The sequence below is a fragment of the Pelophylax lessonae genome (assembly GCF_965119305.1).
Source record: "Pelophylax lessonae genome assembly, chromosome: 4".
Taxonomy (NCBI): domain Eukaryota; kingdom Metazoa; phylum Chordata; class Amphibia; order Anura; family Ranidae; genus Pelophylax; species Pelophylax lessonae.
The window spans coordinates 300,761,127-300,833,215 of NC_138771.1; positions in this window are offsets into that span (position 1 = coordinate 300,761,127).

The window sequence follows — 72,089 nt, forward strand, 5'->3', positions numbered from 1 at the left end:
GAAAGGCACGAAAGGACCCCTGAGGAGGCCGAAAATTAGCATGCTTCTTCCCAGAAGCCCCCTTAGCCTTGGGGAAATGGGGCAAGAGAGTGCTCTTACCTCCGGTGATCCCCTTAATCAACACATCCAAGGACTCCCCAAAAAGGCGAGACCCATCATAAGGCAGATTGGCTAGGGTCTTACGTGAAGACTGGTCCACCGACCAACATTTCAACCAAACCAGGCGGCGAGACAACACCGCCACGCTGTGCACACGTGCAGCCAACGGAACTAGGTCCAGGTCCGCATCACACAGATACATGACACCCTGGTGGATTAGATCCACCATATCCAGGGTCGCCGGCGAGGCCGAATCGGCCACTAGGACGCGCCTAAGCATCTGCGTCCAACTTGCGATCGCCTGGGCCGCCATGAGAGAAGCAAACAGAGCCTTAAGCATAGAACCCGTAACAGAATAAGTATGACGGGCAAGAGACTCCAATCTCCTATCCGTGGCATCACGGAACACAGGGGAATCCTCTGCAGGAATCGCAGTGGATTTGTTTAAAACCGCAATAGCGTGATCCACTGGGGGAGGCACACACCACCTTTCATCAGTGGAAGGCGAGAAAGGATAACGCAGCTTGAACCTACTTGGTACAGCAAAAGGTTTGCGCAGATTGCGCCATTGTTCCTTAACAGCGCGCTGAAAATCATCATTGCAGGGAAAAACCTGCGGCGTCCTGCGTTTTCTCTGCGTCCCATAAGCCGCCAAGGCAGCGGGGGGACACACTTCATCCTGCAAACGCAGCGTTTGCTTTATGGAAGCAATCAATTCATCCATGATTGCAAGCTCTTCAGGCGAGCCAGGGGGAGAATTATCAACCCCTTCAACTTCAGCCTCCACCTCGGACCCCACTAGATTCAGGGAGGAGCGGGACCCCGATAAGGAGGCCCCCGCCATAACAGCCCCATCACCTTCACCCTCAGAATCAGAGGAAAGAGCAACTCTGGGTCTTTTAGTAGATTGAGCAGCCACCAGCATCTGCACCTGAGCAGCATGGCCAGCCACAATAGTGGCTAAATCCCCCCCTGGGGGGGAAACAGCGGTCCCCTGGCTTTCCACCAAGGCGGTAGGAAATTTGCCCTCCTGAGAATCCATTGCCCCTATAACAAATGCCGGATAATAAAGGGTTAACTGCCCCTTTAATCAAGCGCGGCGAGCGCAGCCCACCGCACCACACACAAGCACAATGAGACCCCCACAGGGAATAATAAACTTAACACAGGCAATGGATAGCAAGAACAGAAGGATAAAACCTGAGGAGACCCTCGCCGCTGCTGCTGCCTCGATCGGTGTTCCTGGAGAAGAGGAAGTGATGCTGCCAGGGCGCTCTATGAAAGCCTATGGGAGGCTACAAGAAAATGGCCGCCATGCATGTAGAAAATGCGGCCGGAGCGAGTGTAGGCAAAATGGCGCCGTTTGGCGCCGAAACCGCCGCTCCACAGTACAGTAATGCACACATGTCATCCATGTATAAAAAAAAAAAAAACATGTCAGATCGCTGCAGCGATCGCTGTATAATGCCCAAACATGCCACAAAACATGCCCCACAGCACACAGCTTCTCACACTGACAAGGCTGACACACACAGTGTCACACAGCTCCCCCCCCCCTTGCAGCCCACAGCATGCAGCCGAGAGATAGGGAGACAAACAGTGTGAATAGAGGCAGGTTACACAGTCCCAGACTGACCCCCCCCCAGACAGACAGGTCCCCACATAAAAACACTTACCTCACAGTGGCGTGGGGGACCCGCACAGGCGAACAAGCCACTGCACATGAGGCAGGGAGAGTCGCATACAAGACGCACAGAATGGGGGTTAAGAAACCGCACAGCGTCCAGTGAGGTAGCCACCTCACCAATCATCCCTGCACCGAACAGGGATGGGTCGTTCACTGTGCCAGGAGCGTTACCTGGCTGAACGCTTGATGGCAGGCTGGGAAGCCACTGACCCACGACCTGCGACCAGGGGGATCAGCCCGAGACCCAGCCCGCATGATCCTCTTCATCCAAAGAACTAACTAACGCTGACAAAAAGAACAGCTAAGTAAAGGTAGAGAGAAAACTCAAACAAAAAATCAAAAAAGAAGAAAGAGTCTGGGGCAGAAAGCCCCAGCACAGAGAGAGCCAGCCACTCCTGACAAGCTAGACATTGAAACTGAGATATGGTTGCAGGAAGTAGGAGGGTATTGACTGAGGGGACCACCCCTTGAGGGTGGGATATGTTAAAAGCTTTAATGTTAACATATTCTGTTGCCTAGCTACTCCTTCGGAGCAAAGTCTAATACCCCATATGTGACGAATATGAAGAGGCGGCGACTGTCGGAGGACGTAAGAGAAAACGGAATTTTTGTAAAATCTTACCTGTAAAATTCCTTTCTCTGAGTCCTCCGACAGTCGCCGCCTCTTCATATTCGTCACATATGGGGTATCAGACTTTGCTCCGAAGGAGTAGCTAGGCAACAGAATATGTTAACAATAAAGCTTTTAACATATCCCACCCTCAAGGGGTGGTCCCCTCAGTCAATACCCTCCTACTTCCTGCAACCATATCTCAGTTTTAGTGGAATAGCAGTAGAGTATACAACCAAACCCCAAAAGAGGGGCGGGGACTGTCGGAGGACTCAGAGAAAGGAATTTTACAGGTAAGATTTTACAAAAATTCCGTTTTCTCTTACGTCCTCCGACAGTCGCCGCCTCTTCATATTCGTCACATATGGGGACGTCCCAAAGCAGTGCAAACATGAGGGGTGGGAAACGCATCCGCGCCGAAAGGCAACGCAGTCTCCGCATCAAAGAAAGGAACCTTACCAAAGGAAGGAAACCAGCTGGGCAACAGCAAAAAACAAGTGCTCAACAGGAGCAACAACCCAGGAAAAGACAAAAAACCAGGGGATACAAAACTTATCCCAACAGCCAGGAGTCCCCAACAAGGGACCCTAGGGAACAGCCGCACTAAGAACCTTGCGGCCAAAGGAAGCATCCGCCGATGCCTGAACATCTACTTTGTAGAATTTTGTGAAAGTGTGCACGGTCGACCAAGTCGCCGCCTTACACACCTGGGCTACAGAAGCCCCATGACGACAGGCCCAAGACGTACTCAAAGATCTAGTAGAGTGCGCCTTCACAGGAACAGGAGGAACCTTTCCCTGCAAAGCATAGGCCTGTTCAATGGTCTGCCTGATCCATTTGGAGATGGTAGAGGCCGAAGCCGCCATGCCCTTCCGAGGACCCTCTGGAAGAACAAACAAGGAGTCCGTCTTTCGAAAAGACTCAGTCGATTTAAGGTAAACCCTTATCGCCCGAACAACATCCAGAGAATGCAATCTCACCTCCTTTGGATGTTTAGGCTTCGCGCACAGCGAAGGCAAGACAATATCCTCATTAAGATGGAATTCCGAAACTCGTTTCGGAAGAAAAGAAGGATTAGGTCGCAAGACCACCTTATCCAAATGAATAACCAGGTACGGAGACTTGCAGGACAAAGCCGCCAGCTCCGACACTCTGCGAGCCGAAGTGATCGCCACCAAAAAGGCGACCTTTTTGGACAACATAGACAACGAGATCTCCCTGATCTGTTCAAAAGGAGCACGTTGTAACACAGATAGAACGAGATTCAAGTCCCAAGGGGGCAGAGGATCCCTCCTAGGGGGAACCAGATGCCGCACTCCCTGAACAAACGTGCCAACCAAGGAGTTGGAAGCCACGGGACGTTGAAACAGAACGGCCAGCGCAGACACCTGACCCTTTATCGTAGCCAGCGCCAAACGCTGATCGACACCCGTTTGAAGGAAGGACAGCACTCGGGAAACCGAGTATGTGCGGGGTGAAAACCCCCTGGACTCACACCAGGCAAAATAGGCCTTCCAAGTACGGTAATAAACCTTCCCCGAGGAAGACTTCCTCGCGTTGATCAAGGTATGAACGACCTCTGGGGAGAGACCCTTCTCCTTCAGGACCTCGGTCTCAACAGCCAGGCCGTCAAAGCCAGCGACTGTAAAGCAGGATGGAATATCGGTCCTTGAGACAGGAGATCGTCTCGAAGAGGCAGACGCCACGGGGCGTCGACCGCCAGATTCACGAGGTCTGCGTACCAGGACCGGCGAGGCCAGTCCGGTGCCACAAGAATCACCGTGCTGCGTTCCGAGTGTAACCTGCGAAGGAACCTGGACAGCAACTGAATCGGTGGAAACGCGTACATCAGCCCGTACTGATGCCACGGGGCCACTAACGCGTCCGATGCGTCTGCCCGAGGGTCGCGCGTCCTTGCCACGAACCTTCTCACCTTGTTGTTGAGACGAGACGCGAACAGGTCCACATCTGGAAGACCCCACTTCGCGCACAACACCTGGAAGACAGCCGGGTGGAGAGACCATTCCCCCTGATCCAGGGTCTGGCGACTCAGATAGTCCGCCTGCCAGTTCTCCACCCCCGGAATGTGAACCGCCGTTATCGCCGGGACATGAGTCTCGGCCCAAGACAGAATGTCGGCCACTTCTCGAGCCGCTCGGGCACTCCTGGTGCCCCCTTGGTGGTTGGTGTAGGCCACCGCCGTGGCATTGTCCGTCTGCACCCGAACCGGGCAGCCCTGCAGCCGGTCCGTCCAGTGATGAAGACAGAGACTTATCGCATGCAATTCCAGAATGTTGATCGGAAGGGAAGACTCCCCCTCCGACCAAGTCCCCTGGGAGGACAGAACGCCCAGAACTCCACCCCAGCCCGACAGGCTGGCGTCCGTGGTGATCACCGTCCACGAGACAGGACGAAACGACTTGCCCCCGGACACCATCGGGGACTGGAGCCACCACAGAAGGTTTCCTCTGGTGCGATGACTCAACGAGATTTGAAGATCCAGAGATTGAGGTCGCCCGTCCCACCTGGACAGGATCTCCGCCTGGAGACCCCGCGTGTGAAACTGGGCGAAGGGAATCGCCTCGAAGGCCGAGACCATCAATCCCAGACATCTCATACACGTCCGCAGAGACGAGTGCGGAACGTCCCTGAGGGACCTGACTTCCTCCTGGAGAGTCCTGAGTTTGTCTTCCGGCAGGAAGACCTTCGCCTGCACCGAGTCCAGAATCATTCCCAGGTAGGGAAGACGAACCGACGGACTCAGTGTCGACTTTGGAAAATTTATCGTCCAACCAAACTCCTGCAGAGTTTGCATCGTGACAGACATGTCCTTCTCCAGACCCTGGCTGGTCGCAGACCGAACCAGAATGTCGTCCAGATACCCCAGGACAGAAACGCCCTGGGCCCTCAATAATGCCAGAACCGGTGCAAGCACCTTGGTGAAGACCCGCGGAGCCGAGGCGAGACCAAAAGGCAACGCCACAAACTGGTAGTGATCCTCCGCAATGGCAAATCGAAGGTACCTCTGGTGACCCTCGAAAATGGGGATGTGAAGATACGCATCTGAGCGGTTCAGAGCCTTCAAGTCCAGAATTGGACGAACCTTGCCCTCCTTCCTGGGCACGGTGAACAGATTGGAATAAAACCCCCGAAATCTGTCCCCATGAGGCACCGGAACCACCACTCCCTGAGCCCTCAGGTCCCGCACCGCCAGGTGCAGGTCCCGCAAACGCTCTGGAGACAGTTGAAGATTTGAGGGAAAAAATCTGCTCTCCGGCCGAGAGAGAAACTCGATCTTGTAACCAGATCGAACGATTTCCTGAACCCATCTGTCCCGCACACGGGCCAACCAGGGATGAAGAAAACCGAGCAAGCGTCCCCCCACCCCAAAACTGGGTGAGGGCGCCCCTTCAGGCCGAACTGTTATGGGCTGCAGATCCGGATTGGCCGGACTTCTGTTTACCAGACCAGGGCTTCTTCTGAGAGCCTTGACCTTTGAACGGCTTGCCCTTGTAGTGCGGCCGAAAGGCACGAAAGGACCCCTGAGGGGGCCGAAAATTAGCATGCTTCTTCCCAGAAGCTCCCTTAGCCTTGGGGAAATGGGGCAAGAGAGTGCTCTTACCCCCGGTGATCCCCTTAATCAACACATCCAGGGACTCCCCAAAAAGGCGAGACCCATCATAAGGTAGATTGGCTAAGGTCGTACGTGAAGACTGGTCCACCGACCAACATTTTAACCAAACCAGGCGGCGAGACAACACCGCCACGCTGTGCACACGTGCAGCCAACGGAACCAGGTCCAGGTCCGCATCACACAGATACATGACACCCTGGTGGATTTGATCCACCATATCCAGGGTCGCCGGCGAGGCCGAGTCGGCCACTAGGACGCGCCTAAGCATCTGCGTCCAACTTGCGATCGCCTGGGCCGCCATGAGAGAAGCAAACAGAGCCTTAAGCATAGAACCCGTAACAGAATAAGTATGACGGGCAAGAGACTCCAGTCTCCTATCCGTGGCATCACGGAACACAGGGGAATCCTCTGCAGGAATCGCAGTGGCTTTGTTCAAAACCGCAATTGCGTGATCCACTGGGGGAGGCACACACCACCTTTCATCAGTGGAAGGCGAAAAAGGATAACGCAGCTTGAATCTACTTGGTACCGCAAAAGGTTTGCGCAGATTGCGCCATTGTTCCTTAACAGCGCGCTGAAAATCATCATTGCAGGGAAAAACCTGCGGCGTCCTGCGTTTTTTCTGCGTCCCATAAGCCGCCAAGGCGGCGGGGGGACACACTTCATCCTGCAAACGCAGCGTTTGCTTTATGGAAGCAATCAACTCATCCATGATTGCAAGCTCTTCAGGCGAGCCAGGGGGAGAATTATCAACCCCCTCAACTTCAGCCTCCACCTCGGACCCCACTAGATCAAGAGAGGAGCGGGACCCCGATAAGGAGGCCCCCGCCATAACAGCCCCATCACCTTCACCCTCAGAATCAGAGGAAAGAGCAACTCTGGGCCTTTTAGTAGATTGAGCAGCCACCAGCATCTGCACCTGAGCAGCAAGGCCAGCCACAATAGTGGCTAAATCCCCCCCTGGGGGGGAAACAGCGGTCCCCTGGCTTTCCACCAAGGCTGTAGGAAATTTGCCCTCCTGAGAATCCATTGCCCCTGTAATGCCAGACAACAAAGGGTTAACTGCCCCTTTTAAGCAAGCGCGGCAAGCGCAGCCCACCGCACCACACTTAAGCACAATAAGACCCCCACAGGGAATATGCAAACTGAACACAGGCAATGGATAGCAAGAACAGAAGGATAAAACCTGAGGAGACCCTCGCCGCTGCTGCTGCCTCGATCGGTGTTCCTGGAAAGAGGAAGTGATGCTGCCAGGGCGCTCTATGTAAGCCTATGGAGGCTACAAGAAAATGGCCGCCATGCATGTAAAACATGCGGCCGGAGCGAGTGTAGGCAAAATGGCGTCGTTTGGCGCCGAAACCGCCGCTCCACAGTGCATTAAAACACACATTACATTCCAGTATCAGAATACATGTCAGATCGCCGCAGCGATCGCTGTATATGCCCAAACATGCCAAAAAAACATGCCCCACAGCACACAGCTTCACACACTGACCAGTCTGACACACACAGTGCCACACAGCTCCCCCGCTCCCCCCCCCCTTGCAGCCCACAGCATGCAGCCGAGAGATAGGGAGACAAGCAGTGTGAATAGAGGCAGGTTACACAGTCCCAGACTGACACCCCCGAAGACAGACAGGTCCCCACATAAATACACTTACCTCACATGGCGTGGGGGACCCGCACAGGCGAACAAGCCGCTGCACATGAGGCAGGGAGAGTCGCATTCAAGACGCACAAAATGGGGGTTAAGAAACCGCACAGCGTCCAGTGAGGTAGCCACCTCACCAATCATCCCTGCACCGAACAGGGATGGGTCGTTCACTGTGCCAGGAGCGTTACCTGGCTGAACGCTCGATGGCAGACTGGGAAGCCACTGACCCACGACCTGCGACCAGGGGGATCAGCCCGAGACCCAGTCCGCATGATCCTCTTCATCAGAAGAACTAACTAACGCTGACAAAAATAACAGCTAAGTAAAGGTAGAGAGAAAACTCAAACAAAATTTCAAAAAGAAGAAAGAGTCTGGGGCACAAAGCCCCAGCACAGAGAGAGCCAGCCACTCCTGACAAGCTAGACATTAAAACTGAGATATGGTTGCAGGAAGTAGGAGAGTATTGACTGAGGGGACCACCCCTTGAGGGTGGGATATGTTAAAAGCTTTATTGTTAACATATTCTGTTGCCTAGCTACTCCTTCGGAGCAAAGTCTAATACCCATATGTGACGAATATGAAGAGGCGGCGACTGTCGGAGGACGTAAGAGAAATAGAATTTTCATGAATTAACCAGTTGCTGACCAGCTCCTGTATATTTACTGCGGCAGGCTGGCTCATACAGGCAAAACAGCGTACATCTACGTCACTCGCCTGGGAGGAGCTAGGGGACGCGCTCCCACCCCCGATCGTCAGTGGGTGAGCCGACACATGTGTCAGGCAGCTCTGATTGCCGTCTGACCCCCGCGATCGCTCCCCGCAGAGAGAGAAGGACGGTCGGCTGTTGTAAACACAGCTGACCGTCCTCCCTGAAATGATCACAGAGCCCATGTGATCCTTCTATATAGGAACATGTCTATATGGTCATCTCAGAAGCCACGCCCCCTCCCCCCCACACAGTTAGGGTCACATTTAACCCCTTGATTACCATACTGTTAACCCCTCCCCCCCACACTTAGAATCACTCCCCTAGGGTCACATTTAACCCCTTGATTAGCTATACTGTTAACCCCTTCCCTGCCAGTGTCATTATTACAGTAACAGTGCATATTTTTAGCACTGATTACTGTAGTAATTTCACTGGTCCCCCCAAAAGTATCAAAATGTCAGTTAGGGGTCCGATCTGTCAGCCGCAATATTGCAGTCCTGCAAAAAAAAGAAAAAAAAACGCAGATCGCCGCCATTACTAGTTAAAAAAAAAAAAAAAAAAAACACATTAAAAATGATATAAATCTTTCCAATAATAAGTAGACGCGATAACTTTTGCGCAAAACAATCAAAGAACGCTTATTGTGATTTTTTTTACAAAAAATATGTAGCAGAAAACAAATTGGCCTAAAATGTTAAAAAAAAAATCTTTATTTGATAATGTCATATAGCAGAATGTGAAAAATATTGTTTTTTTTTTTTTCAAAATTCTCGCTCCTTTTTGTTTATAGCGCAAAAAAAAAAAAAAAAAAAAAAAAAATCGCACAGGTGATCAAATACCAGGACCGCGCAATTGTCCATTAAAGTAACGCAGTGCCGAATCGCAAAATAGGGCCTGGTCATTAAGGGGGCAAATCCTTCCGGTCTTTAAGTGGTTAAAAAAAAAACCCACTAAAGTTATCCCAATATTTTGTATGATGGGAAAGATGAAGTCACACTGAGTAAATAGATACCTAACATGTCACACTTTACAATTCTGTCTGCCTGTGGAATGGCGGAAAACTACGGTGCTTAAAATTCTCCATAGGCGACACTTAAATGCCCTGACAGGTTACCAGTGTGGAGTTACACAGGAGGTACTGGGAAATGGGGGCACATGGGGAGGGGGGGGAGGGGATCAGAAGCAGGCAGAACAGGGAGGGGGATCAGTGCTGGAGAAGTAATTACCGGAACGATGCCCTATGTCTGTCTCTCTTTTCCCACAGCAGCTGAAAGTTGGCAGGAGGGGGAGAAACTGGCTTTCAGCTGCTGCAGAGAGCTGCACAGGGTTTCCTTCTGTCATTTCCCCGGCCCGACCGCACAGATTCCCCGTGCTATTGGGGTCACCCCGGTCAGATTATTTTCTGCCATCTGTGTCCCAGATTTTCCTTCACTTCCTGTCCCCATAGCCAAAACAGGAAGAGGAAATCCCTGCAAATAAGGGGATTCCTTAGGGACCCCCCAAGTGACCAGAACTAGTGTCCCCATTGGACGATTTCTCCTCTATGACTTTTCTGGGGACACTTTGGATGATAATGGTAAACAGGATAAATAGAGAGGATGAATCCCCCTCACGGGGACACAGACAGCCATAAAAACCTGACAGGGGCTCCAATCCCTCTCTACTCCGTCCAAAGATAAAAAAGCCAGTTCACACAACATGCGGTCCAGTGCGCTTCTTTTTCTGCATCAAAAACGCATGTAAAGTAGATTCTATGGTTTTCAATGGCATGGATCTCACCAGCGCATTCCAGTTCCAGAAAATAAAGTAGAACATGCGGCATTTTGTCTGCACTAAACTGGAAAGCAGTAAAACGCATCAAAAAACGCACCGGAATACACAATGTCCTTATTTAAGGTGAAGGAAAAAATTGCACCAAAATGCATCAAAAACGCGCATGCAAAAAAGCATCCGGAACGCATCCAGACTGCATTTCTATGGTGAGAACCGGCCCTGAGTTATCATTTTATTCTTCAGGCCCCGGTCACACCCGGCTGTCTGCGATCCGGGGAAGAATCACCGCAATTCTGCCGCCATTCCAAACACGCTCTGCAAAGCTGACAATCCTTTGTCAAACATGGGAGCGGTTCTGCCGCCATTGTTGTGTGATAAATCGTGCGAAGCGCGTTACTGAGAAAGGGGCGGGGCTTCTTCTGGGTGTCAAACCTTGCATGATGCGGTTTTGCAGAATGTTTTGGGATGGCGGGAAGAACTGCGGTGATTCTGCCTGCGATTGCAAACGCCCGGATGTGACCTCACTGATTGTATGACACGGATCACAATCTGAGCAATCGGGGGATGGGGGGGTGGGGTCATTATTGTATATACAGGAGGGGGGGTTGGCAGATGAGAGAACACTGGGGGGGGTAATAGGGGGTCCAGATACGTCTGTAGCCCCCCACTTTCTCCAGACATCACCTCTCTATCTATCAGGCCTTTCTATACCCCCCCCCCCCCCCGTCTCTCCATAAAGCCCCCGACCTCCATCACCCTTCTCCTTCCCTCTCCTCCTCACCTGCTCAGCTCTGCTCCCCCCGGCCGCCATTTTCTCCCCCCTCACAATCTTTCATCCGACCTCCTCACATCCACATGTCTGATAGAAATAACACATCGTTCTCTATTCTCTCTGATTTCTATTCAGGTAATCAGGAAGGGTGACCTCTATGGCGAGGATCGGTATTACATTGTAGAATGACATCGCCATCTTCTGGCCGATTTGAAAAATAACCATTCAAATAACCCATTACTGTATAATTCAATGTAAAATCTATAAAATGATATAAAATTTATATGGTTACTGTGTTGTATGACCGACATATCGCCAATCAAAATATAGGCCTGAAATGTAGGCCTGAAAAGTGACAGTTGGTGTGAGGCTCTGTTGTTTACCTGCAGCCTGAGGTGGCTCAGGTCACTTCTCCATAGCGAGTTGCCGAGGTGACATCGTCAGGGCCTAGCTCCAGCGATTCACTGCTATTCACTGCTATTTACTGCTATTTACTGCTACTTACTGCGAATATTATAACTTTTATTTATATTTACAGCTCTTACCATCGTATTATTATAGTTTGTATTGTATATTAGTATTAATATTCAGTTTTTTTAGCCGTTTTCAGGTACACAGGCATCCAATACCACCAGGATGCCTCGTCCTTCACGTCCCCGATTCCGGCAAAGACGCTCCCGTCAGGAAGGCGAAGAGTCACCAATCGCCCACCGGACGAGGTCCAGAGTGCAACATCGGCGGAGACAGGAGGACGAGCCAATCAACAGGAGCCGTTCACCAAGAGACCGCAACAGGGCTGCTGAACACCACCCAGCACCACCACCGCCCATGGAGCCACGCGGCGAGGAGGAGGTAAACTGTCCCATTTGTCTTTCAGGATATGAAGATGGTGAAGACACCAGGATTGTGACCTGCGCTCACCGATTCCACACCGGCTGCATCCAACAATGGCTTCAGCAGAGCGCAACGTGTCCACTGTGCCGGGCTGCTGTTCCCAACTCACAACCGCAGATCATCAGACGGAGACAAGTCAGGATGGAGGAAATCACCAATCAAGACCTCATCGACAACTTCTATTCCGTATGGGTTGGTGAGAATGGTGTTCGGTATGTGCTATTAACCTCGATACTGTAACATCTTTTTTCTTTTTATACAGGATGTTTATAATTGTGTTTTAATAGCTAATGATTTAAAAAAAATGTATAGTATAACATATTTTTTCTTTTTATACAGGATGTGTATACTAGTTGTAGTTGATGTTTCCCAAAAAACAAAAAAAAACAAAAAACAAAAAAAAAAGCCCCCCCCCCTCATAAAATGTATAACTATATAAGTGTAAATGTATAGTTTAATCAATCTTTTCTTTTTATACAGGATATGTATACTAGTTGTAGTTGATGTTTCCCAAAAAACAAAAAAAAAAGCCCCCCCCTCATAAAATGTATAACTATATAAGTGTAAATGTATAGTTTAATCAATCTTTTCTTTTTATACAGGATAGGTATACTAGTTGTAGATGATGTTTCCCTTAAAAAGAAAGAAAGCCCCCCCCCCCCCTTAAGCACTTACCGACCGCCCTCTGTCATTATACGCCGGTCCTTTAACGCTAAATACCCGGTATTTTTTTTTTAAACGCCGGCTGATCTGCTTTCAGATAACAGTGGTCCCAGCGGGGGATTCTCCGTGGGATCACCCTTACCGTGCGCCCCTCCCCTCCCGCCGCGTCCTGGCCGTTTTCCCAGGTTACCAGATCCGCCGGCAGCGAGGAAAATGATCGTGTCCCCGCTCCTCACAGACAGGAAGTCGAGAGAGGGCAAGATGGCCCCCACTCGACTCTATGGTCTTGGAGGACCGGAGTGACGTCAAACATCGTTGCCTAGCAACCAGATTTTTTTTCAGCAATTTTTTTTAGTCTTTTTGACCCCAGATCTCACAATAAAGAGGTCCTGTCATGCTTATTTCTATTACAAGGGATGTTTACATTGCTTGTAATAGGAATAAAAATGATCAACATTTTTTTTTTTTACAACTGTGTAAAAATAAAAAATAATAAATAAAATAAATAGGAAAAAAAAAAATGTAAGCGCCCTGTCCCCGTTAGCTCGAGCACAGAAACGAACGCATACACAAGTCCCGCCCACATATATAAACGGTGTCCAAACCACACACGTGAGGTATCGCCGTGATCGTTAGAGCGAGAGAAATATTTTGAGCCCTAGACCTCCTCTGTAACTCTAAGCTGGTAACCTGTAGACATTTTTAAAATGTCGCTTACGGGGATTTTTAAGTACCAATGTTTGTCGCCATTCCACAACCCCAGAAGTGGAGGCCCCCCGATGTAGCCGATGTTCACATGCACAGTAGGATACAGGAACATGTTTCCAGGCTTCTTCCTCAGCCTGTCTACATTAAAAAATGATGACTAGCATCAAGTAGGGTAGCTTAGTGTAGTTAGTGTAGGTCCTGCCCTAGAAGAGTCTACCTTGTCGTGGTGGGCAGGCTTGGAATCTCTTGGTCAAAGCGTGCCAGTGAATGGGAGTGATCACTACTCTCTAGAGAGCTTCACTTTTGGCCAATTGATTTCACCAAAGGACTCTTGGTTTAATCAGAGTACATGAAAATAGTTCCCCGGCAGCACCCGCAATGCTGTTCCAGGTTTCCCAATGGGTGCAGGGCTTGGAAATCAGGTGGAAGATGACACAAGCCTACCAGCGGGGGACACAAGAAGAGGAGGTTCAGGGGCACTCTGTAAATCGTTGTTTCTTCTTTTCTCTTTTTTTTTTCTCATTTCTCCTTCCCTTTTGTCCCATTTCGGTCTCTGCATCTTTTTTTTTTTTTGGAATGCATGTGTTCTTCGATATATATGCATGTTGTTCCATTCGGCTTGCCTCCATGGCTGATTCCTTTATGGATATTGATTGTGCTATATGCACGGTGGTTCACACATGTGCATACTATACTCTGTGTTCAGTATGATCTAAGTCGACATGTACACGTAAGCATATATATATATATATATATATTTTTTTTTTTTTTTGTTAGATCGATGTGGGATATGCCTGAGACGTTACCAATGTCTTGGGTATATATCCATTTAAATGTCCCTATTTTTATATCTTTATAGGGGATAATAATACCATTATGCTGATAAAGACACACAGGACTTCTATGTTTATGCATTTATGTATTTATTATTATTTTGATGGTAATGTTTAGTGTTCTTTCATATCTCATTGGTTATTTTTATATTCTTTCGATTGGGTGGATTGCCCTATGTATGTGAACACAGTTGCAGATATACCACTCAATGGATGGGGTTATACGTTTTTGGGGGTTATGCTCATACCTATTACATATGTATACAATTCCCCCCCCCCCCCATTTATCTATTTGTTTCATATTCTATATGGAAGTGATGTATGTGTTTGTGGTTACACATTTATTATTTTTATGTGTACCACTTATATATTTACACATATATGCTCTTCATGACTATATTATACACCATTTCTTTTTATACCATAGTTCCATCTGGGTATGAACACATCTATATGCTTCCGTTTTACTGTTTTCTTTTTCTTTGTCTTTCTTTTTTCTTTTTCTTGTTTTTTTTTCTTTTTTCCCCCTTTTTTTTTTCCCTTCGTTTTTTTCCTTTCGTTTTTCTTTTTTCTTTTCTCCCTTTACTTTGTTTTTGTTTGTTTTTTGGCTTCTACCAGCTGTCTTTTTATATTATCACTACTGTTTTTTCCTTATTTTTATTGAAAGCTTTTTCGCATATGCATTTATAGAACTTATTTGCTATGCGTTTTTGGACAAAAGGTGAAGCAAAAACAAACATACAATTCCTGCTGGGCTGTTTGTGTGCCCTTAATTGGGATTTAGTATCTGCAGCTGTGTGGGCTCAATCAAGCACATTCTGGGAGGTACATGTTATTTGAAATGCCTTTTCCTCTATATATAGCAGTGTCTTGTATTGTACAGCATGGTTACGACTAAGCGGGAGACTCCGTGAAACGCGTCAACCGCCGTGCTCCCCTTTTCCCCCCCCCATGTCTCCGACTGTTTTGGTTTCATCTTGGATGATTTTATCTTTTTGCCTGCAAAATAAATTTGGATTTTAACTTTTTGCATCTTCAACCGGTTGTGTGGCTTTTTGTGCTCTTCCATTTGCTGCTATCAGGACTGCGGATCCGTGCCTGCACCTGGGTTGGATGTGTTTGGAACTATCCCCTCACTTGAGCGGTTCTTTTCCCTCTTGACCGTTTGTTGCACTCTGTACAATGCCAATGCAGAGAGAAGGGAAGTATAACGTGTTTGTTATTTTGATTAGAAAAAAAAAAAATTCCAACTGTCAAACAAGAAAAGGAGAGAAGAAATAGACATTTGCTGATCCTCTTCCCCTCCCCCCAGTGGAAACCTTCATGCAGGATCTAGGTTCACCGATGAGAACACGAAGCCCAGAAACCAATTGTGACAGAGCATTTGGAAGGGGGACCGGCATTTTCCAGGGTATGTTGTAGTAATACAGCGGATGAGCTAGGGTGTATACCCACCAGACACTTTATTAGGTACTCCTTGCTTGTACCGGGTTGGACCCCCCTTTTGCCTTCAGAACTGCCCTAATTCTTTGTGGCATAGATACAACAAGGTGTTGGAAACATTCCTCAGAGATTTTGATCCATATTGAAATTATAGCATCATGCAGTTGCTGCAGATTTCTCGGCTGCACATCCATGATGCGAATCTCCCATTCCACCACATCCCAAAGGTGCTCTATTGGATTGAGGTCTGGTGACTGTGGAGGCCATTGGAGTACAGTGACCTCATTGTGATGTTCAAGAAACCAGTGGTGCGATGATTTGAGCGTTGTGACATGGTGCATTATCCTGCTGGAAGGAGCCATCAGAAGATGGGTACACTGTAGTCATAAAGGGATGGACATGGTCAGCAACAATACTCAGGTTGGCCATGATGTTTAAACGATGCTCAATTGGTACTAAGGGGACCAAAGTGTGCCAAGAAAATATCCCCCACACCATTACACCACCAGCCTGAACCGTTGACAAAAGACAGGATGGATCCAGGCTTTCATGTTGTTTACTCCAAATTCTAACCCTATCATCTGAATGTCACAGCTGAAATCGAGACCCATCAGACCAGGCAAAGTTTTTCCAATATTCTATCGTCCAATTCTGGTGAGCCTGTGAAAAGTTTAGCCTCAGTTTCCGGTTCTTAGCTGACAGGAGGGGCACCCAGTATTGTCTTCTGCTGCTGTAGCCCATTTGCTTCAAGGCTCGGTGTGTTGTGCATTCAGAGATGGTATTCTGCATACCTTGGTTGTGACGAGTGGTTATTTGAGTTACTGTTGCCTTTCTTGAATCAGTCTGCCCATTCTCCTCTGACCTCTGACATCAACAAGGCATTTTCATCCACACAACTGCCACTCACTGGATATTTTCTCTTTTTTGGACCATTCTCTGCAAACCCGCGAGATGGGTTTGTGTGAAAATACCAGCAGATCAGCAGTTTTTGAAATACTCAGACCAGCTTGTCTGGCACCAACTACCACGCTACGTTCAGTCACTTAAAACCCCTTTCTTCCCCATTCTGTTGTTCGGTTTGAACTTCAGCAAGCTGTCTTCACCACGTCTAGATGCCTAAATGCATTGAGTTTCTGTCATGTGATTGGCTGATTAGTATTTTTTGTTACCAAGCAATTGAAAAAATGTACCTAATAAAGTGTCCGGTGAGTGTATATACAGCCTATGGGCTCAGAGTCATTCCACAACAAAATAAACACTGGGGTTCATTGCCATGTCCACCAGAGCCTTGGTTTTCCAGAGACTCGCACTCCTGATTGGCTTTTGGCAGCCGCTGGAGCCATCGGCTGTCACTGCTGTCAATCACTGCCAGTGAGCGAGACAGGAGATGGAGGAGGTGGGACCAAGCTATGACTCTGTGTGTGAATGGACACACAGAGCTGCGGTTCGGGAGTGCGCCAGTTTGGGTGCCCCCACAGCACGCTGCTTGCTGTAGGGGCACCCGATAGGAGGGAGGGGCCAGGAGTGCTGGCGTGGGACCTGAGAAAAGGATGATCGGGGCTTCTCTGTGCAAAACCACTGCACAGAGCAGGTAAGTATGACATGTTTGTTATTTAAAAAACAAAACTTTAATATCGCTTTAATATACATTACAATAAAAGGAGCACAATTACTCCCTAACTACAGAGGATCCGGCCTACTACCAAGTCAATTGGATTCAAGCCCAGGTTATCCATCCAAGGAGTCCAGAGGTTTCTTTCCCATTTTATTGGGCCAGCCCCTATGTTTGTAAATGTATTTTTCCATTCTAAGTGTGTTGCCCATGCACAGTAGTGATTTTTCATATGTGTGCGGGGTTCTCTGATCTTCAAGTGCCTCAGAATAACTCTGCATGCCTGAAAAATTGCCCTTGTTATAGCCCCTAATGGTTAGGTTTAGTGTGTGTGTTAGTTCACCTTTACAGATGTAGCACTGCCCCCTAGGGAGCTGCTGAGTGTGGATTCCCCTGGGTTACCCATAGCAACAGTCTGTAGAACCGATCACTTTAAGACTTGGCTCAGACAATGAACAATCCAGGGGATTTGTTTTTTTTTTGTGTTTTATTTTAGAACTTGGATGGGAGAAGGGATGAGTGGGATACTGCAACTAGAAATATGCACAATTTCTGAGGACAACTGACTGTAGTGTGTGTGGCAAGGCCGCTGCTTCACCTTGCCACTGAAGTGAAGTAGAAGATATAGTTACATGGTTTGTGAGGTTGAAAAAAGACATCAGTTCATCCGGTTCAACCTATGATGTGTGTGAGAGTTTGCTGTTAACCGTACATTGTATACCCCTGTATGTTGTGGTCTTTAAGGTGCCCATCTAATAGTTTTTTGAAACTATTGATGCTCCCTGCTGATACCACTGCTTGTGGAAGAGAATTCCACATCCTTACTGCTCTGACAGTGAAGAACCCCCTACGTATTTTAAGGTTAAACCGCCTTTCCTCTAGTTTTAGTGAGTGGCCACGTGTCTTATTGTATTCCCTTTCTCTGAATAGTTTGTTCCTTATGCTAGGGTCACCAGTACAGTATTTGTACATTGATATCATATCCCCCCCAAGCGTCTCTTCTCCAGAGAGAATAAGTTCAGTGCTTGTAGTCTTTCCTCATAGCCGATGTCCTTCCCCTAATTATTTTTGTTGCCCTTCTCTGGACTCTCTCCAGTTCCAGCACATCCTTTCTAAGGACCGGTACCCAGAACTGGACAGCATATTCCAGATGTGGCCGGACCAGAGTCTTGTAGAGTGGGAGAATAATTCCTTTATTTCTGGAGTGAATCCCCTTTTTTATACATGCCAGTATTTTGTTGGCTTTGCTTGCAGCGGCTTGGCATTGCATGCCACTGCCAAGCCTGTTGTCCACTAGGACCCCCAGGTTCTTTTCCATCTTAGATTCACCCAGAGGTTCCCCCCCTAGTGAGAAGCTTTTTCCTGAATGAATTCCTCTTCAGGGTCCTAACCTGGTACCCCCTTTCTCACTTGCTGTGTGTGCTAGCCCTTGTTCACTGACTCTCCACTGGTGTGGTCCCCTTCCTGGTCAGACCCCTGGCAAGCTTCCAGTACTCACGGACACTGTTTTTCCCTGGGTTGCTCTGCCTTCAGCTCCACTCGTCAGTATCCTGGACCTCCTGACTCAGCATCACACACTTTGTCCACTAGACCGACTGCCTGTGACCACCTTCCTTGCTGACAGGAGGAGAGACAGCTGTCACCCTCCTCCTTGGACCTGGCTTCCTGCCCAAAGACGCCCTGTCACATGTGCCCCAGGCTTGTATGACCTATCCCAGAATGCACCACTGTTGTGCCAACCCACTGTGCAGTCGCACATCTCTCCCAGTTAGGAGTAAGTGTCTCCAAGGGTTTGAGAAGTTATGGATTCATCCTTTTTTATATGGATAGTGTAGGACCCACTGATAATGGGGTACTTTGACGTAGTGGTGGGTTTGAGCACGATATGGCCATATGGTGGGACTAAATCCCCATTTTTATTTATTCATTGATTGCCTTTATATTTGATAGTCATTTCTTTTGCATGTGTGCGCTTTTTTGTAAATATGCATGTATCTTGGTCTATAGCTGCACCAGCTTTAGAAATGCATGTTCAGGGTGTGCTCCCCCAACCTCTTTTTTGTTTGTAAGTGCCAACCCACTGGGGCAGCCACAAAAGCCTGTGTGTCACTAGCTGGGTTTCTTCCACTGTCCAACAGACTCTCCCATTGGATAAAGTGGGGACACTCTCTCAGCCCAGATGAATCACACCCTGGACACATGCAACAGGCAGAACTAACAATCAGGTTCCCCTGGAGCTCTTCAAGGTCACGGCCGTTCCAGCCGGCGCTCCCCCCGGATTCAGGTCAAACCCGGTTAACATGAACACAGGAGTTGGTGCCCTATTCACCAGTAAGGGTCCCTCTGACACACAGCAAAACATCACTATACAAGCTACCTAGGTATCCGGGGTGTTTACGCTTTACCATATACTTTGAGAAAATTTGAATTACTTTTTCTGGGACTTGTTTGTGACTGCACCTATGCAAAACAGCATCCAGTTATAGATTTCGTGACCTTATCTACACTGCCTTACTTTATTGGATCAAGGACCGTGTTCCTAAATATCCCCCCACCTCCTTTATACATACCCCTTTCCGTTGTGTCTGGGGTGTGGTCTGAGGCAATTTTCGGACAGCTGCTCCTCTTTGTCTGCTCTGCAGGCACAGGCATTTGAACCTTTTTAATAGAAAACAGTGCCTTTTGTGCACTATGCTACCAAGTTTGTTATATTGAATTGTTCAGCTAATACTTAAACTCCTGAAGAAGCGCTAACTGCGCGAAACATGTAGAGTTTCTTTTCTGACCGAATTCAATACCCAAACACCAAGCCTCTCTACCTCTACCGTCGATGAACTTGCTCACAAGCTTCATACTACTATATCAGAAATAGCCCTAGAGCTCTTCCACAACTTCCAGTTTGTATAGCTCCATCACGGTATATTTGGTCTATGTAGAGGGTTTTAGAGGCTATGGTTATTGAGGTTATATATGCCTTTTAAATGTGTGTTCTCTGAATTGAATGTGTATGTCTTTTTTGATTTATTTTTCATGTCTTGCACCTGTGGTGGTACACATACGTATATATGTCTTTTAATGATTTTTCAATAAAATATTTTTATTTTTACGACGTAATTGTCTGGTTGTCAGTGCCAATAAAGTCCATTGTCCCTACTCCCTCTATAAACATTTGATTAGGACGTGGCACGTATTAATTCAAGTGTCCACAGTGTCATCCTGTGTTGACACCATTTCCCTTTCGATGTCCCCTGATAAGCAGATAGAGCTGCTAAGCTTTTACCAACCTAGCACCTACCTAGGAGGGTGCTACACAGAATAAATGTAAAGGGGAACTAACATTGTACGATCCCTCCCTCATTCCCTGCTGTATACACCCTCTGTCGATTCTGAGCTGTCAGGGCTCCTGTAGCCGATCCAGCGATCTGGGGATTTGAAATTCCAGCTCTTCTCCTCCTTTTCCCTGCAGGAATTCAGGGACAAGAGCAATTATGATTGATCACCGCCATCACAGTGAATTGATCTGGTCTGTCCTGGAAGTGCTATACATAGAAGAGTGAGGATTTCAAATCTCTGGATCACTGGACCTGCTCAGGATTGCCGGAGATAGGCAGAGTAGGGACTGGAGGGTTGGGAAGGGTGTACGGTGTTAGTTCATAGTTACATCATTTTTTGGATGAAAAAAGACAAGTCCATACAGTTCAACCAAGGGACTTTTTTTTCTGTAGAGGTGAATTTACCCTTTAAAAGGAAAAGTATAGCCAAAGCTTGTTTGGTTCTACATCTCCTGTAGATCATTGTAGTGCAGTTCATTCTGCACTCATGTGACCAATTTTCAGCTGAAGCCCGCTGTTTCTTGATGTCACTTAGCCAGCTGGCTCAGCATTTTAGCAGTCTGCCGAGAGCCTGAACCATCCGTTCCTACCCCCTCCACAGCCCGGCGCTCCAGGGAGAACTGGAGGGGCGGAGCAGAGAGCCAGTGACTGACAGCCACCAACTCTCTGTTAACAAAACAGTGAGAACTGAGTGACCAGCGGTGTTTGATCGCTCATTTCTCAGTCTTACAGCCAGGCAGGGGACAGGTGCAGCATACTTCTCTTTTAAATAGAAAAAAACATAATGACTTACCACATGGGGTGACTGCAACCTCATCAGATTTAAGGCACAACCCTCTGTGATCGCAGGTGGAGATAACTTCTGTCTTCACACAGGATGAGCTCCCTCCCAATTCTCTGGGGGTCCCAATCCTGTGTTCTCTGGAGGGCTGTCAATCAGGTGGGGAAAGACAAAAAGCCTGTCAGTATTCTGATCGACAAAGGCCTCTGTTGGAGTGTGTAGTAAAATTTGACATTTGTGTAATGAAAATTTGACATGAGGGCAGAAGCGAGTGCACGGATCTGAATGCAGGCACTGTGCGTTCAGATCTGTGCACCCCAAATGTTGACATGTGAATCTCTCCATGCAGCCGCTGAGTCTGCATCCACTTCTATACAGACTGCCTGCACGCAGCTTCGAGGTGGATGCACACACAGAAAAAAGCAAGTTAGCACAGAGGACAGGTCTCAGCACACCTCTAAGTGAGCCCTTAGCCTTTCTTAAGCATTTATTTGCAAATGTGTGCAAACTAAACTGTTGGACAGGGTAATTGGTTTTTTTGCAGGCTGGCTGGTAAGTGAGGGGGGAATAGGAATTTGTGCTGTCCTTTGGACATAGCTGTAGAGAGAGAGAGTACTCTTTTCCAGTCCCCACAGGAATTGGAAGAGGGGGTATAAATGGGCCTCCTGTAGGGGCCCGGGTCCCATCAATTTAAGAGAGGGGCCCAGAAAGCAGCTTTAACTTTCATGAAGCCTCATGTAAATGCAGCTGCAGGATGGTAGCCACAGATTTCTCTCTGAAGACAAGTGATGGTGTCATCAGAAGGGGCGGGCTGTAAGAGTGTGCATGGGCTTCTAGAAGTAGCCTGTACTTTCTCCTGAAGATCAGGGCCAGGCAGCCTGCTTACTCAGACAGGAAGGTGAGGGGATGACAAGCTCCAGCACTGGCTCTGTTACATGTCATCAGTGTGCTGGCATCCCAACCTGCAAAAACTAATTTCAGGGAGTGGCACTCCGCGTCGCTGGTGGGTACTGCTGGCGGGTAATGCTGGTCATGTGGGTACTGCTGGAGGAAGCAGCGGCTGCAGTGTATTAAACCAAATAATAACTCTGCGCTATGGATATATGTATAACCTCAATCCAATTATACCCTCAATCCAAAAATGCTGCTGTTCAAAGATACTAGTATTCAAAGTGATGTGAAAATATTACACAGCGCAAAAATGGGGTATGCTAAATAAAGTCATAGATGCTTAAATAGATAATTGAAAAAACGTGCAATGTGCAAACCTAATTATTAGCCATCTACACCCGATCATAGATAATTAGGTGAAGTGCTTCAATAGTGCAAATCAGATGAAAATAGTATGAAATGCAAAAAAAAGGTAATTAATTGTGCGTAAATCAATGAATCAGAAAATGTGCACATCTAAATACATTAAATATCATTATTGAATGAATAGATAAATAATTAAAGTCCCAAAATGTTTATATATTTCAGTTCTCCAAGTAGGTATCCAGTGAAAGTGCAGTGTGCTTTAAGTGCTCCTTAAAATATAAATCAGTGACCATCCGTGCCAAAGAATAAGGTGCAATGATGTGAGGGTCCACTCCCTATGGACACTTCCACTTACCAGACTGCCAGGACCCCTTAGCAATACTGCATGTGGGTCAACCTCACTTAGTCTGGAATGGAATGGGATCTTTTGGACTCCAGTAGTCGATCTCTCACCAGTGGGCCAATGGATATAGGACCATAAGGAAGGAAGACTCAAAATAGTGTAATCCCGTTTTAAAAGTTTATTGAATAGAGCATAAAATATAACTCACATTTCGGAGTAATGGGAAAAGCCTTGAAAGTATAAGATCTCCTATACCAGAGGAGACTTCCGGATTTGCGGCGTCTGCACGGGCTGCGCTGGTCCCGGCTTGCGTTCCACCGCGACCGGAAGTGACGTGTACTTCAAGCGTAAACATGAAATTGCGTCAAATTGCGAGGCCATCAGTACAGCCCCATCAGTGGCCACCAGTGCATCATATCAGTGCTGCCTTATTAGTGCAGCTTCTTAGTGCCATCTCATCAGAGGCCGTTAGCGCAGCCTCATAAGTGTGCACATCAGTGAAACAGATCAGTGCCCATCAGGGTAGCATATCAGTGCAGCCCCATCAGTGAAACTTCTCAATGCCGCCTCATGCCCATCAGTGCAGCCTCATCAGTACCCATCAGTACAGCATATCAGTGCTGCCTCATTAGTGCCCACTAGTGCAGTTTATCCCTCAGTACGCACCACTGCTGCCTCACCACTGGCCATCAGAGCAGCATATTAGCGCACATCAGTGCAGCATGTCAGTGCCACCTCATCAGTGGCCATCAGTGCAGCCTTATCAGTGCCCATTAGTACAGCCTCATGTCATGGGATTAGTAGGATTACTCCATTCTTTTAAGAAAATTTGGACTTGTGTTTGCTGCCACTGATTGTAATCATAGGATTATTTCACCTAATTGTATAATGACTAGGAAGTCCACAGTCATTATGTAAATAATTAAAATAATCAGTGGCTGCAACCACAAGTCCAAAATGTCGTCCTAAAAGAAAGGAGTAAACTTACTAATCCAGTGACAAATTGCAATAGCACATATGGAGGTGAGCAGGTCCAAATTATTATTGTCATCATATAAAATTAAAAGTCTTAATTGTATATGATGCAATTCAGTATGCTCGCTCAAGGACAAGGATGTTTAAAGAAATTAAATAATATTATTGAGATAATGCCTGCCTTACCTGGGGGCGGAGGAGGGAAGGTGGAGCATTAGGCTGCAGTGCCACACTTATTAGCATTGGCTGCCGTTGGGCCAGTTGTATTAGGTGTGGTCGGCAGCCTGCGGTCTGTCCGAATGTCCTCACCAGCCGGTATTATCATACTGGCAGGTAGCAGTGTGACCGCTTTATAGGGCTGCCAGACTGACTTGCCTCCTGGACCCTGCCCTTCCGGCCCAATTCGCCCCATAAGACTGGAACTATACTAAAGGTTTAGAGCAAGCCGGCGGGGACCCTTTTTTGTGCGGGGGCCAGGGAGAGGCTGTTTTTATTTTTGTGCGGGTTGCAGCTTTTTTGCTGCCCCCTGCAAAAAAGTTGTAACCCGCATGTTGGCCTAGGCCAAGATACAGCACTGGGTCTAACATTCATTTTATTTTCTAAACGTTTTCTTTTTTCCATCACATGGGTTCAACAGGTCCTCTAATGTGATGCATTTTTGGTGACCGGTTCTCTTTAATGAGACATTAGGGGTCTTTTAGACCCCCTAAAGTCTCACCTGCCCTTCAATGAAACTAAGAGTGTAGATTGAACTCCATTAGACACCAGGACCCAGAAGTCACATTTAAAGAGGTTGTAAACCGATAATTTTTTTTTTCTTTTCTTTACATCCTGAAAGATAAATACATAATGAGCTAGTATGCATCGCATACTAGCTCATTATCAAATACTTACCTTAGAACGAGCCCTCGCCGCGCCGCTCTCTTACCTCTATGACGGGCGATATGTACAGTCGCCCGTCTTCCGGGATCGCGGCATCCGGCCATCTGATTGGCCGGAGCCGCGGTGACGTCACTTTCGCGCACGCGCGCGGGAGCCGACGGTCACGGCACAGGGCTCTGAAGGAACGGCACGATCTGCCGTTCCTTCAGAGCGCATGCGCCAGTGACGTCACTGGCTGCATCAAATGTAAATATCTCCTAAACGGTACATGTTTAGGAGATATTTACAGTACCTATAGGTAAGCCTTAACATAGGCTTACCTATAGGTACAACTTCCTGAGGAGGGTTTACTTCCTCTTTAAATGTCACTTACAGGGAATTAACAGGAAGAGGAGATCAGCAATTGGACTTTCACTGATCTCCCTCCCATCTACCTGGTGACACCCACCATGCTGGTCCCAGGTTTTCCAATGGGCACGGAGCCTGGAAATCTGGTGGAAGAGGAGCCAAGATCGCTGGCAGGGACTCCACTGCACAGAGAGGGTAGTATAACATGTTTATTATTTTTTTTAAATCAGGTAAATGTTTATTAAAATGATCATATAACAAATCACAAAACAGTAGTGTCTCATAAAGCAATTGCATCTATATATGTTACATTGTCTCGCAAGTTCTATGGAATTTTATATTCATACCGGCATATAGTGTTATTAATATTCATGTGCTCTTTTAACTGGCGCCAGCCCAGCAGGTAGTTTCCTATCAATATACCCCCATCACCAGGACATATTCAAAAGCAATGTAAGTCATACTCCTTCCAAGTTAGCATAGAATTATACTCCGATCGGGTCGTCTAAGACTCTCTGGTATACCAATTCCCGAGGGCTAAGGCCAGGGGCGTCTAACCATAGCTTCCATATCTTTTCAAATTTACCGGGGGCTGCCTCGGCGTTTGTAGATGTGGTTTTCCATAAGTAAGGCCTGACCCACCACAGCCATGCAAGACGTATGTGTAGGGGGGGGGGGGGGGGGCGGTGGGCGATTTCCACTGTACTAGCTACAGCCTTCGAGCCTGGAACAAGGCTCTTCCTAACGCTATCCTAGGATGTTCATCTGTGATTATGTCTTCCAGGACATTTAAAAAGGCAGCATTTGGGATCTAAAGGAACTCTAACCCCAAATACCATGTTTAGTGTATCAACTACACTTTTCGAGTAAATGTGCAGTCTGGGACAGCGCCACAGCATATGGATTAACTCGCCGTGGTCCCTTTTACATCTATGGCAGTGTGGTTTCTTGCCATGACCCATCTTGAAGAGCCTCAGGGGAGTGTAGTGTGAACGCTGAAGGATAGATATATAATTGGGACAGTTTTTCTGCTGTGTTTAGGGAGCATGTAACAACTGCCTGGTAAGCCTCCTCCCACTGCTCACCCGTCATTGGGCCCAGGTCCCTCTCCCATAGCGATGGTGCCTTGTTAGGGGTGTTCTTATGGAAGTCTGACAGTAACATGTTGTAACACTGTGAGATAAAGCCTTTGGAGCTGTCCGCTATTTGGATTAGGTTGAAAATAGGCGTGGGTGACAAGTGTCACCCATTTCCAACCCCTTGTGCTTTAACAGCATGTCTTAATTGTAAATAGTAGACGTGCATATATAGCGGTAATGTGTATATGGTATGAAGTGACTCAGATGGCAATAGGGCTCCATCCCTAATAATTTGGGCCATGTTGTTGATTCCATATGTTTTCCAGCGGGCGCCATGTTCTAATTTAGCAAGCTCCGGGTAGTTGTCATTGCACCATATCGGGCTATATTTTGTGTAACCGTTGACCTGTTATAAATATTTGGTTTTGTTCCATATTTTTTGTATAAGATTGTAGGTTGGTAGGAGCCTATTCAATTTGGCAAAGCTCAAGGCTTCGAGACCCTCTGAAAAAGAGTCTCTCTGAATGTGGGCTAGCATAACACGGGTGGCAGCGGGGACAGGTATATCAGCATCCTGCGCCTGTACGGAGCCAGGGCCAAGAAGCTGTTGTAGTTGTGCTGCGATGTAATAGAGCCAGGTATTAGGAAGGGCTAAGCCCCCCGCATCTTTGGGCCTTTGTAATTGTTCCAGCTTAATTCTCGGTGGACGCTGACCCCACAGCAAATTTCTGAAGATGGAGTTTATTATTCTAAATGTTTTTAGTGGAATGACAATAGGTGAATTATGTAGTGGGTAAAGCAGCTGGGGCATTAATATCATTTTTATAAGGTTTGCCTTACCCACAACCGACAGTGGTAGCCTGTTCCAGATTTTTATTTTATCCCTGAATCTATTCAGTAGGGGGGTAATATTCAGCACACTATAATCTAGAGGGGAGGAGCTAATATATATCCCCAGGTATTTGAATTTGTCTGTGATAGGTATGGGGCAGTTGGGAGTAATTGGTAGCTTTGAGTCACCATCCAGTAGAAGCAGTGCTGATTTAGACCAGTTAATAGTTAGTCCAGAATATTTACCAAATTCAAGTATCGTCGACATGACTGTTCGTAGTGATAAGTTTGTGTCGCCAAGCATTAATAGCATGTCGTCCGTGTATAACATGATTTTTTCATGGATTGTGCCATAGCGGAAGCCCATGATCAGGTGGTTGTCTCGTATGAGAGCAGCCAGCGGCTCTATGGCGAGCACAAAGAGCAGTGGGGATAGGGGGCATCCCTGTCTGGTGCCCCTTTCTAATGCAAATGCTGGAGATACCCTATCTAGTACTCTTATGGATGCTACAGGGGCGATATAAGAGCCATACCCAGGATATAAAGCCCATTCCAAAACCAAATTTTGTTAGCACCAGCCATAGATAATCCCACTCAACACTATCAAAGGCCTTGTGGGCATCTAGGGATAGTAAGGCCCTGCCACCCTTGTTATCCGCGGGGGTCTGTACAATAAGAAAAAGTCTACGCAAGTTGACCGAGGTTGACTTTCGGGGCATAAATCCCGCCTGATCCTGATGCACAATTGCCAAGACTTTGGCTAGAAGCTTGACATCGCTCTGGAGTACGGATATTGGTCTGTAGGAGCCGGGGTCAAGGGGGTCCTTGCCAGGCTTCAGCAATAGAATCACCAAGGTTTGTGTCATGGATTCTGGGAGGCTACCCTCCTTTAGTGAGGCATTAAACACTGTTAGTAAATGTGGTAGCATAGTTTCTCCATATCTGACATAAACTTCCATTGGAATACCATCATCTCCTGGGGCTTTACCATTGGGAAAAGAGCTGGCCGCCCTCTGCAGTTCAGGTAGGGTGATGGGGGCATCCAGCCGTTCTCTTTGGGTATCTGTTAGGGAAGGAAGAGGGATCTCCTGAACATATTGTGTAAGGTCCTCTAAGGACCCCGTTCTATGTGTCTGGTAAAGGGCTGTATAATATTCTGTTAGTTCTCTTGCAATTAAGTCAGGCAAAGTAATGATTTTGTCGGAACTATTCCGGAGAGCACTAATATTTGGGGATACCTGCTGAGCCTGAGAGATCTTCTCCCCCTCTTCAAAGAATGCCACCTTATTGAAGAACTGTTTACGTTCTGCCCTGGGGGCCCTCAGCCGGTCCAGAGAGTCCTGTGCCGACACCCAGGCCTCCCAAGCGGAATCAGAGGGTTGTACTATGTATGCCAGTTCAGACCATTTAACTTGTTCCTCCATAATGGAGAAAAGTTCAGAGGATCTATTTTTAACTGTCTAAATTTCTGAGATAACTATCCCCCTTAACACTGTTTTAAATGCCTCCCATTTTCGAAGAGGGTCCACAAAGGATTCATGGTCACAGAAAAATTCAGCAATACGGCGCTCTATACTGTCATGTGTAGTGAACAGTTGACACCAGTATGCATTTAATTTCCAGGGTGATCTAGGATGGATGATTGAGGGGCATGCTGCAAGTTCTACAAATAGCGGGGAGTGGTATGAGACCCCTCTTGTATGGTATGTGATATTCGGGATCCTCCCCAGTATATGCGTGTTGCCCACGCATAGGTATATCCTGGACAATGACCCATGAGTCTTGGAAAAGCAGGAGAATGTCTTAGTAGTTGGGAATTTAACCTCCTGCCATCCGCGCTACAGCCTATATACGGCTGCAGCGCGGACTCGAATTTTCGGGAGGCCGTTTTTAAACGGCCTCCCAATGACACGCCCCCCGCGCGCTTCCGCGAGCGCGCAGCGGGGAGAATCTGTGTCTGCCGTGTCCCTTGGACACGGCCGATCACAGATCGTGGTGAATGGCCAATCACAGCGGCCATTCACCACGTGATCAAGCCGTCCAATAAGAGATGATCTCATATGTAAACATATGAGATCGTCTCTCATTGCCGGCGCTCCTTCCTCACACAGAGCCTGCGTGTAAGGAAGGAGGAAGAGCTGCACAGCGCCGGGGACACAGAAAAAAGTAATCAGGGCACCGATCACCAGTGTCCTGATTACTAGAGGTACACCAAACACACCTTCAATGCCCACAGTGCCCACCATCAGTGCCCCCCATCAGTGCCCACAATCAGTGCCCATAGTGCTGCCAGTCAGTGCCTGCTCATCTAGGCACTGATGAGCACTGACTGGCAGCACTATGGGCACTGAGTGTGGGCACTGATGGTGCTTCCCATCAGTGCTCATCAGTGCCGCCCATCAGTCCTCATCAGTGCCACCTGCCAGTGCCCATCAGTGCCACCCGCCAGTTCCCATCAGTGCCGCCCGCCAGTGCCCATCAGTGCCGCCCGCCAGTGTCCATCAGTGCTGCCCATCAGTGCCACCTCTCAGTGCCCGTCAGTGCCACCTCAGTGCCCAGCAGTGCCACCTCAGTGCCCAGCAGTGCCGCCTATCAGTGCTCATCAGTGCCGCCTATCAGTGCTCATCAGTGCGGCATATTAGTACCTCCTCATCAGTGCCACCTCATCAGTGCCACCGCAGCAGTGCCCATAAGTGCCACCTCATCAGTGCCCATAAGTGCCACCTCATCAGTGCCCATCAGTGCCGCCTCATCAGCACACATCAGTGAAGGAGAAAAATTTATTTATTTTCAAAATTTACTCGCAAAAAATAAGAAAAACTTTTTTTTTTTTCAAAATTTTCTGTCTTTTTTCTTTTTTTTTTGTAAAAAATATAAAACCCAGAGATGATTAAATGCCACCAAAAGAAAGCTCTATTTGTGTGAAAAAAATGATAAAAATTAGGGATGCACCGAATATTCGGCGGCCGAACATTATTCGGCCGAAAATAGAAAGAATAGCACTTTCGGTGTTCGGCCGAATAAGTCAAAAGGCCGAATAATTTTGTGCCGAACAATAGGGCTGAACGATAGTCGATATGATATCGACTATCGCTCTGTGGCCGTAGGCGATATTCATATCGCCGAGGTCACGATATTTACAGGGGGGAAGGGACTCGGAGGAGGACAGGAGGACTCACAGACTTCCGTGGAGCCGGGACACTTCAGCGGTGAGCATACATACATTACTCACTCGTGCACTGCAGCCCGCCCTACACATTCAGTGAGTCTTACTCTCCTCCCTAGTTTTTTCAATGGCACATTCAGGAAGCCAATCACGCCGTGATTAGCTGCACAGCGAACCAATCACGCGTGCCTGCACACCTGATTGGTTCCGCTGTGCCGCTATTAACGGCGTGATTGGCTTCCTGAATGTGCCATTGAAAAAACTAGGGAGGAGAGTAAGACTCACTGAATGTGTGGGGCGGGCTGCAGTGCACGAGTGAGTAATGTATGTATGCGGCTGTGCTCCTTTCCAGGCTCCTACTAGTCCACCTCCAGCCTCCTACCACCACTATGAGAGACTGCCTGTCACTGTATAATCTGATCGAGTCCACACTGACACTGACTGACTGTCACTGAGTAATTGATGTTACCACATTAACCCTGACCTGCCCAGTGCCCTGTATCTGCAATTAAAATTTACAAGGCTGCCTGCATGCTTCCTGATTTCCATTCCCAGCATCCTTCCCAATCCCTACAGTGTCACTAACATTAACCCTATGGTACAAGGCTGCAGTGTGCACTGAATCCCATTCCCTACAGTAACATTTAGGGAGAGAGAGAGACATGAGAGGACAAGAGAGAAAGAGGACAAGAGAGAGAGAGAGAGAGAGGACAAGAGAGAGAGAGAGAGAGAGACATGAGAGGACAAGAGAGAGAGAGTGAGAGGACAAGAGAGAGAGAGAGAGAGAGAGAGAGAGAGAGAGAGAGAGACATGAGAGGACAAGAGAGAGAGAGTGAGAGGACAAGAGAGAGAGAGAGAGAGAGAGAGAGAGACACGAGAGGACAAGAGAGAGGACAAAAATTTGGCAAAATAAATGGAAAAAATGCGAAACACCGCGTTCGGTATTCGGCCTTCGGCCAAATATTTCATTATTATTCGGCTTTGGCTTCGGCCAAGAATTTCATTTCGGTGCATCCCTAATAAAAATTTTATATGGGTACAGTGTAGCATGACCGCGCAATTGTCATTCAAAGTGTGACAGCGCTGAAAGCTGAAAATTGGCCTGGATGGGAAGGGTGTTTAAGTGCACAGAAGGCAAGTAGTTAACACGCCATATGTCCAGTAGACCAACTTCTGGTAGGAATCTGCCCAGAACTGTAGTTCCCGATCCTCCTCTGCCGGTCAATGGGGGATGGCGGTCCAGAGTGAGGTTGAGATAGCAATTGAAGTCTCCCAATATTAGTAGTGGGAGGTCTGGTTTATCAGCTAGGTATGACATGAGGATGTGCAGGACCTCTCTCAAAAATGGGGGCGGAATATATACAAATGCTAAAATTAAAGTTAACTCAAACAGTTTGCAGTGCAAGAATACAAAACGACCCTCCGTATCAACCCGAGAGTCCAATTCCTGGAAAATAAAGGATTTATGTATCATCACACTGACACCCCTAGATTATGAGGTGTGGGTGGAGTGATACACCTTGCACGCCCAGGAATACTGTAGGCATCTAGTTGTTTCATGAGTCAAATGGGTCTCTTGCAGGCCTATTATAGCAGGGTGAAATTTTCTAAGGTAAATGGAGAACATAGTGCGCTTCAGAGGATTGTTCACTCCTCTAACGTTCCATGAAACAATAGGTATAGCCATTGGGTATCAACATGCGGTTAACAAAAGTGAAAAACCGTGTCAAAGTGCTAAGCCTGGCAGCATACCAGGGGTCAGTCCATGCGGTCTGTGGTGCCCGTGTCCCAGGATGTGGGCATCGGTGAAAGTAAAGGATACGGTGTTCACAGGACCATGCAAAGGACCACTGAGACATATGCAGTGTAACTATGTGGTGCAGATGCAGTTTGCAGCTTTACATTTTTACCTTTGAGCGCAACTGCGCTAATGAGGCTGAGCTCCGATCCTGGATAAACACACATGTTCTGTGTAGGTCGTGGGTGTTGCACTAGTCTACTCCTCTCATTTGTCGGTGCTACATATATTGGCTCCCCAACCTAATTGGATAGTGGTGGAAGCAAATGTGTGTGCGCCCACTCACCCGTTGAAGAACAATGGTAATGGGATCTTGAGGTGGTTAATCCCCGTTTTCACGGTCTCTTCACTGGCGTAAGCTGTTCTCATTGTGATCCAGCCAGGCTGTCCCATCCGAGGCTGTGTCGAAGAAATGTGACTGGCCGTCAGCTGTGACCCTAAGTTTTGCTGGGTACATCATGGCATATGTGAGCTGTAAACGGCGGAGGCGTACCTTAACGTCCGTGAATTTAGAGCGTTTGCGCTAGACTTCCGCAGAGAAGTCTGGGTACAGGGATATTTTGGCACCTTTGTCAGCCTTTTCCCTGGCCAGTCTCAGGATTATCTCTCTGTCTTTATAGTTAAGCAGGCGTGCCAGTATGGGTCTCGGAGGGGCACCTTGTGGTAGAGGACGAGGTGGCGTACGGTGGGCTCTTTCCACTGCGAATAGTCGAGTAAACGCCTCTTTCCCAAAGATGTCTAATAGCCAACGTTCCATGAAGTCTGTGGTGTCCCTGCCCTCTGATTTTTCGGGCATATCCACTATTCGCACATTGTTCCGGCGCAGTCTATTCTCTTATGCCTTCTGTCTTATTATGGGATGCAGCCACCTGTTGTGCCGCCATTTTCGTATCCCTGATCAGGGGGGGTAGTTGGTCTTCTATGTCGCTGATGCGGCTTTCTGCTGCGGTGGTGCGTTCTCTGATCTTTTGAAGATCTTGTCTTACCAGTGACACTTCCTCCCTCAAACCCCCAAAGTGCTCTTTAAGATCATCTACAGAGGCAGTGAATATCTTGATCCTTTCACTCCTGCTGCCATCCGTATTCCTACTAACACTCGTTACTGACCTGGGCTTATATACCGACTACACATCTGTTTGATCTTGAACTGAAACCTGGTGGGGCGAACCTGAAGGTCGAAACCTGGCACTAGCATGCAGCAAATCCCATCTCTGCCCACAGTAGCTCTGGTAAGAAATGGTTAGTGCTTAGACCCCGAGCCTTGGGTGAGCCCACGTCATCCACCAGGATGACTTGCTTGTGTACTTATCCTGCTGGTCTATGGGAACCTCTCTACTGCTAAATCTTGTGGTATCTGAGCCTGACACCAGACCGTAAACCATTCGCTGATCTTCTTCCCCTCTACCCGGTGGCATCTATCATGCCGCTCTTGGGTTTGCCAATTGGCTCATATACAATACATATACAATTGGTGTGTGAAACCAAAACATTTTAAAATAGTAACACTCAAATGTTGAAATACCACTCAATGAAAAATGGCAGTGCAAAAATCTTCCATAAATAATACCATAAAAAATATATGACAAGAAAAAGTCCTGTATTGTGAATAAACCAAAGAAAGGGTAAAAAAAAGTGTGCTCAAAATGAAATGAGAAAAATTGCAAAAAAGTCCCAATAGAATCCAATGAAACGATCCTTGTGTATCACCCGTGGATAATTATATAGTGAACTGCTTACCAGACCCTTAAGGTCTTCAGGCATATAAGCAACCACAGACAGGCAGATACCATAGGCAAAAGATTAATCAGGAACACACTTCTCATGTATAGGGCACCAGGCTCCAATGATGGTGAGGTGGGAAGTTCTCATAAGAGTATAGCCCATATATGGGCCAAGGAGAAAAGAAAGGGGCACATAGCGTAATACCGTTTAAAAAGTATGATACTGTTTATTTAAAAGTTGCAGCCACGCCCCTAACATTCGGTCCAAGTCTCCATTGTACCTGCAGGACGCCGCAGCCCTGTCTCTGCCTATGTTGCATCTATGGGAATGTTTGACCATTCTTCCAGAAGGGCATTTGTGAGGTCCGGTACTGATGTTGGACGAGAAGGGTTGGCTCGCAGTTTCTGCTCTAATTCCTCCCAAAGGTGTTCTACAATTGAGGTCAGGTCCCTGTGCAGGCCAGTACAGTTCCTCAACCCCAAATTAGCTCATCCATGTCTTTATGGACCTTGCTTTGTGCATTGGTGAGCAGTCATGTTGGAACAGGAAGGGGCCGTCCCCAAACTGTTCCCACAAAGTTGGGAGCATGAAATTGTCCAAAATGTCTTGGTATGATTGATGACACCTTAAGAGTTCCCTTTACTGGAACTTGGGAGCACAGAAGCATATTTGTGAGGTCAGCAACCAATGTGGAATAGAAGGCCTGGCTCGTAGTCTGCGCTCTAGTTCATCCCGAAGGTGTTCTATTGGGTTGAGGTCAGGACTCTGTGCAGACCAGTCAAGTTCCTCCACCCCAAACTCGCTCATCCAAGTCTTTATGGACCTTGCTTTGTGCACTGGTCCAAATCATTTGGTGTGTGTGTGTGTGTTGGGGGGGGGGGGGGTTGATTTTCAGGGGTTGGCCTTGGCCCCTTAGTTTTAGTGAAGCGGACTCTTAGGGCTTCAGCATACCAAGACATTTTGGACAATTTCATGCTCCCAACTTTGTGGGAACAGTTTGGGGATGGCCCCTTCCTGTTCCAACATGACTGCGCACCAATGCACAAAGCAAGGTCCATAAAGACATGGATTAATGTGTTTGGGTGGAGGAACTTGACTGGCCTGCACAGAGTCCTGACCTCAACCCCATAGGGGGATGAATTGAAGCAGAGACTGCGAGCCAGGCCTTCTCGTCCAACATCAGTGCCTGACCTCACAAAGGCACTTCTGGAAGAATTGTCAAACATTCCCATAGACACACTCCTAAACCTTGTGGACAGCCTTCCCAGAAGAGTTGAAGCTGTTATAGCTGCAAAGGGTGGGGCAACTCAATATTGGATAAAAAGTGTAATGCTGGTGGGATCAGCAGGTGAAAAGAAGAAAAAGGCCGGCACTTCCGCCGAGCAGCACGAGGGTTGTCGGTTCAAATCCCAACCACTGCGCTACCTGCCTGGAGTTTGCATGTTCTCCCTGTGCCTGCATGCGTTTCCTCCGGGTACTCCGGTTTCCTCCCACTCTCCAAAGACTTGCTGCTAGGTTGATTGGTTCATGTCTTAGTTGGCCCTAATATGTGTTTGTATGAATGGGAATTAGATTGTAAGCTCTTTGAGGGCAGGGACTGATGTGAATGTAGAATATTTAAAGCGCTGTGTAAAGTGACGGCGATATATAAGCACCTGCAGTAAATAACCACTTCAGCTCCGGAAGGTTTTACCCCCTTAATGACCAGGCCAGTTTTTGCGATTTGGCACTGTGTTACTTTGAAAATCGTGCGGTCGTGCGACGTTGTACCTAAATACAATTGATGTCCTTTTTTCCCACAAACAGAGCTTTCTTTTGGTGGTATTTGATCACCTCTGCGGTTTTTAGATTTTGCGCTATAAACAAAAAAAGAGCGACAATTTTGGAAAAAAAAAAAGTCCTATTTTTTACTTTCTGCTATAAAACATTTTAAAATTACATTTTTTTATCAGTTTAGGCCAATTTGTATTCTGCTACATATTTTTGGTTTACAAAAAATCCCAAAAAGCGTATTTTAATTGGTTTGCACAAAAGTTATAGCGTTTACAAACTGCGGGATAGATTTTTGGACTTTTTATTTATTTATTTTATTAGTAAAGACAGTGATCAGTGATTTTTATCGGGACTGCGACATCGCAGCGGACAGATCGGACCCCTAACTGACATTTTTGACACTTTTTGGGGACCAGTGACACTAATACAGTGATCAGTGCTAAATATTATGCACTGTTACTGTATAAATGACACTGGCAGGGAAGGGGTTAATACTGGGGGTGATTGAAGGGGTTAAATCTATGCCTAAAGTGCTTGCTCACTGTGGGGGGGGGGGGGGGGGGGAACAGGCACAGATAGATTAGGGTTTCAGCTTAGCTCTCCCTGCCTGTCTGACAGAAGATCCGCCTGCTTTGTTTACATAAGCAGACGGGTCTTCTCTCAGTTTCTCTGACGATCGCAGGAGGGCAGCGGCAATCGCCGCCACTCCTCCCACGGCCCGCCTCCCGCTGTGTCTAAATACAGCAGGAGCGAGGCCCCGGCGGCACGTGCGCGCCACCGAAACCACGTGCACAAAGTCACATAGTACTACGTGACTGAGCGCAGCTGAGCCGCTCTGCCGCAGTAATATTACGGCGGTGGTCAGCAAGTGGTTAAATAAAAAAGCCCAACATGAAATGTAATGCAGCCACCAGATGTAAGGATTGGCGATAATCTAAAGGTTGGGATTGCCATTGACTATTAGGGCCAGATCATCAGACTTATCCAGCAAGTGGCACATGAGAGTCAGGAAAGGAGAGCAATGCATACAATCATTACCCCAGCAGAGCGTTCCTCCGCTCTTCATAAACTCCTCTGTGTAATACATTCAATCACCTTAAAAATATAAAAGAAATCAACAATAATGACCAAACAGTTTCAAAGTTCTGCAGAATAATCCAATTCGCGTCAAAGTGCTCCAACTTGTATCAGCCCCGGTTCACACTGATGAGGTGCAATTTCTATGCGTCTTCATCTGCGATTTCAGGAGCACTCGCCGTGCGATTCTGTAGCAATTCTGACGCAAATTTAAACAGCTGCGATTTCTGTTCTAGCCAATTATGTGACATTACAAATCGGTGCATCTCGCACTGAGACCGCATTGCAACTGAATACCTAAGAATTTTCATTGCTGTTTCCATTCATGTCTATGGGGCTCAAAAATCGCACCGCATCGCACAGCACCCATTTGGAAATCGCATTGCGTTTGGAGTGCATAGCTGTGAACGACCTCCATAGAAAGCCATGTTATCTCCCTTGACAGGCAAATCAGTGCGTTCTGGAACGCATCAGAACCGCATCAGTGTGAAAAAGGGGTTAACGTGCTCCAATATTCAGACTTGTTCCAGAAGAGCTTCAATCCATAAACAAAGTGCTCCACAACACTCTTCCCTTGTCCTGTACCCCCCCTGTGCTCACCAGCCTGGAGCACCGAGTGCCGCTTCCCACCACCCCCGCAGCTCTGCGTTCCTGTGCGGCTCTGTGCCAGCCATTCCAAACCCATTCACTTTGATTGGCTACAACTGCACTGCGCCAAAAGTACTGCATGCACTACATTCTAAAATGCACTGCAACCAAATTGCATGGTACAAAAGTATCATGCGATCTGGTGTGGGCAGGTATGGGAAAACGCACTGCGTTTCTGACCTGTGTTTGGGGTGTCCTTTAATTCTTATGACACTCACTGCAGATCACAAATCTGTGTATTTTGCATGCGGGATGAATCGCAGAGGAACGCATGGCGCATTCCTGTGCGATTCAGATGCAGGCATGGTGTGAGCGGCCCTAAAAGCACCGACTAATGTGCGGGAAATTGCTTTAAGCTCCATAAAAAGGTTTCCCGCTATGACCCCCCTCTGTTTTCTGGGTAGGAGGCGGTTGTTGTAGTGGCGGGGAGGAACGGAGGTCATCACTGCGGGGACATTAGTTAGGGGTGTCACACCCACATGAAATAAAGGCCTTTAATATCTGGGGGGTTCCTCTGCATTGGGGAGAGGTTCCTTCACCAACACGTGTGAGGTACAGGACAAGGGAAGAGTTGTTTATGGATGAAACCCTTCTGGAAGAAGTGTGAATATTGGAGCGCTGCCATACAAGCTGAGACACTTTCACACCAACTGGGAAACTATCCGGACATTTCTGTTATCTTCTTCCTATCCGGGCCGATTCTGACACTTCGCTCCAACATGGAAAAATACACTTCTGCTACAACCCCCAAACATTATATATATATATATTTTTAGCAGAGGCCCTCTAGAATAAAATGGTGGGTGTTGGAATTTTTTATTCTGTCCCAAGGTATTTGCACCGCGGTTTTTCAAACGCAATTTTTTGAGGAAAAATAGAATTTTCATGAATTAACCAGTTGCTGACCAGCTCCTGTATATTTACTGCGGCAGGCTGGCTCATACAGGCAAAACAGCGTACATCTACGTCACTCGCCTGGGAGGAGCTAGGGGACGCGCTCCCACCCCCGATCGTCAGTGGGTGAGCCGACACGTGTGTCAGGCAGCTCTGATTGCCGTCTGACCCCCGCGATCGCTCCCCGCAGAGAGAGAAGGACGGTCGGCTGTTGTAAACACAGCTGACCGTCCTCCCTGAAATGATCACAGAGCCCATGTGATCCTTCTATATAGGAACATGTCTATATGGTCATCTCAGAAGCCACGCCCTCTCCCCCCCCACACAGTTAGGGTCACATTTAACCCCTTGATTACCATACTGTTAACCCCTCCCCCCCACAGTTAGAATCACTCCCCTAGGGTCACATTTAACCCCTTGATTACCTATACTGTTAACCCCTTCCCTGCCAGTGTCATTATTACAGTAACAGTGCATATTTTTAGCACTGATTACTGTAGTAATGTCACTGGTCCCCCCAAAAGTATCAAAATGTCAGTTAGGGGTCCGATCTGTCAGCCGCAATATTGCAGTCCTGCAAAAAAAAGAAAAAAAAACGCAGATCGCCGCCATTACTAGTTAAAAAAAAAAAAAAAAAAACACATTAAAAATGATATAAATCTTTCCAATAATAAGTAGACGCGATAACTTTTGCGCAAAAGATTTAAAGAACGCTTATTGTGATTTTTTTTACAAAAAATATGTAGCAGAAAACAAATTGGCCTAAAATGTTAAAAAAAAATCTTTATTTGATAATGTCATATAGCAGAATGTGAAAAATATTGTTTTTTTTTTTTTTTCAAAATTCTCGCTCCTTTTTTGTTTATAGCGCAAAAAAAAAAAAAAAAAATCGCACAGGTGATCAAATACCAGGACCGCGCAATTGTCCATTAAAGTAACGCAGTGCCGAATTGCAAAATAGGGCCTGGTCATTAAGGGGGCAAATCCTTCCGGTCTTTAAGTGGTTAAAAAAAAAACCCACTAAAGTTATCCCAATATTTTGTATGATGGGAAAGATGAAGTCACACTGAGTAAATAGATACCTAACATGTCACACTTTACAATTCTGTCTGCCTGTGGAATGGCGGAAAACTACGGTGCTTAAAATTCTCCATAGGCGACACTTAAATGCCCTGACAGGTTACCAGTGTGGAGTTACACAGGAGGTACTGGGAAATGGGGGCACATGGGGAGGGGGGGAGGGGATCAGAAGCAGGCAGAACAGGGAGGGGGATCAGTGCTGGAGAAGTAATTACCGGAACGATGCCCTATGTCTGTCTCTCTTTTCCCACAGCAGCTGAAAGTTGGCAGGAGGGGGAGAAACTGGCTTTCAGCTGCTGCAGAGAGCTGCACAGGGTTTCCTTCTGTCATTTCCCCGGCCAGACCGCACCGATTCCCCGTGCTATTGGGGTCACCCCGGTCAGATTATTTTCTGCCATCTGTGTCCCAGATTTCCCTTCACTTCCTGTCCCCATAGCCAAAACAGGAAGAGGAAATCCCTGCAAATAAGGGGATTCCTTAGGGACCCCCCAAGTGACCAGAACTAGTGTCCCCATTGGACGATTTCTCCTCTATGACTTTTCTGGGGACACTTTGGATGATAATGGTAAACAGGATAAATAGAGAGGATGAATCCCCCTCACGGGGACACAGACAGCCATAAAAACCTGACAGGGGCTCCAATCCCTCTCTACTCCGTCCAAAGATAAAAAAGCCAGTTCACACAACATGCGGTCCAGTGCGCTTCTTTTTCTGCATCAAAAACGCATGTAAAGTAGATTCTATGGTTTTCAATGGCATGGATCTCACCAGCGCATTCCAGTTCCAGAAAATAAAGTAGAACATGCGGCATTTTGTCTGCACTAAACTGGAAAGCAGTAAAACGCATCAAAAACGCACCGGAATACACAATGTCCTTATTTAAGGTGAAGAAAAAAAATGCACCAAAATGCATCAAAAACGCGCATGCAAAAAAAGCATCCGGAACGCATCCAGACTGCATTTCTATGGTGTGAACCGGCCCTGAGTTATCATTTTATTCTTCAGGCCCCGGTCACACCCGGCTGTCTGCGATCCGGGGAAGAATCACCGCAATTCTGCCGCCATTCCAAACACGCTCTGCAAAGCTGACAATCCTTTGTCAAACATGGGAGCGGTTCTGCCGCCATTGTTGTGTGATAAATCGTGCGAAGCGCGTTACTGAGAAAGGGGCGGGGCTTCTTCTGGGTGTCAAACCTTGCATGATGCGGTTTTGCAGAATGTTTTGGGATGGCGGGAAGAACTGCGGTGATTCTGCCTGCTATTACAAACGCCCGGATGTGACCTCACTGATTGTATGACACGGATCACAATCTGAGCAATCGGGGGATGGGGGGGTGGGGTCATTATTGTATATACAGGAGGGGGGGTTGGCAGATGAGAGAACACTGGGGGGGGGTAATAGGGGATCCAGATACGTCTGTAGCCCCCCACTTTCTCCAGACATCACCTCTCTATCTATCAGGCCTTTCTATACCCCCCCCCGTCTCTCCATAAAGCCCCCGACCTCCATCACCCTTCTCCTTCCCTCTCCTCCTCACCTGCTCAGCTCTGCTCCCCCCGGCCGCCATTTTCTCCCCCCTCACAATCTTTCATCCGACCTCCTCACATCCACATGTCTGATAGAAATAACACATCGTTTTCTATTCTCTCTGATTTCTATTCAGGCAATCAGGAAGGGTGACCTCTATGGCGAGGATCGGTATTACATTGTAGAATGACATCGCCATCTTCTGGCCGATTTGAAAAATAACCATTCAAATAACCCATTACTGTATAATTCAATGTAAAATCTATAAAATGATATAAAATTTATATGGTTACTGTGTTGTATGACCGACATATCGCCACTCAAAATATAGGCCTGAAAAGTGACAGTTGGTGTGAGGCTCTGTTGTTTACCTGCAGCCTGAGGTGGCTCAGGTCACTTCTCCATAGCGAGTTGCCGAGGTGACATCGTCAGGGCCTAGCTCCAGCGATTCACTGCTATTCACTGCTATTTACTGCTACTTACTGCGAATATTATAACTTTTATTTATATTTACAGCTCTTACCATCGTATTATTATAGTTTGTATTGTATATTAGTATTAATATTCAGTTTTTTTAGCCGTTTTCAGGTACACAGGCATCCAATACCACCAGGATGCCTCGTCCTTCACGTCCCCGATTCCGGCAAAGACGCTCCCGTCAGGAAGGCGAAGAGTCACCAATCGCCCACCGGACGAGGTCCAGAGTGCAACATCGGCGGAGACAGGAGGACGAGCCAATCAACAGGAGCCGTTCACCAAGAGACCGCAACAGGGCTGCTGAACACCACCCAGCACCACCACCGCCCATGGAACCACGCGGCGAGGAGGAGGTAAACTGTCCCATTTGTCTTTCAGGATATGAAGATGGTGAAGACACCAGGATTGTGACCTGCGCTCACCGATTCCACACCGGCTGCATCCAACAATGGCTTCAGCAGAGCGCAACGTGTCCACTGTGCCGGGCTGCTGTTCCCAACTCACAACCGCAGATCATCAGACGGAGACAAGTCAGGATGGAGGAAATCACCAATCAAGACCTCATCGACAACTTCTATTCCGTATGGGTTGGTGAGAATGGTGTTCGGTATGTGCTATTAACCTCGATACTGTAACATCTTTTTTCTTTTTATACAGGATGTTTATAATTGTGTTTTAATAGCTAATGATTTTAAAAAAATGTATAGTATAACATATTTTTTCTTTTTATACAGGATGTTTATACTAGTTGTAGTTGATGTTTCCCAAAAAACAAAAAAAAAAGCCCCCCCCTCATAAAATGTATAATTATATAAGTGTAAATGTATAGTTTAATCAATCTTTTCTTTTTATACAGGATGTGTATACTAGTTGTAGTTGATGTTTCCCAAAAAACAAAAAAAAACAAAAAAAAAAAGCCCCCCCCCCCCTCATAAAATGTATAACTATATAAGTGTAAATGTATAGTTTAATCAATCTTTTCTTTTTATACAGGATATGTATACTAGTTGTAGATGATGTTTCCCTTAAAAAGAAAGAAAGCCCCCCCCCCTTAAGCACTTACCGACCGCCCTCCGTCATTATACGCCGGTCCTTTAACGCTAAATACCCGGTATTTTTTTTTTAAACGCCGGCTGATCTTCTTTCAGATAACAGTGGTCCCAGCGGGGGATTCTCTGTGGGATCACCCTTACCGTGCGCCCCCCCCCCCCTCCCGCCGCGTCCTGGCCGTTTTCCCAGGTTACCAGATCCGCCGGCAGCGAGGAAAATGATCGTGTCCCCGCTCCTCACAGACAGGAAGTCGAGTGAGGGCAAGATGGCCCCCACTCGACTCTATGGTCTTGGAGGACCGGAGTGACGTCAAACATCGTTGCCTAGCAGCCAGATTTTTTTTCAGCAATTTTTTTTAGTCTTTTTGACCCCAGATCTCACAATAAAGAGGTCCTGTCATGCTTATTTCTATTACAAGGGATGTTTACATTGCTTGTAATAGGAATAAAAATGATCAACATTTTTTTTTTTTACAACTGTGTAAAAATAAAAAATAATAAATAAAATAAATAGGAAAAAAAAAATGTAAGCGCCCTGTCCCCGTTAGCTCGAGCACAGAAACGAACGCATACACAAGTCCCGCCCACATATATAAACGGTGTCCAAACCACACATGTGAGGTATCGCCGTGATCGTTAGAGCGAGAGAAATATTTTGAGCCCTAGACCTCCTCTGTAACTCTAAGCTGGTAACCTGTAGACATTTTTAAAATGTCGCTTACTGGGATTTTTAAGTACCAATGTTTGTCGCCATTCCACAACCCCAGAAGTGGAGGCCCCCCGATGTAGCCGATGTTCACATGCACAGTAGGATACAGGAACATGTTTCCAGGCTTCTTCCTCAGCCTGTCTACATTAAAAAATGATGACTAGCATCAAGTAGGGTAGCTTAGTGTAGTTAGTGTAGGTCCTGCCCTAGAAGAGTCTACCTTGTCGTGGTGGGCAGGCTTGGAATCTCTTGGTCAAAGCGTGCCAGTGAATGGGAGTGATCACTACTCTCTAGAGAGCTTCACTTTTGGCCAATTGATTTCACCAAAGGACTCTTGGTTTAATCAGAGTACATGAAAATAGTTCCCCGGCAGCACCCGCAATGCTGTTCCAGGTTTCCCAATGGGTGCAGGGCTTGGAAATCAGGTGGAAGATGACACAAGCCTACCAGCGGGGGACACAAGAAGAGGAGGTTCAGGGGCACTCTGTAAATCGTTGTTTCTTCTTTTCTCTTTTTTTTTTCTCATTTCTCCTTCCCTTTTGTCCCATTTCGGTCTCTGCATCTTTTTTTTTTTTGGAATGCATGTGTTCTTCGATATATATGCATGTTGTTCCATTCGGCTTGCCTCCATGGCTGATTCCTTTATGGATATTGATTGTGCTATATGCACGGTGGTTCACACATGTGCATACTATACTCTGTGTTCAGTATGATCTAAGTCGACATGTACACGTAAGCATATATATATATATATATATATATATATATATATATATATATATATATATATTTTTTTTTTTTTTTGTTAGATCGATGTGGGATATGCCTGAGACGTTACCAATGTCTTGGGTATATATCCATTTAAATGTCCCTATTTTTATATCTTTATAGGGGATAATAATACCATTATGCTGATAAAGACACACAGGACTTCTATGTTTATGCATTTATGTATTTATTATTATTTTTATGGTAATGTTTAGTGTTCTTACATATCTCATTGGTTATTTTTATATTCTTTCGATTGGGTGGATTGCCCTATGTATGTGAACACAGTTGCAGATATACCACTCAATGGATGGGGTTATACGTTTTTGGGGGTTATGCTCATACCTATTACATATGTGTACAATCCCCCCCCCCCCCATTTATCTATTTGTTTCATATGCTATATGGACGTGATGTATGTGTTTGTGGTTACACATTTATTATTTTTATGTGTACCACTTATATATTTACACATATATGCTCTTCATGACTATATTATACACCATTTCTTTTTATACCATGGTTCCATCTGGGTATGAACACATCTATATGCTTCCGTTTTACTGTTTTCTTTTTCTTTGTCTTTCTTTTTTCTTTTTCTTGTTTTTTTTTTCTTTTTTCCCCCTTTTTTTTTTCCCTTCGTTTTTTTCCTTTCGTTTTTCTTTTTTCTTTTCTCCCTTTACTTTGTTTTTGTTTGTTTTTTGGCTTCTACCAGCTGTCTTTTTATATTATCACTACTGTTTTTTCCTTATTTTTATTGAAAGCTTTTTCGCATATGCATTTATAGAACTTTTTTGCTATGCGTTTTTGGACAAAAGGTGAAGCAAAAACAAACATACAATTCCTGCTGGGCTGTTTGTGTGCCCTTAATTGGGATTTAGTATCTGCAGCTGTGTGGGCTCAATCAAGCACATTCTGGGAGGTACATATTATTTGAAATGCCTTTTCCTCTATATATAGCAGTGTCTTGTATTGTACAGCATGGTTACGACTAAGCGGGAGACTCCGTGAAACGCGTCAACCGCCGTGCTCCCCTTTTCCCCCCCATGTCTCCGACTGTTTTGGTTTCATCTTGGATGATTTTATCTTTTTGCCTGCAAAATAAATTTGGATTTTAACTTTTTGCATCTTCAACTGGTTGTGTGGCTTTTTGTGCTCTTCCATTTGCTGCTATCAGGACTGCGGATCCGTGCCTGCACCTGGGTTGGATGTGTTTGGAACTATCCCCTCACTTGAGCGGTTCTTTTCCCTCTTGACCGTTTGTTGCACTCTGTACAATGCCAATGCAGAGAGAAGGGAAGTATAACGTGTTTGTTATTTTAATTAGAAAAAAAAAAAATTCCAACTGTCAAACAAGAAAAGGAGAGAAGAAATAGACATTTGCTGATCCTCTTCCCCTCCCCCCAGTGGAAACCTTCATGCAGGATCTAGGTTCACCGATGAGAACACGAAGCCCAGAAACCAATTGTGACAGAGCATTTGGAAGGGGGACCGGCATTTTCCAGGGTATGTTGTAGTAATACAGCGGATGAGCTAGGGTGTATACCCACCGGACACTTTATTAGGTACTCCTTGCTAGTACCGGGTTGGACCCCCTTTTGCCTTCAGAACTCCCCTAATTCTTTGTGGCATAGATACAAGGTGTTGGAAACATTCCTCAGAGATTTTGATCCATACTGAAATTATAGCATCATGCAGTTGCTGCAGATTTCTCGGCTGCACATCCATGATGCAAATCTCCCATTCCACCACATCCCAAAGGTGCTCTATTGGATTGAGGTCTGGTGACTGTGGAGGCCATTGGAGTACAGTGACCTCATTGTGATGTTCAAGAAACCAGTGGTGCGATGATTTGAGCGTTGTGACATGGTGCATTATCCTGCTGGAAGGAGCCATCAGAAGATGGGTACACTGTAGTCATAAAGGGATGGACATGGTCAGCAACAATACTCAGGTTGGCCATGATGTTTAAACGATGCTCAATTGGTACTAAGGGGACCAAAGTGTGCCAAGAAAATATCCCCCACACCATTACACCACCACCAGCCTGAACCGTTGACAAAAGACAGGATGGATCCAGGCTTTCATTTTGTTTACTCCAAATTCTAACCCTATCATCTGAATGTCACAGCTGAAATCGAGACCCATCAGACCAGGCAAAGTTTTTCCAATATTCTATCGTCCAATTCTGGTGAGCCTGTGAAAAGTTTAGCCTCAGTTTCCTGTTCTTAGCTGACAGGAGGGGCACCCAGTATTGTCTTCTGCTGCTGTAGCCCATTTGCTTCAAGGCTCGGTGTGTTGTGCATTCAGAGATGGTATTCTGCATACCTTGGTTGTAACGAGTGGTTATTTGAGTTACTGTTGCCTTTCTTGAATCAGTGTGCCCATTCTCCTCTGACCTCTGACATCAACAAGGCATTTTCATCCACACAACTGCCACTCACTGGATATTTTCTCTTTTTTGGACCATTCTCTGCAAACCCGCGAGATGGGTTTGTGTGAAAATACCAGTAGATCAGCAGTTTTTGAAATACTCAGACCAGCTTGTCTGGCACCAACTACCACGCTACGTTCAGTCACTTAAAACCCCTTTCTTCCCCATTCTGTTGTTCGGTTTGAACTTCAGCAAGCTGTCTTCACCACGTCTAGATGCCTAAATGCATTGAGTTTCTGTCATGTGATTGGCTGATTAGTATTTTTTGTTACCAAGCAATTGAAAAAATGTACCTAATAAAGTGTCCGGTGAGTGTATATACAGCCTATGGGCTCAGAGTCATTCCACAACAAAATAAACACTGGGGTTCTATGCCATGTCCACCAGAGCCTTGGTTTTCCAGAGACTCGCACTCCTGATTGGCTTTTGGCAGCCGCTGAAGCCATCGGCTGTCACTGCTGTCAATCACTGCCAGTGAGCGAGACAGGAGATGGAGGAGGTGGGACCAAGCTATGACTCTGTGTGTGAATGGACACACAGAGCTGCGGTTCGGGAGTGCGCCAGTTTGGGTGCCCCCACAGCACGCTGCTTGCTGTAGGGGCACCCGATAGGAGGGAGGGGCCAGGAGTGCTGGCGTGGGACCTGAGAAGAGGATGATTGGGGCTTCTCTGTGCAAAACCACTGCACAGAGCAGGTAAGTATGACATGTTTGTTATTTAAAAAACAAAACTTTAATATCGCTTTAATATACATTACAATAAAAGGAGCACAATTACTCCCTAACTACAGAGGATCCGGCCTACTACCAAGTCAATTGGATTCAAGCCCAGGTTATCCATCCAAGGAGTCCAGAGGTTTATTTCCCATTTTATTGGGCCAGCCCCTATGTTTGTAAATGTATTTTTCCATTCTAAGTGTGTTGCCCATGCACAGTAGTGATTTTTTATATGTGTGCGGGGTTCTCTGATCTTCAAGTGCCTCAGAATAACTCTGCATGCCTGAAAAATTGCCCTTGTTATAGCCCCTAATGGTTAGGTTTAGTGTGAGTGTGTTAGTTCACCTTTACAGATGTAGCACTGCCCCCTAGGGAGCTGCTGAGTGTGGATTCCCCTGGGTTACCCATAGCAACAGTCTGTAGAACTGATCACTTTAAGACTTGGCTCAGACAATGAACAATCCAGGGGATTTGTTTTTTTTTTGTGTTTTATTTTAGAATTTGGATGGGAGAAGGGATGAGTGGGATACTGCAACTAGAAATATGCACAATTTCTGAGGACAACTGACTGTAGTGTGTGTGGCAAGGCCGCTGCTTCACCTTGCCACTGAAGTGAAGTAGAAGATATAGTTACATAGTTTGTGAGGTTGAAAAAAGACATCAGTCCATCCAGTTCAACCTATGATGTGTGTTAGAGTTTGCTGTTAACCGTACATTGTATACCCCTGTATGTTGTGGTCTTTAAGGTGCCCATCTAATAGTTTTTTGAAACTATTGATGCTCCCTGCTGATACCACTGCTTGTGGAAGAGAATTCCACATCCTTACTGCTCTGACAGTGAAGAACCCCCTACGTATTTTAAGGTTAAACCGCCTTTCCTCTAGTTTTAGTGAGTGGCCACGTGTCTTATTGTATTCCCTTTCTCTGAATAGTTTGTTCCTTATGCTAGGGTCACCAGTACAGTATTTGTACATTGATATCATATCCCCCCCCAAGCGTCTCTTCTCCAGAGAGAATAAGTTCAGTGCTTGTAGTCTTTCCTCATAGCCGATGTCCTTCCCCTAATTATTTTTGTTGCCCTTCTCTGGACTCTCTCCAGTTCCGGGAACATCCTTTCTAAGGACCGGTACCCAGAACTGGACAGCATATTCCAGATGTGGCCGGACCAGAGTCTTGTAGAGTGGGAGAATAATTCCTTTATTTCTGGAGTGAATCCCCTTTTTTATACATGCCAGTATTTTGTTGGCTTTGCTTGCAGCGGCTTGGCATTGCATGCCACTGCCAAGCCTGTTGTCCCCTAGGACCCCCAGGTCCTTTTCCATCTTAGATTCACCCAGAGGTTCCCCCCCTAGTGAGAAGCTTTTTCCTGAATGAATTCCTCTTCAGGGTCCTAACCTGGTACCCCCTTTCTCACTTGCTGTGTGTGCTAGCCCTTGTTCACTGACTCTCCACTGGTGTGGTCCCCTTCCTGGTCAGACCCCTGGCAAGCTTCCAGTACTCACGGACACTGTTTTTCCCTGGGTTGCTCTGCCTTCAGCTCCACTCGTCAGTATCCTGGACCTCCTGACTCAGCATCACACACTTTGTCCACTAGACCGACTGCCTGTGACCACCTTCCTTGCTGACAGGAGGAGAGACAGCTGTCACCCTCCTCCTTGGACCTGGCTTCCTGCCCAAAGACGCCCTGTCACATGTGCCCCAGGCTTTTATGACCTATCCCAGAATGCACCACTGTTGTGCCAACCCACTGTGCAGTCGCACATCTCTCCCAGTTAGGAGTAAGTGTCTCCAAGGGTTTGAGAAGTTATGGATTCATCCTTTTTTATATGGATAGTGTAGGACCCACTGATAATGGGGTACTTTGACGTAGTGGTGGGTTTGAGCACGATATGGCCATATGGTGGGACTAAATCCCCATTTTTATTTATTCATTGATTGCCTTTATATTTGATAGTCATTTCTTTTGCATGTGTGCGCTTTTTTGTAAATATGCATGTATCTTGGTCTATAGCTGCACCAGCTTTAGAAATGCATGTTCAGGGTGTGCTCCCCCAACCTCTTTTTTGTTTGTAAGTGCCAACCCACTGGGGCAGCCACAAAAGCCTGTGTGTCACTAGCTGGGTTTCTTCCACTGTCCAACAGACTCTCCCATTGGATAAAGTGGGGACACTCTCTCAGCCCAGATGAATCACACCCTGGACACATGCAACAGGCAGAACTAACAATCAGGTTCCCCTGGAGCTCTTCAAGGTCACGGCCGTTCCAGCCGGCGCTCCCCCCGGATTCAGGTCAAACCTGGTTAACATGAACACAGGAGTTGGTGCCCTATTCACCAGTAAGGGTCCCTCTGACACACAGCAAAACATCACTATACAAGCTACCTAGGTATCCGGGGTGTTTACGCTTTACCATATACTTTGAGAAAATTTGAATTACTTTTTCTGGGACTTGTTTGTGACTGCACCTATGCAAAACAGCATCCAGTTATATATTTCGTGACCTTATCTACACTGCCTTACTTGATTGGATCAAGGACCGTGTTCCTAAATATCCCCCCACCTCCTTTATACATACCCCTTTCCGTTGTGTCTGGGGTGTGGTCTGAGGCAATTTTCGGACAGCTGCTCCTCTTTGTCTGCTCTGCAGGCACAGGCATTTGAACCTTTTTAATAGAAAACAGTGCCTTTTGTGCACTATGCTACCAAGTTTGTTATATTGAATTGTTCAGCTAATACTTAAACTCCTGAAGAAGCGCTAACTGCGCGAAACATGTAGAGTTTCTTTTCTGACCGAATTCAATACCCAAACACCAAGCCTCTCTACCTCTACCGTCGATAAACTTGCTCACAAGCTTCATACTACTATATCAGAAATAGCCCTAGAGCTCTTCCACAACTTCCAGTTTGTATAGCTCCATCACGGTATATTTGGTCTATGTAGAGGGTTTTAGAGGCTATGGTTATTGAGGTTATATATGCCTTTTAAATGTGTGTTCTCTGAATTGAATGTGTATGTCTTTTGATTTATTTTCCATGTCTTGCACCTGTGGTGGTACACATACGTATATATGTCTTTTAATGATTTTTCAATAAAATATTTTTATTTTTATGACGTAATTGTCTGGTTGTCAGTGCCAATAAAGCTGCTAAGCTTTTACCAACCTAACACCTACCTAGGAGGGTGCTACACAGAATAAATGTAAAGGTGAACTAACATTGTACGATCCCTCACTCATTCCCTGCTGTATACACCCTCTGTCGCTTCTGAGCTGTCAGGGCTCCTGTAGCCGATCCAGCGATCTGGGGATTTGAAATTCCAGCTCTTCTCCTCCTTCTCCCTGCAGGAATTCAGGGACAAGAGCAATTATGATTGATCACCGCCATCACAGTGAATTGATCTGGTCTGTCCTGGAAGTGCTATACATAGAAGAGTGAGGATTTCGAATCTCTGGATCACTGGACCTGCTCAGGATTGCCGGAGATAGGCAGAGTAAGGACTGGAGGGTTGGGAAGGGTGTAAGGTGTTAGTTCATAGTTACATCATTTTTTGGATGAAAAAAGACAAGTCCATCCAGTTCAACCAAGGGACTTTTTTTTCTGTAGAGGTGAATTTACCCTTTAAAAGGAAAAGTATAGCCAAAGCTTGTTTGGTTCTACATCTCCTGTAGATCATTGTAGTGCAGTTCATTCTGCACTCATGTGACCAATTTTCAGCTGAAGCCCGCTGTTTCTTGATGTCACTTAGCCAGCTGGCTCAGCATTTTAGCAGTCTGCCGAGAGCCTGAACCATCCGTTCCTACCCCCTCCACAGCCCGGCGCTCCAGGGAGAACTGGAGGGGCGGAGCAGAGAGCCAGTGACTGACAGCCACCAACTCTCTGTTAACAAAACAGTGAGAACTGAGTGACCAGCGGTGTTTGATCGCTCATTTCTCAGTCTTACAGCCAGGCAGGGGACAGGTGCAGCATACTTCTCTTTTAAATAGAAAAAAACATAATGACTTACCACATGGGGTGACTGCAACCTCATCAGATTTAAGGCACAACCCTCTGTGATCGCAGGTGGAGATAACTTCTGTCTTCACACAGGATGAGCTCCCTCCCAATTCTCTGGGGGTCCCAATCCTGTGTTCTCTGGAGGGCTGTCAATCAGGTGGGGAAAGACAAAAAGCCTGTCAGTATTCTGATCGACAAAGGCCTCTGTTGGAGTGTGTAGTAAAATTTGACATTTGTGTAATGAAAATTTGACATGAGGGCAGAAGCGAGTGCACGGATCTGAATGCAGGCACTGTGCGTTCAGATCTGTGCACCCCAAATGTTGACATGTGAATCTCTCCATGCAGCCGCTGAGTCTGCATCCACTTCTATACAGACTGCCTGCACGCAGCTTCGAGGTGGATGCACACACAGAAAAAAGCAAGTTAGCACAGAGGACAGGTCTCAGCACACCTCTAAGTGAGCCCTTAGCCTTTCTTAAGCATTTATTTGCAAATGTGTGCAAACTAAACTGTTGGACAGGGTAATTGGTTTTTTTGCAGGCTGGCTGGTAAGTGAGGGGGGAATAGGAATTTGTGCTGTCCTTTGGACATAGCTGTAGAGAGAGAGAGTACTCTGTTCCAGTCCCCACAGGAATTGGAAGAGGGGGTATAAATGGGCCTCCTGTAGGGGCCCGGGTCCTATCAATTTAAGAGAGGGGCCCAGAAAGCAGCTTTAACTTTCATGAAGCCTCATGTAAATGCAGCTGCAGGATGGTAGCCACAGATTTCTCTCTGAAGACAAGTGATGGTGTCATCAGAAGGGGCGGGCTGTAAGAGTGTGCATGGGCTTCTAGAAGTAGCCTGTACTTTCTCCTGAAGATCAGGGCCAGGCAGCCTGCTTACTCAGACAGGAAGGTGAGGGGATGACAAGCTCCAGCACTGGCTCTGTTACATGTCATCAGTGTGCTGGCATCCCAACCTGCAAAAACTAATTTCAGGGAGTGGCACTCCGCGTCGCTGGTGGGTACTGCTGGCGGGTAATGCTGGTCATATGGGTACTGCTGGAGGAAGCAGCGGCTGCAGTGTATTAAACCAAATAATAACTCTGCGCTATGGATATATGTATAACCTCAATCCAATTATACCCTCAATCCAAAAATGCTGCTGTTCAAAGATACTAGTATTCAAAGTGATGTGAAAATATTACACAGCGCAAAAATGGGGTATGCTAAATAAAGTCATAGATGCTTAAATAGATAATTGAAAAAACGTGCAATGTGCAAACCTAATTATTAGCCATCTACACCCGATCATAGATAATTAGGTGAAGTGCTTCAATAGTGCAAATCAGATGAAAATAGTATGAAATGCAAAAAAAAGGTAATTAATTGTGCGTAAATCAATGAATCAGAAAATGTGCACATCTAAATACATTAAATATCATTATTGAATGAATAGATAAATAATTAAAGTCCCAAAATGTTTATATATTTCAGTTCTCCAAGTAGGTATCCAGTGAAAGTGCAGTGTGCTTTAAGTGCTCCTTAAAATATAAATCAGTGACCATCCGTGCCAAAGAATAAGGTGCAATGATGTGAGGGTCCACTCCCTATGGACACTTCCACTTACCAGACTGCCAGGACCCCTTAGCAATACTGCATGTGGGTCAATCTCACTTAGTCTGGAATGGAATGGGATCTTTTGGACTCCAGTAGTCGATCTCTCACCAGTGGGCCAATGGATATAGGACCATAAGGAAGGAAGACTCAAAATAGTGTAATCCCGTTTTAAAAGTTTATTGAATAGAGCATAAAATATAACTCACATTTCGGAGTAATGGGAAAAGCCTTGAAAGTATAAGATCTCCTATACCAGAGGAGACTTCCGGATTTGCGGCGTCTGCACGGGCTGCGCTGGTCCCGGCTTGCGTTCCACCGCGACCGGAAGTGACGTGTACTTCAAGCGTAAACCGGAAATTGCGTCAAATTGCGAGGCCATCAGTACAGCCCCATCAGTGGCCACCAGTGCATCATATCAGTGCTGCCTTATTAGTGCAGCTTCTTAGTGCCATCTCATCAGAGGCCGTTAGCGCAGCCTCATAAGTGTGCACATCAGTGAAACAGATCAGTGCCCATCAGGGTAGCATATCAGTGCAGCCCCATCAGTGAAACTTCTCAATGCCGCCTCATGCCCATCAGTGCAGCCTCATCAGTACAGCATATCAGTGCTGCCTCATTAGTGCCCACTAGTGCAGTTTATCCCTCAGTACGCACCACTGCTGCCTCACCACTGGCCATCAGAGCAGCATATTAGCGCACATCAGTGCAGCATGTCAGTGCCACCTCATCAGTGGCCATCAGTGCAGCCTTATCAGTGCCCATTAGTACAGCCTCATGTCATGGGATTAGTAGGATTACTCCATTCTTTTAAGAAAATTTGGACTTGTGTTTGCTGCCACTGATTGTAATCATAGGATTATTTCACTTAATTGTATAATGACTAGGAAGTCCACAGTCATTATGTAAATAATTAAAATAATCAGTGGCTGCAACCACAAGTCCAAAATGTCGTCCTAAAAGAAAGGAGTAAACTTACTAATCCAGTGACAAATTGCAATAGCACATATGGAGGTGAGCAGGTCCAAATTATTATTGTCATCATATAAAATTAAAAGTCTTAATTGTATATGATGCAATTCAGTATGCTCGCTCAAGGACAAGGATGTTTAAAGAAATTAAATAATATTATTGAGATAATGCCTGCCTTACCTGGGGGCGGAGGAGGGAAGGTGGAGCATTAGGCTGCAGTGCCACACTTATTAGCATTGGCTGCCGTTGGGCCAGTTGTATTAGGTGTGGTCGGCAGCCTGCGGTCTGTCCGAATGTCCTCACCAGCCGGTATTATCATACTGGCAGGTAGCAGTGTGACCGCTTTATAGGGCTGCCAGACTGACTTGCCTCCTGGACCCTGCCCTTCCGGCCCAATTCGCCCCATAAGACTGGAACTATACTAAAGGTTTAGAGCAAGCCGGCGGGGACCCTTTTTTGTGCGGGGGCCAGGGAGAGGCTGTTTTTATTTTTGTGCGGGTTGCAGCTTTTTTGCTGCCCCCTGCAAAAAAGTTGTAACCCGCATGTTGGCCTAGGCCAAGATACAGCACTGGGTCTAACATACATTTTATTTTCTAAACGTTTTCTTTTTTCCATCACATGGGTTCAACAGGTCCTCTAATGTGATGCATTTTTGGTGACCGGTTCTCTTTAATGAGACATTAGGGGTCTTTTAGACCCCCTAAAGTCTCACCTGCCCTTCAATGAAACTAAGAGTGTAGATTGAACTCCATTAGACACCAGGACCCAGAAGTCACATTTAAAGAGGTTGTAAACCGATAATTTTTTTTTTCTTTTCTTTACATCCTGAAAGATAAATACATAATGAGCTAGTATGCATCGCATACTAGCTCATTATCAAATACTTACCTTAGAACGAGCCCTCGCCGCGCCGCTCTCTTACCTCTATGACGGGCGATATGTACAGTCGCCCGTCTTCCGGGATCGCGGCATCCGGCCATCTGATTGGCCGGAGCCGCGGTGACGTCACTTTCGCGCACGCGCGCGGGAGCCGACGGTCACGGCACAGGGCTCTGAAGGAACGGCACGATCTGCCGTTCCTTCAGAGCGCATGCGCCAGTGACGTCACTGGCTGCATCAAATGTAAATATCTCCTAAACGGTACATGTTTAGGAGATATTTACAGTACCTATAGGTAAGCCTTAACATAGGCTTACCTATAGGTACAACTTCCTGAGGAGGGTTTACTTCCTCTTTAAATGTCACTTACAGGGAATTAACAGGAAGAGGAGATCAGCAATTGGACTTTCACTGATCTCCCTCCCATCTACCTGGTGACACCCACCATGCTGGTCCCAGGTTTTCCAATGGGCACGGAGCCTGGAAATCTGGTGGAAGAGGAGCCAAGATCGCTGGCAGGGACTCCACTGCACAGAGAGGGTAGTATAACATGTTTATTATTTTTTTAAATCAGGTAAATGTTTATTAAAATGATCATATAACAAATCACAAAACAGTAGTGTCTCATAAAGCAATTGCATCTATATATGTTACATTGTCTCGCAAGTTCTATGGAATTTTATATTCATACCGGCATATAGTGTTATTAATATTCATGTGCTCTTTTAACTGGCGCCAGCCCAGCAGGTAGTTTCCTATCAATATACCCCCATCACCAGGACATATTCAAAAGCAATGTAAGTCATACTCCTTCCAAGTTAGCATAGAATTATACTCCGATCGGGTCGCCTAAGACTCTCTGGTATACCAATTCCCGAGGGCTAAGGCCAGGGGCGTCTAACCATAGCTTCCATATCTTTTCAAATTTACCGGGGGCTGCCTCGGCGTTTGTAGATGTGGTTTTCCATAAGTAAGGCCTGACCCACCACAGCCATGCAAGACGTATGTGTGTGGGGGGGGGGGGGGGGGGCGGTGGGCGATTTCCACTGTACTAGCTACAGCCTTCGAGCCTGGAACAAGGCTCTTCCTAACGCTATCCTAGGATGTTCATCTGTGATTATGTCTTCCAGGACATTTAAAAAGGCAGCATTTGGGATCTAAAGGAACTCTAACCCCAAATACCATGTTTAGTGTATCAACTACACTTTTCGAGTAAATGTGCAGTCTGGGACAGCGCCACAGCATATGGATTAACTCGCCGTGGTCCCTTTTACATCTATGGCAGTGTGGTTTCTTGCCATGACCCATCTTGAAGAGCCTCAGGGGAGTGTAGTGTGAACGCTGAAGGATAGATATATAATTGGGACAGTTTTTCCGCTGTGTTTAGGGAGCATGTAACAACTGCCTGGTAAGCCTCCTCCCACTGCTCACCCGTCATTGGGCCCAGGTCCCTCTCCCATAGCGATGGTGCCTTGTTAGGGGTGTTCTTATGGAAGTCTGACAGTAACATGTTGTAACACTGTGAGATAAAGCCTTTGGAGCTGTCCGCTATTTGGATTAGGTTGAAAATAGGCGTGGGTGACAAGTGTCACCCATTTCCAACCCCTTGTGCTTTAACAGCATGTCTTAATTGTAAATAGTAGACGTGCATATATAGCGGTAATGTGTATATGGTATGAAGTGACTCAGATGGCAATAGGGCTCCATCCCTAATAATTTGGGCCATGTTGTTGATTCCATATGTTTTCCAGCGGGCGCCATGTTCTAATTTAGCAAGCTCCGGGTAGTTGTCATTGCACCATATCGGGCTATATTTTGTGTAACCGTTGACCTGTTATAAATATTTGGTTTTGTTCCATATTTTTTGTATAAGATTGTAGGTTGGTAGGAGCCTATTCAATTTGGCAAAGCTCAAGGCTTCGAGACCCTCTGAAAAAGAGTCTCTCTGAATGTGGGCTAGCATAACACGGGTGGCAGCGGGGACAGGTATATCAGCATCCTGCGCCTGTACGGAGCCAGGGCCAAGAAGCTGTTGTAGTTGTGCTGCGATGTAATAGAGCCAGGTATTAGGAAGGGCTAAGCCCCCCGCATCTTTGGGCCTTTGTAATTGTTCCAGCTTAATTCTCGGTGGACGCTGACCCCACAGAAAATTTCTGAAGATGGAGTTTATTATTCTAAATGTTTTTAGTGGAATGACAATAGGTGAATTATGTAGTGGGTAAAGCAGCTGGGGCATTAATATCATTTTTATAAGGTTTGCCTTACCCACAACCGACAGTGGTAGCCTGTTCCAGATTTTTATTTTATCCCTGAATCTATTCAGTAGGGGGGTAATATTCAGCACACTATAATCTAGAGGGGAGGAGCTAATATATATCCCCAGGTATTTGAATTTGTCTGTGATAGGTATGGGGCAGTTGGGAGTAATTGGTAGCTTTGAGTCACCATCCAGTAGAAGCAGTGCTGATTTAGACCAGTTAATAGTTAGTCCAGAATATTTACCAAATTCAAGTATCGTCGACATGACTGTTCGTAGTGATAAGTTTGTGTCGCCAAGCATTAATAGCATGTCGTCCGTGTATAACATGATTTTTTCATGGATTGTGCCATAGCGGAAGCCCATGATCAGGTGGTTGTCTCGTATGAGAGCAGCCAGCGGCTCTATGGCGAGCACAAAGAGCAGTGGGGATAGGGGGCATCCCTGTCTGGTGCCCCTTTCTAATGCAAATGCTGGAGATACCCTATCTAGTACTCTTATGGATGCTACAGGGGCGATATAAGAGCCATACCCAGGATATAAAGCCCATTCCAAAACCAAATTTTGTTAGCACCAGCCATAGATAATCCCACTCAACACTATCAAAGGCCTTGTGGGCATCTAGGGATAGTAAGGCCCTGCCACCCTTGTTATCCGCGGGGGTCTGTACAATAAGAAAAAGTCTCCGCAAGTTGACCGAGGTTGACTTTCGGGGCATAAATCCCGCCTGATCCTGATGCACAATTGCCAAGACTTTGGCTAGAAGCTTGACATCGCTCTGGAGTACGGATATTGGTCTGTAGGAGCCGGGGTCAAGGGGGTCCTTGCCAGGCTTCAGCAATAGAATCACCAAGGTTTGTGTCATGGATTCTGGGAGGCTACCCTCCTTTAGTGAGGCATTAAACACTGTTAGTAAATGTGGTAGCATAGTTTCTCCATATCTGACATAAACTTCCATTGGAATACCATCATCTCCTGGGGCTTTACCATTGGGAAAAGAGCTGGCCGCCCTCTGCAGTTCAGGTAGGGTGATGGGGGCATCCAGCCGTTCTCTTTGGGTATCTGTTAGGGAAGGAAGAGGGATCTCCTGAACATATTGTGTAAGGTCCTCTAAGGACCCCGTTCTATGTGTCTGGTAAAGGGCTGTATAATATTCTGTTAGTTCTCTTGCAATTAAGTCAGGCAAAGTAATGATTTTGTCTGAACTATTCCGGAGAGCACTAATATTTGGGGATACCTGCTGAGCCTGAGAGATCTTCTCCCCCTCTTCAAAGAATGCCATCTTATTGAAGAACTGTTTACGTTCTGCCCTGGGGGCCCTCAGCCGGTCCAGAGAGTCCTGTGCCGACACCCAGGCCTCCCAAGCGGAATCAGAGGGTTGTACTATGTATGCCAGTTCAGACCATTTAACTTGTTCCTCCATAATGGAGAAAAGTTCAGAGGATCTATTTTTAACTGTCTAAATTTCTGAGATAACTATCCCCCTTAACACTGTTTTAAATGCCTCCCATTTTCGAAGAGGGTCCACAAAGGATTCATGGTCACAGAAAAATTCAGCAATACGGCGCTCTATACTGTCATGTGTAGTGAACAGTTGACACCAGTATGCATTTAATTTCCAGGGTGATCTAGGATGGATGATTGAGGGGCATGCTGCAAGTTCTACAAATAGCGGGGAGTGGTATGAGACCCCTCTTGTATGGTATGTGATATTCGGGATCCTCCCCAGTATATGCGTGTTGCCCACGCATAGGTATATCCTGGACAATGACCCATGAGTCTTGGAAAAGCAGGAGAATGTCTTAGTAGTTGGGAATTTAACCTCCTGCCATCCGCGCTACAGCCTATATACGGCTGCAGCGCGGACTCGAATTTTCGGGAGGCCGTTTTTAAACGGCCTCCCAATGACACGCCCCCCGCGCGCTCCCGCGAGCGCGCAGCGGGGAGAATCTGTGTCTGCCGTGTCCCTTGGACACGGCCGATCACAGATCGTGGTGAATGGCCAATCACAGCGGCCATTCACCACGTGATCAAGCCGTCCAATGAGAGATGATCTCATATGTAAACATATGAGATCGTCTCTCATTGCCGGCGCTCCTTCCTCACACAGAGCCTGCGTGTGAGGAAGGAGGAAGAGCTGCACAGCGCCGGGGACACAGAAAAAAGTAATCAGGGCACCGATCACCAGTGTCCTGATTACTAGAGGTACACCAAACACACCTTCAATGCCCACAGTGCCCACCATCAGTGCCCCCCATCAGTGCCCACAATCAGTGCCCATAGTGCTGCCAGTCAGTGCCTGCTCATCTAGGCACTGATGAGCACTGACTGGCAGCACTATGGGCACTGAGTGTGGGCACTGATGGTGCTTCCCATCAGTGCTCATCAGTGCCGCCCATCAGTCCTCATCAGTGCCACCTGCCAGTGCCCATCAGTGCCACCCGCCAGTTCCCATCAGTGCCGCCCGCCAGTGCCCATCAGTGCCGCCCGCCAGTGTCCATCAGTGCTGCCCATCAGTGCCACCTCTCAGTGCCCGTCAGTGCCACCTCAGTGCCCAGCAGTGCCACCTCAGTGCCCAGCAGTGCCGCCTATCAGTGCTCATCAGTGCCGCCTATCAGTGCTCATCAGTGCGGCATATTAGTACCTCCTCATCAGTGCCACCTCATCAGTGCCACCGCAGCAGTGCCCATAAGTGCCACCTCATCAGTGCCCATAAGTGCCACCTCATCAGTGCCCATCAGTGCCGCCTCATCAGCACACATCAGTGAAGGAGAAAAATTTATTTATTTTCAAAATTTACTCGCAAAAAATAAGAAAAACTTTTTTTTTTTTTCAAAATTTTCTGTCTTTTTTTTTTGTAAAAAATATAAAACCCAGAGATGATTAAATGCCACCAAAAGAAAGCTCTATTTGTGTGAAAAAAATGATAAAAATTAGGGATGCACCGAATATTCGGCGGCCGAACATTATTCGGCCGAAAATAGAAAGAATAGCACTTTCGGTGTTCGGCCGAATAAGTCAAAAGGCCGAATAATTTTGTGCCGAACAATAGGGCTGAACGATAGTCGATATGATATCGACTATCGCTCTGTGGCCGTAGGCGATATTCATATCGCCGAGGTCACGATATTTACAGGGGGGAAGGGACTCGGAGGAGGACAGGAGGACTCACAGACTTCCGTGGAGCCGGGACACTTCAGCGGTGAGCATACATACATTACTCACTCGTGCACTGCAGCCCGCCCTACACATTCAGTGAGTCTTACTCTCCTCCCTAGTTTTTTCAATGGCACATTCAGGAAGCCAATCACGCCGTGATTAGCTGCACAGCGAACCAATCACGCGTGCCTGCACACCTGATTGGTTCCGCTGTGCCGCTATTAACGGCGTGATTGGCTTCCTGAATGTGCCATTGAAAAAACTAGGGAGGAGAGTAAGACTCACTGAATGTGTGGGGCGGGCTGCAGTGCACGAGTGAGTAATGTATGTATGCGGCTGTGCTCCTTTCCAGGCTCCTACTAGTCCACCTCCAGCCTCCTACCACCACTATGAGAGACTGCCTGTCACTGTATAATCTGATCGAGTCCACACTGACACTGACTGACTGTCACTGAGTAATTGATGTTACCACATTAACCCTGACCTGCCCAGTGCCCTGTATCTGCAATTAAAATTTACAAGGCTGCCTGCATGCTTCCTGATTTCCATTCCCAGCATCTTTCCCAATCCCTACAGTGTCACTAACATTAACCCTATGGTACAAGGCTGCAGTGTGCACTGAATCCCATTCCCTACAGTAACATTTAGGGAGAGAGAGAGACATGAGAGGACAAGAGAGAGAGAGGACAAGAGAGAGAGAGAGAGAGAGAGAGAGAGAGAGAGAGAGAGAGAGAGAGAGAGAGAGAGAGAGAGGGAGACATGAGAGGACAAGAGAGAGAGAGAGGACAAGAGAGAGAGAGAGACATGAGAGGACAAGAGAGAGAGAGTGAGAGGACAAGAGAGAGAGAGAGAGAGAGAGAGAGAGAGAGAGAGAGAGAGAGAGAGACATGAGAGGACAAGAGAGAGGACAAAAAATTGGCAAAATAAATGGAAAAAATGCGAAACACCGCGTTCGGTATTCGGCCTTCGGCCAAATATTTCATTATTATTCGGCTTTGGCTTCGGCCAAGAATTTCATTTCGGTGCATCCCTAATAAAAATTTTATATGGGTACAGTGTAGCATGACCGCGCAATTGTCATTCAAAGTGTGACAGCGCTGAAAGCTGAAAATTGGCCTGGATGGGAAGGGTGTTTAAGTGCACAGAAGGCAAGTAGTTAACACGCCATATGTCCAGTAGACCAACTTCTGGTAGGAATCTGCCCAGAACTGTAGTTCCCGATCCTCCTCTGCCGGTCAATGGGGGATGGCGGTCCAGAGTGAGGTTGAGATAGCAATTGAAGTCTCCCAATATTAGTAGTGGGAGGTCTGGTTTATCAGCTAGGTATGACATGAGGATGTGCAGGACCTCTCTCAAAAATGGGGGCGGAATATATACAAATGCTAAAATTAAAGTTAACTCAAACAGTTTGCAGTGCAAGAATACAAAACGACCCTCCGTATCAACCCGAGAGTCCAATTCCTGGAAAATAAAGGATTTATGTATCATCACACTGACACCCCTAGAATATGAGGTGTGGGTGGAGTGATACACCTTGCACGCCCAGGAATACTGTAGGCATCTAGTTGTTTCATGAGTCAAATGGGTCTCTTGCAGGCCTATTATAGCAGGGTGAAATTTTCTAAGGTAAATGGAGAACATAGTGCGCTTCAGAGGATTGTTCACTCCTCTAACGTTCCATGAAACAATAGGTATAGCCATTGGGTATCAACATGCGGTTAACAAAAGTGAAAAACCGTGTCAAAGTGCTAAGCCTGGCAGCATACCAGGGGTCAGTCCATGCGGTCGGTGGTGCCCGTGTCCCAGGACGTGGGCATCGGTGAAAGTAAAGGATACGGTGTTCACAGGACCATGCAAAGGACCACTGAGACATATGCAGTGTAACTATGTGGTGCAGATGCAGTTTGCAGCTTTACATTTTTACCTTTGAGCGCAACTGCGCTAATGAGGCTGAGCTCCGATCCTGGATAAACACACATGTTCCGTGTAGGTCGTGGGTGTTGCACTAGTCTACTCCTCTCATTTGTCGGTGCTACATATATTGGCTCCCCAACCTAATTGGATAGTGGTGGAAGCAAATGTGTGTGCGCCCACTTACCCGTTGAAGAACAATGGTAATGGGATCTTGAGGTGGTTAATCCCCGTTTTCACGGTCTCTTCACTGGCGTAAGCTGTTCTCATTGTGATCCAGCCAGGCTGTCCCATCCGAGGCTGTGTCGAAGAAATGTGACTGGCCGTCAGCTGTGACCCTAAGTTTTGCTGGGTACATCATGGCATATGTGAGCTGTAAACGGCGGAGGCGTACCTTAACTTCCGTGAATTTAGAGCATTTGCGCTGGACTTCCGCAGAGAAGTCTGGGTACAGGGATATTTTGGCACCTTTGTCAGCCTTTTCCCTGGCCAGTCTCAGGATTATCTCTCTGTCTTTATAGTTAAGCAGGCGTGCCAGTATGGGTCTCGGAGGGGCACCTTGTGGTAGAGGACGAGGTGGCGTACGGTGGGCTCTTTCCACTGCGAATAGTCGAGTAAACGCCTCTTTCCCAAAGATGTCTAATAGCCAACGTTCCATGAAGTCTGTGGTGTCCCTGCCCTCGGATTTTTCGGGCATATCCACTATTCGCACATTGTTCCGGCGCAGTCTATTCTCTTATGCCTTCTGTCTTATTATGGGATGCAGCCACCTGTTGTGCCGCCATTTTCGTATCCCTGATAAGGGGGGGTAGTTGGTCTTCTATGTCGCTGATGCGGCTTTCTGCTGCGGTGGTGCGTTCTCTGATCTTTTGAAGATCTTGTCTTACCAGTGACACTTCCTCCCTCAAACCCCCAAAGTGCTCTTTAAGATCATCTACAGAGGCAGTGAATATCTTGATCCTTTCACTCCTGCTGCCATCCGTATTCCTACTAACACTCGTTACTGACCTGGGCTTATATACCGACTACACATCTGTTTGATCTTGAACTGAAACCTGGTGGGGCGAACCTGAAGGTCGAAACCTGGCACTAGCATGCAGCAAATCCCATCTCTGCCCACAGTAGCTCTGGTAAGAAATGGTTAGTGCTTAGACCCCGAGCCTTGGGTGAGCCCACGTCATCCACCAGGATGACTTGCTTGTGTACTTATCCTGCTGGTCTATGGGAACCTCTCTACTGCTAAATCTTGTGGTATCTGAGCCTGACACCAGACCGTAAACCATTCGCTGATCTTCTTCCCCTCTACCCGGTGGCATCTATCATGCCGGTCTTGGGTTTGCCAATTGGCTCATATACAATACATATACATATACAATTGGTGTGTGAAACCAAAACATTTTAAAATAGTAACACTCAAATGTTGAAATACCACTCAATGAAAAATGGCAGTGCAAAAATCTTCCATAAATAATACCATAAAAAATATATGACAAGAAAAAGTCCTGTATTGTGAATAAACCAAAGAAAGGGTAAAAAAAAGTGTGCTCAAAATGAAATGAGAAAAATTGCAAAAAAGTCCCAATAGAATCCAATGAAACGATCCTTGTGTATCACCCGTGGATAATTATATAGTGAACTGCTTATCAGACCCTTAAGGTCTTCAGGCATATAAGCAACCACAGACAGTCAGATACCATAGGCAAAAGATTAATCAGGAACACACTTCTCATGTATAGGGCACCAGGCTCCAATGATGGTGAGGTGGGAAGTTCTCATAAGAGTATAGCCCATATATGGGCCAAGGAGAAAAGAAAGGGGCACATAGCGTAATACCGTTTAAAAAGTATGACACTGTTTATTTAAAAGTTGCAGCCACGCCCCTAACATTCGGTCCAAGTCTCCATTGTACCTGCGGGACGCCGCAGCCCTGTCTCTGCCTATGTTGCATCTATGGGAATGTTTGACCATTCTTCCAGAAGGGCATTTGTGAGGTCCGGTACTGATGTTGGACGAGAAGGGTTGGCTCGCAGTTTCTGCTCTAATTCCTCCCAAAGGTGTTCTACAATTGAGGTCAGGTCCCTGTGCAGGCCAGTACAGTTCCTCAACCCCAAATTAGCTCATCCATGTCTTTATGGACCTTGCTTTGTGCATTGGTGAGCAGTCATGTTGGAACAGGAAGGGGCCGTCCCCAAACTGTTCCCACAAAGTTGGGAGCATGAAATTGTCCAAAATGTCTTGGTATGATTGATGACGCCTTAAGAGTTCCCTTTACTGGAACTTGGGAGCACAGAAGCATATTTGTGAGGTCAGCAACCAATGTGGAATAGAAGGCCTGGCTCGTAGTCTGCGCTCTAGTTCATCCCGAAGGTGTTCTATCGGGTTGAGGTCAGGACTCTGTGCAGACCAGTCAAGTTCCTCCACCCCAAACTCGCTCATCCAAGTCTTTATGGACCTTGCTTTGTGCACTGGTCCAAATCATTTGGTGTGTGTGTGTGTGTGGGGGGGGGGGGGTTGATTTTCAGGGGTTGGGCTTGGCCCCTTAGTTCCAGTGAAGGGAACTCTTAAGGCTTCAGCATACCAAGACATTTTGGACAATTTCATGCTCCCAACTTTGTGGGAACAGTTTGGGGATGGCCCCTTCCTGTTCCAACATGACTGCGCACCAATGCACAAAGCAAGGTCCATAAAGACATGGATTAATGTGTTTGGGTGGAGGAACTTGACTGGCCTGCACAGAGTCCTGACCTCAACCCCATAGGGGGATGAATTAAAGCAGAGACTGCGAGCCAGGCCTTCTCGTCCAACATCAGTGCCTGACCTCACAAAGGCACTTCTGGAAGAAATGTCAAACATTGCCATAGACACACTCCTAAACCTTGTGGACAGCCTTCCCAGAAGAGTTGAAGCGGTTATAGCTGCAAAGGGTGGGCCAACGGAATATTGGATAAAAAGTGTAATGCTGGTGGGATCAGCAGGTGAAAAGAAGAAAAAAGCTGGCACTTCCGCCGAGCAGCACGAGGGTTGTCAGTTCAAATCCCAACCACTGCGCTACCTGCCTGGAGTTTGCATGTTCTCCCTGTGCCTGCATGCGTTTCCTCCGGGTACTCCGGTTTCCTCCCACTCTCCAAAGACTTGCTGCTAGGTTGATTGGTTCATGTCTTAGTTGGCCCTAATATGTGTTTGTATGAATGGGAATTAGATTGTAAGCTCTTTGAGGGCAGGGACTGATGTGAATGTAGAATATTTAAAGCGCTGTGTAAAGTGACGGCGATATATAAGCACCTGCAGTAAATAACCACTTCAGCTCCGGAAGGTTTTACCCCCTTAATGACCAGGCCAGTTTTTGCGATTTGGCACTGTGTTACTTTGAAAATTGTGCGGTCGTGCGACGTTGTACCTAAATACAATTGATGTCCTTTTTTCCCACAAACAGAGCTTTCTTTTGGTGGTATTTGATCACCTCTGCGGTTTTTAGATTTTGCGCTATAAACAAAAAAAGAGCGACAATTTTGGAAAAGAAAAAAGTCATATTTTTTACTTTCTGCTATAAAACATTTTAAAATTACATTTTTTTTATCAGTTTAGGCCAATTTATATTCTGCTACATATTTTTGGTTTAAAAAAAATCCCAAAAAGCGTATTTTAATTGGTTTGTGCAAAAGTTATAGCGTTTACAAACTGCGGGATAGATTTTTGGACTTTTTATTTATTTTATTAGTAATGACAGTGATCAGCGATTTTTAGCGGGACTGCGACATCGCAGCGGACAGATCAGACCCCTAACTGACATTTTTGACACTTTTTGGGGACCAGTGACACTAATACAGTGATCAGTGCTAAATATTATGCACTGTTACTGTATAAATGACACTGGCAGGGAAGGGGTTAATACTGGGGGTGATTGAAGGGGTTAAATGTATGCCTAAAGTGCTTGCTCACTGTGGGGGGGGGGAGACAGGCACAGATAGATTAGGGTTTCAGCTTAGCTCTCCCTGCCTGTCTGACAGAAGATCCGCCTGCTTTGTTTACATAAGCAGACGGGTCTTCTCTCAGTTTCTCTGACGATCGCAGGAGGGCAGCGGCAATCGCCGCCACTCCTCCCGCGGCCCGCCTCCCGCTGTGTCTAAACACAGCAGGAGCGAGGCCCCGGCGGCACGTGCGCGCCACCGAAACCACGTGCACAAAGTCACATAGTACTACGTGACTGAGCGCAGCTGAGCCGCTCTGCTGCAGTAATATTACGGCGGTGGTCAGCAAGTGGTTAAATAAAAAAGCCCAACATGAAATGTAATGCAGCCACCAGATGTAAGGATTGGCGATAATCTAAAGGTTGGGATTGCCATTGACTATTAGGGCCAGATCATCAGACTTATCCAGCAAGTGGCACATGAGAGTCAGGAAAGGAGAGCAATGCATACAATCATTACCCCAGCAGAGCGTTCCTCCGCTCTTCATAAACTCCTCTGTGTAATACATTCAATCACCTTAAAAATATAAAAGAAATCAACAATAATGACCAAACAGTTTCAAAGTTCTGCAGAATAATCCAATTCGCGTCAAAGTGCTCCAACTTGTATCAGCCCCGGTTCACACTGATGAGGTGCAATTTCTATGCGTCTTCATCTGCGATTTCAGGAGCACTCGCCGTGCGATTCTGTAGCAATTCTGACGCAAATTTAAACAGCTGCGATTTCTGTTCTAGCCAATTATGTGACATTACAAATCGGCGCATCTGAGACCGCATTGCAACTGAATACCTAAGAATTTTCATTGCTGTTTCCATTCATGTCTAGGGGGCTCAAAAACGCACCGCATCGCACAGCACCCATTTGGAAATCGCATTGCGTTTGGAGTGCATAGCTGTGAACGACCTCCATAGAAAGCCATGTTATCTCCCTTGACAGGCAAATCAGTGCGTTCTGGAACGCATCAGAACCGCATGAGTGTGAAAAAGGGGTTAACGTGCTCCAATATTCAGACTTGTTCCAGAAGAGCTTCAATCCATAAACAAAGTGCTCCACAACACTCTTCCCTTGTCCTGTACCCCCCCTGTGCTCAGGGCCAGATTAACGTAGTGGCTATTGGAGCTGCAGCTCCAGGCCCCTACCTTTTATATAGGCCCCGGGTTGGCCATATTCACTGTTACCGCTCTTCTGTCACTTGTAAACACAGAAGTCTGGCTTCTATGCTCGCTTCCCCAGGCAGCACCCTCAGAACCTCCCCACACAGCACGAAGGCCGGACAAGGAGGGACAGTTGCCGATGCATGGATGTGTTTATGGGCTTCAGAGACAGCATCCCATGTTGAATTAGGCATGCATGGCTGCACCCTTCCTCCTCTGGGTGCATGCCAAGGCACGGCCCTTAAGGCCCTTCAAAATCCTCAGCACCAAGCCCATGATGCTCTTAATCCGGCCCTGCCTGTGCTCACCAGCCTGGAGCCGGCGTCTGTACACCGAGTGCCGCTTCCCACCACCCCCGCAGCTCTGCGTTCCTGTGCGGCTCTGTGCCAGCCATTCCAAACCCATTCACTTTGATTGGCTACAACTGCACTGCGCCAAAAGTACTGCATGCACTCCATTCTAAAATGCACTGCAACCAAATCGCATGGTACAAAAGTATCATGCGATCTGGTGTGGGCAGGTATGGGAAAACGCACTGCGTTTCTGACCTGTGTTTGGGGTGTCGTTTAATTCTTATGACACTCGCTGCAGATCACAAATCTGTGTATTTTGCATGCGGGATGAATCGCAGAGGAACGCATGGCGCATTTCTGTGCGATTCAGATGCAGGCATGGTGTGAGCGGCCCTAAAGGCACCGACTAATGTGCGGGAAATTGCTTTAAGCTCCATAAAAAGGTTTCCCGCTATGACCCCCCTCTGTTTTCTGGGTAGGAGAGCCTAAAGGAGGCGATTGTTGTAGTGGCGGGGAGGAACGGAGGTCATCACTGCGGGGACATTAGTTAGGGGTGTCACACCCACATGAAATAAAGGCCTTTAATATCTGGGGGGTTCCTCTGCATTGGGGAGAGGTTCCTTCACCAACACGTGTGAGGTACAGGACAAGGGAAGAGTTGTTTATGGATGAAACCCTTCTGGAAGAAGTGTGAATATTGGAGCGCTGCCATACAAGCTGAGACACTTTCACACCAACTGGGAAACTATCCGGACATTTCTGTTATCTTCTTCCTATCCGGGCCGATTCTGACACTTCGCTCCAACATGGAAAAATACACTTCTGCTACAACCCCCAAACATTATATATATATATATTTTTAGCAGAGGCCCTCTAGAATAAAATGGTGGGTGTTGGAATTTTTTATTCTGTCCCAAGGTATTTGCACCGCGGTTTTTCAAACGCAATTTTTTGAGGAAAAATAGAATTTTCATGAATTAACCAGTTGCTGACCAGCTCCTGTATATTTACTGCGGCAGGCTGGCTCATACAGGCAAAACAGCGTACATCTACGTCACTCGCCTGGGAGGAGCTAGGGGACGCGCTCCCACCCCCGATCGTCAGTGGGTGACCCGACACGTGTGTCAGGCAGCTCTGATTGCCGTCTGACACCCGCGATCGCTCCCCGCAGAGAGAGAAGGACGGTCGGCTGTTGTAAACACAGCTGACCGTCCTCCCTGAAATGATCACAGAGCCCATGTGATCCTTCTATATAGGAACATGTCTATATGGTCATCTCAGAAGCCACGCCCTCTCCCCCCCACACAGTTAGGGTCACATTTAACCCCTTGATTACCACTCTGTTAACCCCCCCCCCCAGTTAGAATCACTCCCCTAGGGTCACATTTAACCCCTTGATTACCTATACTGTTAACCCCTTCCCTGCCAGTGTCATTATTACAGTAACAGTGCATATTTTTAGCACTGATTACTGTAGTAATGTCACTGGTCCCCCCAAAAGTATCAAAATGTCAGTTAGGGGTCCGATCTGTCAGCCGCAATATTGCAGTCCTGCAAAAAAAAGAAAAAAAAAACGCAGATCGCCGCCATTACTAGTAAAAAAAAAAAAAACACATTAAAAATTATATAAATCTTTCCAATAATAAGTAGACGTGATAACTTTTGCGCAAAACAATCAAAGAACGCTTATTGTGATTTTTTTTACAAAAAATATGTAGCAGAAAACAAATTGGCCTAAAATGTTAAAAAAAAATCTTTATTTGATAATGTCATATAGCAGAATGTGAAAAAAACTGAATTTTTGTAAAATCTTACCTGTAAAATTCCTTTCTCTGAGTCCTACGACAGTCGCCGCCTCTTCATATTCGTCACATATGGGGTATTAGACTTTGCTCCGAAGGAGTAGCTAGGCAACAGAATATGTTAACATTAAAGCTTTTAACATATCCCACCCTCAAGGGGTGGTCCCCTCAGTCAATACCCTCCTACTTCCTGCAACCATATCTCAGTTTCAGTGGAATAGCAGTAGAGTATACAACCAAACCCCAAAAGAGGGGCGGGGGGCGGCGACTGTTGGAGGACTCAGAGAAAGGAATTTTACAGGTAAGATTTTACAAAAATTCCGTTTTCTCTTACGTCCTCCGACAGTCGCCGCCTCTTCATATTCGTCACATATGGGGACGTCCCAAAGCAGTGCAAACATGAGGGGTGGGAAACGCATCCGCGCCGAAAGGCAACGCAGTCTCCGCATCAAAGAAAGGAACCTTACCAAAGGAAGGAACCCAGCTGGGCAACAGGAAAAACAGGTGCTCAACAGGAGCAACAACCCAGGAAAAGACAAATAACCAGGGGATAAAAAAACTTATCCCAACAGCCAGTGGTCCCCAACAAGGGACCCTAGGGAATCGCCGCACTAAGAACCTTGCGGCCAAAGGAAGCATCCGCCGATGCCTGAACATCTACTGTGTAGAATTTTGTGAAAGTGTGCACGGTCGACCAAGTCGCCGCCTTACACACCTGGGCTACAGAAGCCCCATGACGACAGGCCCAAGACGTACTCAGAGATCTAGTAGAGTGCGCCTTCACAGGCACAGGGGGAACCTTCCCCTGCAAAGCATAGGCCTGTTCAATGGTCTGCCTGATCCATTTGGCGATGGTAAAAGGCCGACGCCGCCATGCCCTTCCGAGGACCCTCTGGAAGAACAAACAAGGAATCCGTCTTTCGAAAAGACTCGGTCGATTTAAGGTAAACCCTTATCGCCCGAACAACATCCAAAGAATGTAATCTCACCTCCTTTGGATGTTTAGGCTTCGCGCACAGCGAAGGCAAGACAATATCCTCATTAAGATGGAATTCCGAAACTCGTTTCGGAAGAAAAGAAGGATTAGGTCGCAAGACCACATTTTCCAAATGAACAACCAGATACGGAGACTTGCAGGACAAAGCTGCCAGCTCCGACACTCTGCGAGCCGAAGTGATTGCAACCAAAAAGGCGACCTTTTTGGACAACATAGACAACGAGATCTCCCTGATCTGTTCAAAAGGAGCACGTTGTAACACAGATAGAACGAGATTCAAGTCCCAAGGGGGCAGAGGATCCATCCTAGGAGGAACCAGATGCCGCACACCCTGAACAAAAGTGCCAACCAAGGAGTTGGAAGCCACGGGACGTTGAAACAGAACGGCCAGCGCAGACACCTGACCCTTTATCGTAGCCAGCGCCAAACGCTGATCGACACCCGTTTGAAGGAAGGACAGCACTCGGGAAACCGAGTACGTGCGGGGAGAAAATCCCCTGGACTCACACCAAGCAAAATAGGCCTTCCAAGTACGGTAATAAACCTTCCCCGAGGAAGACTTCCTCGCGTTGATCAAGGTATGAACGACCTCTGGGGAGAGACCCTTCTCCTTCAGGACCTCGGTCTCAACAGCCAGGCCGTCAAAGCCAGTGACTGTAAAGCAGGATGGTATATTGGTCCTTGAGACAGGAGATCATCTCGAAGAGGCAGACGCCACGGGGCGTCGACCGCCAGATGCACGAGGTCTGCGTACCAGGACCGGCGAGGCCAGTCCGGTGCCACAAGAATCACCGTGCTGCGTTCCGAGTGTAACCTGCGAAGGAACCTGGACAGCAACTGAATCGGTGGAAACGCGTACATCAGCCTGTACTGATGCCACGGGGCCACTAACGCGTCCGACGCGTCTGCCCGAGGGTCGCGCGTCCTTGCCACGAACCTTCTCACCTTGTTGTTGAGACGAGACGCGAACAGGTCCACATCTGGAAGACCCCACTTCGCGCACAACATCTGGAAGACAGCCGGGTGGAGAAACCATTCCCCCTGATCCAGGGTCTGGCGACTCAGATAGTCCGCCTGCCAGTTCTCCACCCCCGGAATGTGAACCGCCGTTATCGCCGGGACATGAGTCTCGGCCCAAGACAGAATGTCGGCCACTTCTCGAGCCGCTCGGGCACTCCTGGTGCCCCCTTGGTGGTTGATGTAGGCCACTGCCGTGGCATTGTCCGTCTGCACCCGAACCCGGGCAGCCCTGCAGCCGGTCCGTCCAGCGATGAAGACAGAGACTTATAGCACGCAATTCCAGAATGTTGATCGGAAGGGAGGACTCCCCCTCCGACCAAGTCCCCTGGGCGGACAGAATGCCCAGAACACCACCCCAGCCCGACAGGCTGGCATCCGTGGTGATTACCGTCCACGAGATAGGACGAAACGACTTGCCCCCGGACACCATCGGGGACTGGAGCCACCACAGAAGGTCTCTTCTGGTGCGATGACTCAACGAGATTTGAAGATCCAGAGATTGAGGTCGCCCGTCCCACATGGACAGGACCTCCGCTTGGAGACCCCGCGTGTGAAACTGGGCGAAGGGAATCGCCTCGAAGGCCGAGACCATCAATCCCAGACATCTCATGCACGTCCGCAGAGACGAGTGTGGAACGTCCCTGAGGGACCTGACTTCCTCCTGAAGAGTTCTGAGTTTGTCTTCCGGCAGGAAGACCTTCGCCTGCACCGAGTCCAGAATCATTCCCAGGTAGGGAAGACGAACCGACGGACTCAGTGTCGACTTTGGAAAATTTATCGTCCAACCAAACTCCTGCAGAGTTTGCATCGTGACAGACAGGTCCTTCTCCAGACCCTGGCTGGTCGCAGACCGAACCAGAATGTCATCCAGATACCCCAGGACAGAAATGCCCTGGGCCCTCAATAATGCCAGAACCGGTGCAAGCACCTTGGTGAAGACCCGCGGAGCCGAGGCGAGACCAAAGGGCAACGCCACGAACTGGTAGTGATCCTCCGCAATGGCAAATCGAAGGTACCTCTGGTGACCCTCGAAAATGGGGATGAGAAGATACGCATCCTTCAAATCGATGGAGGCCATGAATTCCCCCGGAACCAGGGCAGCCACCACCGACCGCAGGGATTCCATGCGGAACTTGCGAACCCGCACAGAGCGGTTCAGAGCCTTCAAGTCCAGAATTGGACGAACCTTGCCCTCCTTTCTGGGCACGGTGAACAGATTGGAATAAAACCCCCGAAATCTGTCCCGATGAGGCACCGGAACTACCACTCCCTGAGCCCTCAGGTCCCGCACCGCTAGGTGCAGGTCCCGTAAACGCTCTGGAGACAGTTGA